General features: G+C 45.7%; 4 protein-coding genes across 7 annotated transcripts; 1 reads left to right on the top strand and 3 right to left on the bottom strand.

Moving 5' to 3' along the window:
* Window positions 1-1,260: 1,260 nt before the first annotated feature.
* LOC120038508 (homeobox protein HMX3-like) lies at window positions 1,261-4,751 on the bottom strand. The gene is made up of 2 exons (XM_038984232.1): window positions 3,133-4,751; window positions 1,261-2,684 (listed from the first exon to the last, which is right to left on the bottom strand). Exons 1-2 carry the CDS (start codon window positions 3,446-3,448, stop codon window positions 2,071-2,073), a joined length of 930 nt encoding a protein of 309 aa, XP_038840160.1. The 5' UTR covers window positions 3,449-4,751; the 3' UTR covers window positions 1,261-2,070.
* An 11,777-nt stretch (window positions 4,752-16,528) lies between these two features.
* Window positions 16,529-47,099, bottom strand: LOC120038512 (short/branched chain specific acyl-CoA dehydrogenase, mitochondrial-like). Of its 3 annotated transcripts, XM_038984237.1 has the most exons (10): window positions 46,997-47,099; window positions 45,192-45,351; window positions 41,815-41,915; window positions 37,991-38,197; window positions 30,576-30,746; window positions 24,773-24,898; window positions 19,814-19,996; window positions 19,000-19,137; window positions 18,567-18,666; window positions 16,529-16,755 (listed from the first exon to the last, which is right to left on the bottom strand). In XM_038984237.1, exons 1-10 carry the CDS (start codon window positions 47,027-47,029, stop codon window positions 16,679-16,681), a joined length of 1,296 nt encoding a protein of 431 aa, XP_038840165.1. In that variant the 5' UTR covers window positions 47,030-47,099; the 3' UTR covers window positions 16,529-16,678. The 3 variants fall into 3 exon arrangements, with proteins under 3 accessions (XP_038840165.1, XP_038840166.1, XP_038840167.1); XM_038984238.1 differs by lacking the exon at window positions 19,000-19,137; XM_038984239.1 differs by lacking the exons at window positions 41,815-41,915; window positions 46,997-47,099 and having other exon boundaries at window positions 45,192-45,292.
* A 55-nt stretch (window positions 47,100-47,154) lies between these two features.
* On the top strand, window positions 47,155-51,941 carry LOC120038511 (zinc finger protein Pegasus-like). The gene is made up of 4 exons (XM_038984236.1): window positions 47,155-47,495; window positions 48,903-49,083; window positions 49,766-49,948; window positions 50,581-51,941. Exons 2-4 carry the CDS (start codon window positions 48,954-48,956, stop codon window positions 51,585-51,587), a joined length of 1,320 nt encoding a protein of 439 aa, XP_038840164.1. The 5' UTR covers window positions 47,155-47,495; window positions 48,903-48,953; the 3' UTR covers window positions 51,588-51,941.
* Window positions 51,942-59,458: 7,517 nt separating this feature from the next.
* On the bottom strand, window positions 59,459-68,091 carry LOC120038504 (L-seryl-tRNA(Sec) kinase-like). 2 transcript variants are annotated; one of them, XM_038984229.1, is made up of 6 exons: window positions 67,607-68,091; window positions 66,939-67,221; window positions 65,052-65,253; window positions 62,933-63,008; window positions 61,565-61,658; window positions 59,459-60,889 (listed from the first exon to the last, which is right to left on the bottom strand). In XM_038984229.1, the coding sequence occupies exons 1-6, from the start codon at window positions 67,835-67,837 to the stop codon at window positions 60,666-60,668; spliced, it is 1,110 nt and encodes a 369-aa protein (XP_038840157.1). In that variant the 5' UTR covers window positions 67,838-68,091; the 3' UTR covers window positions 59,459-60,665. The 2 variants fall into 2 exon arrangements, with proteins under 2 accessions (XP_038840157.1, XP_038840156.1); XM_038984228.1 differs by having other exon boundaries at window positions 59,459-60,858.
* Window positions 68,092-71,892: the final 3,801 nt, after the last annotated feature.

The raw sequence follows: 71,892 nt of genomic DNA, 5'->3' as shown, positions 1-71,892 counted from the left end.
GCAGCCCCGCGTCGGAACTAGAATTACAACTGTCCTTGTGCGCGTCCTCGGACCCAGTTCCAAGAATTGACCTAATAGTAAAATTGGAAACTGAGGTAAATGATACTTTACTGCCACTGTCTTCAGATTTCTTCATTCTGATAAACATTTAGAACCTTTAACTTCAGGCAATAAATGTGGAATCCGTTGGAGATTTTTTTTGAGAAGCGGGTTTGTTCTCCTTCTGCAAAGTTATGTCTGAATTCCCGGAGTACCATCACTCCCATACAACGTTCAGTTACTTTGTTTGCGCGTAGGTAGGATTCTCATGGACCAATCACAAGCTGGGAAGAGACCCGGTCATTTTAAACCGTGTTGGAGAGAGACACACGCACCAAAAGCTCTCCCCAACCCAACTCAGTCAGCAACAAACGAATGATATGCACACCTGACGTTTGCCCAAAGTTCCACAGTCAATATTTGAATATTACAAATGAAAATGGCCTTCAAGATCACATGTTGTAGCCATATTGCTCTATTTGCAATGCCCACTGTTTCGTGCTCTATTATAGCCACTAATTGGAGATCAATTATTGTTTGTTTACAAATTAGTGAGCTGATTTCGTTGTGCTTATTCCTTACAGAGATGTGAAACCAAGCCTTAATACTCTGACGGATTCGAAAAAGGGCAATGTAGGCCTAGTTTCTGTTTGAAAATTGGCCTTTGGCGATTTCACCATTCTGTTCTTGAAATTGAATTTATTTTGTGAAGACATCTTAGGCCTATCTATACATAGCCTATGGGCCAAATTCGAGAAATTATTGAAATATGTGTTTTGATATCAGTAATGTTGACATCATTTATTGTTTGGTCCAGAGTCATATTCCACTGAGCACACACTGGCTGAATCAACGTTGTTTCCACGCCATTTCAACGTGGACCGACGTGGAATAGACGTATGTGCCCAGTAGGATATCTCTGGGACGAGTCATCCACTGACAATAGAGAAATATAATTAGCTAAAACAATCTATTATATTCTATTATTTTATTCATTAAATGCGTGCTATGCTTTTGGTGTCTGTAAGTTAAAAGCCTTCAAATTGTCTTGATGAATTCCAAATCCCTTCAAATGAATGACATATAAAATGTTTCCCCAAAGGAGCGCTATGTTAAACTCTAAAATGAATCTAATGCAAGGACTGAACATACTATATTTGATAGGAAACATACATCCAACGTATAAGTCCCACGTTTTATTAAAGGTATAGATGAAAAACATTTATGCACATTTCTAAATACACTCGGTGTAGTCGGGAACGTATTTCACGATTTATTCAGAATGTAAAAAATAAAATAAAAAGATCCTTGTTTTTGGCCATTTGGTGAAACTCTTATCAGGGATTTTTTTTTAAATTACATTTCTCATTGACAGCAAGTAAAAGTCTGCGATAACACTGTGAGACGTTTGATTTAACATACATAAGAACATGTGATTTGTCCTCACTGTTTGCGCTATAAAACGATATAGGTCCAAGTAGTAGTTATTTTTCATCTGTGAGCCACATACCGTGTACGTGAAGCGAACAGTAGAACTATTACACATAAAACGGCTGTACATGATGAAATATTAACTTTACTTCGGATTGGTTCTCATCTCATACAAAACATCGATGTAATTCATTGTAAAATGACGTAGGGTACAGGGAGACATAGACCTATATGTGTTTACATCCTGTTTAAAAAACACATTAAAACACCCATCAGTTAAATCAAAACCAAATGTTCAAATGTTCAGGACGCACAACAATTTAATATGAAATCATTTGAATAGGAGGAAATTTTTCAGTTTTACATTGGACGCACAACAATTTAATATGAAATCATTTGAATAGGAGGACATTTTTCAGTTTTGGACATGGGAATACAAATAAATAATAAATACAACATGTCATAATAGACCTGTACAACATACAAAGCCTTTTTACCTTTCCAACACCAACTATTTTCATAGATTTTTAAAAAATAGGTCTAATATGTTTCTTATACATAAGTTACAATACAGTAATATCAACACAATATATGAGTCTTTCAAATTGGTCTCAGCAGCGGCACGGATGTGACTAGGGGATGTGAATAGTACATTTGATGAGGGAACGTTAGTAGAGACTGACTGACTGACGCGTCCCCAGCGCTCCCAGTTTCTGAGCCGGTGTTCTCATGGTACAATATGGGTACGCGGACTATCCTCTGGGCCGCGGCGTGGCTCAGATTGACCGCTTCGAGTTCCGCGGCCAACTGTCGTTTCCACTTATTCCTCCTGTTCTGGAACCAGATTTTCACCTGGGTCTCCGTGAGGTGTAGGGATGCCGCCAGGCCTGCCCGTTCCGAGCTACTGAGGTACCGTTTCATATCGAACGTTGATTCCAACCGAAATACCTGACTCCTTGAAAAGACTGTGCGCGTTTTCTTTTTCCGACACGTTTTTTTATCCGAGTTCTCGTCTTTAATTTTCCTCCAGTCATCCACCAACTCTCTTTCCTTCTTTGGTTCGTCCCCATCACTCTCCTCCAGAACGAGATCATCAGTACTTGTGTTTTTGTCGTCCTCTTTGTCGTCTGGGTCGGGTGATTTTCGCAGCAGCTCCGGTGTCTCTCGGTCCTCGCCTGTTGATGGTGTGTCTCTCGCGATGGCCTTCTCAAACCCTACACGAAATAAACGACAATGTTTATCATTCATTGAAAACATTAATGCAACCATAAAATAAACATAAATTACTTTTTTTTAACCACTATATTTATTATTTCGATTAAACTCATCCAAGTAAATGTTCCATAATGACCCGAATCGCCTGGTGAGTCAAATTGAGGCAGTAGGCCTAATTGTTGGGGCAAATGTTGCAATATTCGATTGAAGATTCATGACAATATGAAGGTTATTTTAGACACAGTTCACCTGTACATTTACTCATCATTAGTCTGAATATCATTCCAACTGAGGAGTATTGCGAATAGCCAGTATTATAGCAACATCATTTATTTGAAAATATGTTGTAGCCTTATTTAATCCGTTATAACCAAAACATTACTTGAGGTATTCTAATGTGCAACATGTATGAAAACAGAAGCGATTGAATGTCTACTATGAATCTACCTCCAGTCCTGTAGAGATGATGTCCGGACGTGCCGAGCGCGTAGGGATACCACCACGCCGACGTTCGTTCCAAATAGTGCGCCGATAATCCAAATCTCTGGGCTGGGATGTCAAAACTAGGAAAAGTTAAATCACCGATCCGGGAGAGAGAGAAGCCTCCTTCAAATAGTCCTTTGGTGGTGGCAAGCAGCGTCTTCGGGTTGGAAGGTTTACTGTCGAAGTTGAGCAGGTTCTTGATAGAGAAAGGTGAGTCTTTAGCGGGCGGACGGGTCTCCTGTGCCGTCTCTGCCATCGCTTGTGAATGTTTATTGTCCATTTGAATGACTCACAGCAAACACACGTCAAGATAAACAGTTAAAGATATTGTCGGTTTATTCCGGTTACCCAAGCGTGGCGTTTCAGTCAAATATAGGCCTATTTTTTTGACTTAGAATGCTTTGAGAATAAATAAAATTAAATAAAAATGTAAGTGCGAAAATGTATGCACTCACTACTGTAAATCACTCTGGATAAGAGCGTCTGCTAAATGACTCGAATGTAAAAGTAAAATGTAGCATAAATCTTCATGCAGGTCTGTCCTGGAATGATCGCAGCAATGATACATGGCACAATGATCACTGCGTCAGACTTGCAACGCATTCTACTAACGATTACATACAAATGTTAAATGCGCGCAGTCCTGGACGATTGGGCACGTAGGCTACAATGGCAAATGGGATTTGAGATGAAACTGGGAGCAGTGGAAGGGAGGGGACAGGAGGACAATAATAGGTGGAGTAGGCCTACGGGGAAGAAGAGAAGTCCAGAGGAAGGGAGGGGGCTGGAGCAGGATAATAGGTAGGGTAGGCCTGCTATGCGGGATCCTTGGGACGTCCACCATTGACATTTAAAATGGTTAGTGTAGGGCTTAAGTATAGGGTTTAGGGTAGGGCTTAAGTATAGGGTTTAGGGTAGGAACGTCCCAAGGATCTATTTTTGCACTGACCGACAAGTCCACCCAGACTGTGTGCCCTCCCCTCCTGAATGGAATGTGCGTGTTTTTGGCCATGTAGTCCAATTAGAAAGCAACATGGAAGTAGATGGGTTATGTACTCAAACCGTTACTAACAATTACTTACTGTCAAACAGGCATTTAATAAGTAAACACATTTCCAAATGGGTTGTAATGACAGGTCTACTCATCTGCAGTGCATGTACAACATCAATAGGGTGAAACTGTAAGTCATTACTGATGTGTGAATAGGGGCCTTTTTAATAGATGCTGACAGTTAATTAAACACTAAATGGGCTGATTTTACCTGCATTATCACCTTTTGGTGCCACATGCTGTCTGAACGATGACATTGAGGTGCACATTTTAACGTTTTTATTTATCTTTCAAGTCTAATATAAATGATTTATATCAGAGATGTATATACACGTATTAACCAGTGATTTGTTTAGTGAGTTTTATCCCCGTTTAATGAAGCCAAACTTCTGGTATGAACAAACAAACTAAAATACTTGTGTATACTATGTCATGCAACAACAGAAGTTTCACTCAGACTATAATCTGAGTTGCAGAGAGGAAGTCCTGTAGGCAATCATTAGCCCAAATCAACCTTATTCTAACCATGTGTCAGGGGGACAACACTCTGCCCTGTCAGGGGGGACAACACTCTGCCCTGTCTGGGGGGACAACACTCTGCCCTGTCAGGGGGGACAACACTCTGCCCTGTCAGGGGGGACAACACTCTGCCCTGTCTGGGGGGACAACACTCTGCCCTGTCTGGGGGGGACAACACTCTGCCCTGTCTGGGGGGACAACACTCTGCCCTGTCAGGGGGGACAACACTCTGCCCTGTCAGGGGGGACAACACTCTGCCCTGTCAGGGGGGACAACACTCTGCCCTGTCAGGGGGGACAACACTCTGCCCTGTCAGGGGGGACAACACTCTGCCATATGAACCATGTGTCAGGGGGGACAACACTCTGCCATATGAACCATGTGTCAGGGGGGACAACACTCTGCCATATGAACCATGTGTCAGGGGGGACAACACTCTGCCCTGTCAGGGGGGACAACACTCTGCCCTGTCAGGGGGGACAACACTCTGCCCTGTCAGGGGGGACAACACTCTGCCCTGTCAGGGGGGACAACACTCTGCCCTGTCAGGGGGGACAACACTCTGCCCTGTCAGGGGGGACAACACTCTGCCCTGTCAGGGGGGACAACACTCTGCCCTGTCAGGGGGGGACAACATTCTGCCCTGTCAGGGGGGACAACACTCTGCCCTGTCAGGGGGGACAACACTCTGCCCTGTCAGGGGGGACAACACTCTGCCCTGTCAGGGGGGACCAACACTCTGCCCTGTCAGGGGGGACAACACTCTGCCCTGTCAGGGGGGACCAACACTCTGCCCTGTCTGGGGGGACAACACTCTGCCCTGTCTGGGGGGACAACACTCTGCCCTGTCAGGGGGGACAACACTCTGCCCTGTCAGGGGGGACAACACTCTGCCCTGTCAGGGGGGACAACACTCTGCCCTGTCAGGGGGGACAACACTCTGCCCTGTCAGGGGGGACAACACTCTGCCCTGTCAGGGGGGACAACACTCTGCCCTGTCAGGGGGGACAACACTCTGCCCTGTCAGGGGGGACAACACTCTGCCCTGTCAGGGGGGACAACACTCTGCCCTGTCAGGGGGGACAACACTCTGCCCTGTCAGGGGGGACAACACTCTGCCCTGTCAGGGGGGACAACACTCTGCCCTGTCAGGGGGGACAACACTCTGCCCTGTCAGGGGGGACAACACTCTGCCCTGTCAGGGGGGACAACACTCTGCCCTGTCAGGGGGGACAACACTCTGCCCTGTCAGGGGGGACAACATTCTGCCCTGTCAGGGGGGGACAACACTCTGCCCTGTCAGGGGGGACAACACTCTGCCCTGTCAGGGGGGACAACACTCTGCCCTGTCAGGGGGGACAACACTCTGCCCTGTCAGGGGGACAACACTCTGCCCTGTCAGGGGGGACAACACTCTGCCCTGTCAGGGGGGACAACACTCTGCCCTGTCAGGGGGACAACACTCTGCCCTGTCAGGGGGGACAACACTCTGCCCTGTCAGGGGGGACAACACTCTGCCCTGTCAGGGGGGACAACACTCTGCCCTGTCAGGGGGACAACACTCTGCCCTGTCAGGGGGACAACACTCTGCCCTGTCAGGGGGGACAACATTCTGCCCTGTCAGGGGGGACAACACTCTGCCCTGTCTGGGGGGACAACACTCTGCCCTGTCTGGGGGGACAACACTCTGCCCTGTCTGGGGGGACAACACTCTGCCCTGTCTGGGGGGACAACACTCTGCCCTGTCAGGGGGGACAACACTCTGCCCTGTCAGGGGGGACAACACTCTGCCCTGTCAGGGGGACAACACTCTGCCCTGTCAGGGGGGACAACACTCTGCCCTGTCAGGGGGGACAACACTCTGCCCTGTCAGGGGGGACAACACTCTGCCCTGTCAGGGGGGACAACACTCTGCCCTGTCAGGGGGGACAACACTCTGCCCTGTCAGGGGGGACAACACTCTGCCCTGTCAGGGGGGACAACACTCTGCCCTGTCAGGGGGGACAACACTCTGCCCTGTCAGGGGGGACAACACTCTGCCCTGTCAGGGGGGACAACACTCTGCCCTGTCAGGGGGGACAACACTCTGCCCTGTCAGGGGGGACAACACTCTGCCCTGTCAGGGGGGACAACACTCTGCCCTGTCAGGGGGGGACAACACTCTGCCCTGTCAGGGGGGACAACACTCTGCCCTGTCAGGGGGACAACACTCTGCCCTGTCAGGGGGACAACACTCTGCCCTGTCAGGGGGGACAACACTCTGCCCTGTCAGGGGGGACAACACTCTGCCCTGTCAGGGGGACAACACTCTGCCCTGTCAGGGGGGACAACACTCTGCCCTGTCAGGGGGACAACACTCTGCCCTGTCAGGGGGGACAACACTCTGCCCTGTCAGGGGGGACAACACTCTGCCCTGTCAGGGGGGACAACAAGAGGGTAGAGTCAATGATACTGTTGGAACACAGTGGAGGGTATTTGAGATTAGATGTATTATAGGATTGGTGAATCATAAGAAACTTTGACTGATAGAATAAACCAGTGTGTTACCATCGGGCCACTCACTGCATGCTACAAACACGGCTTCAGTGTGTTACCATCGGGCCACTCACTGCACGCTACAAACACTGCTCCAATGTGTTACCATCGGGCCACTCACTGCACGCTACAAACACTGCTCCAGTGTGTTACCATCAGGGCCACTCACTGCACGCTACAAACACTGCTCCAGTGTGTTACCATCGGGCCACTCACTGCATGCTACAAACACGGCTTCAGTGTGTTACCATCGGGCCACTCACTGCACGCTACAAACACTGCTCCAATGTGTTACCATCGGGCCACTCACTGCACGCTACAAACACTGCTCCAGTGTGTTACCATCAGGGCCACTCACTGCACGCTACAAACACTGCTCCAATGTGTTACCATCGGGCCACTCACTGCACGCTACAAACACTGCTCCAGTGTGTTACCATCAGGGCCACTCACTGCACGCTACAAACACTGCTCCAGTGTGTTACCATCGGGCCACTCACTGCACGCTACAAACACTGCTCCAGTGTGTTACCATCGGGCCACTCACTGCACGCTACAAACACTGCTCCAGTGTGTTACCATCAGGGCCACTCACTGCACGCTACAAACACTGCTCCAATGTGTTACCATCGGGCCACTCACTGCACGATACAAACACTGCTCCAGTGTGTTACCATCGGGCCACTCACTGCATGCTACAAACACTGCTCCAGTGTGTTACCATCGGGCCACTCACTGCACGCTACAAACACTGCTCCAGTGTGTTACCATCAGGGCCACTCACTGCACGCTACAAACACTGCTCCAATGTGTTACCATCAGGGCCACTCACTGCACGCTACAAACACGGCTTCAGTGTGTTACCATCGGGCCACTCACTGCACGCTACAAACACGGCTCCAGTGTGTTACCATCGGGCCACTCACTGCACGCTACAAACACTGCTCCAGTGTGTTACCATCGGGCCACTCACTGCACGCTACAAACACGGCTCCAGTGTGTTACCATCGGGCCACTCACTGCACGCTACAAACACTGCTCCAGTGTGTTACCATCAGGGCCACTCACTGCACGCTACAAACACTGCTCCAGTGTGTTACCATCGGGCCACTCACTGCACGCTACAAACACTGCTCCAGTGTGTTACCATCGGGCCACTCACTGCACGCTACAAACACGGCTCCAGTGTGTTACCATCAGGGTCACTCACTGCACGCTACAAACACGGCTCCAGTGTGTTACCATCGGGCCACTCACGGCTCCAGTGTGTTACCATCGGGCCACTCACGGCTCCAGTGTGTTACCATCGGGCCACTCACGGCTCCAGTGTGTTACCATCAGGGCCACTCACGGCTCCAGTGTGTTACCATCGGGCCACTCACGGCTCCAGTGTGTTACCATCGGGCCACTCACGGCTCCAGTGTGTTACCATCGGGTCACTCACGGCTCCAGTGTGTTACCATCGGGCCACTCACGGCTCCAGTGTGTTACCATCGGGCCACTCACGGCTCCAGTGTGTTACCATCGGGCCACTCACGGCTCCAGTGTGTTACCATCGGGCCACTCACGGCTCCAGTGTGTTACCATCGGGCCACTCACGGCTCCAGTGTGTTACCATCGGGCCACTCAAGGCTCCAGTGTGTTACCATCGGGCCACTCACGGCTCCAGTGTGTGTTTGAACCAGTGATAACACATCTGGAAGAGACCGTCACGCGCTAATCTGTGAGGTCAAAAGGTCAGCCACACATCCCCTCCGTCTGTGCAGGTGCCCAAACAAATTCTTCTCTCTAACTCAACATATACTGTGACCTGCTGATATCTGAAGGTATGTTTAGTAGATATATGCTGGTGCTTCTACACCTGCATTGCTTGCTGTTTGGGGGTTTTAGGCTGGGTTTCTGTATAGCACTTTGATATATCAGCTGATGTAAGAAGGGCTTTATAAATACATTTAATATATATATATATTTGTTAAGTTACAAATGTGATAAATGTTAAGAGGATCTGAACGAGTTTAAACGTCAAACGGATTTAAACTTAGTTTTGTCCACGTAGGGGTGAGAAAAAGAAAAATACATATTCAGACAAGCATGTAGACCTAAAAATCAACTGAAGTGGATTTTTGTACAACCTACACAGGATACATGATCTGCCCTTTGACCTTGGGAGGTTGGCTCTCAGTCTCAAGGACGACACTTGTTGTGAACAGCTACTTGTTCCCCCCCGGCGTAATGACAGGTCTCATCGTCCTGTTTGGAGACGGAGGGGGCGGAGAAGAGGATGGGAAGAGATGTCTGTTCATGGAAAATGTGGTCCAGATAATAGTATTCATAAAAAGGCAGCAATTACATTCATTAGAGGACTGGCAGGCAACAGTAACTAGGGAACTAATGGTTGTGGGAATGAAAAGAATCATATGCTAATTTCTTTTTTTTTCATTCTAATACCCTCTCTTGTTAAAATGGGATCTCGAGGCAAATAGACGGACAGAACTAAAAATTACACATCCCAAAGTCCTTCCTCACCACCTCTCCATAGTAATGAGGGTTGTGAAGACAGACTGTTACTATAGCTACATTTATCCAGGAAGTGAAATGACCCCCCCCCCTCTGAAGAGAAGAGCCGTTATACACTACCTTCTGGTGATAAATGAGATGCTCCCCATCTCACATTGTAGGGTTTAAAGCTGTCAAGCATCTTAAAATGGAATTTGTTACACCCTTTGAATTTTTTTTTGTAATAATGATGATTTGTACACGTTGCTAAAATAATACAAAACAGCTTTTACTAATTAAAACAGTTTGTAGACTCCAGCTTTTTAATTCAGCATCTTTACATCTCAATTAGACGAAGTGGATCGTGTTTCTGACGTCCGGAGCATGTCATTAAGAGAATATCCTCAGAGACTGTATATACACAGTAGGTTTTCATTTCCAACCTCTCTGGTATGACGCTGCATGGGAAGATTTGTGTCGCTCCGAGGTGGTGATTTATAATGAATTCATTAATACATATTTAGCTTAGTTTATGGCCATTACATTAAATCGAAAACAACTATATTATCTCCCCTTAACCTTTATCTGATCCCTGGAGACGCCGCCACGTCACGTAGCTAGACTGGAGACGCCGCCACGTCACGTAGCTAGACTGGAGACGCCGCCACGTCACGTAGCTAGACTGGAGACGCCGCCACGTCACGTAGCTAGACTGGAGACGCCGCCACGTCACGTAGCTAGACTGGAGACGCCGCCACGTCGTCACGTCACGTAGCTAGACTGGAGACTCCGCCACGTCACGTAGCTAGACTGGAGACTCCGCCACGTCACGTAGCTAGACTGGAGACTCCGCCACGTCACGTAGCTAGACTGGAGACTCCGCCACGTCACGTAGCTAGACTGGAGACTCCGCCACGTCACGTAGCTAGACTGGAGACGCCGCCACGTCACGGAGCTAGACTGGAGACGCCGCCACGTCACGGAGCTAGACTGGAGACGCCGCCACGTCACGGAGCTAGACTGGAGACGCCGCCACGTCACGTAGCTAGACTGGAGACTCCGCCACGTCACGTAGCTAGACTGGAGACGCCGCCACGTCACGTAGCTAGACTGGAGACGCCGCCACGTCACGTAGCTAGACTGGAGACGCCGCCACGTCACGTAGCTAGACTGGAGACGCCGCCACGTCACGTAGCTAGACTGGAGACGCCGCCACGTCACGTAGCTAGACTGGATACGCCGCCACGTCACGTAGCTAGACTGGAGACGCCGCCACGTCACGTAGCTAGACTGGAGACGCCGCCACGTCACGTAGCTAGACTGGAGACGCCGCCACGTCACGTAGCTAGACTGGAGACGCCGCCACGTCACGTAGCTAGACTGGAGACAATTAAGTCAAGTAGCTAGACTGAAGACAATTAAGTCAAGTAGCTAGACTGAAGACAATTAAGTAAAGTAGCTAGACTGAAGACAATTAAGTCAAGTAGCTAGACTGGAGACAATTAAGTCAAGTAGCTAGACTGGAGACAATTAAGTCAAGTAGCTAGACTGGAGACAATTAAGTCAAGTAGTTAGACTGAAGACAATTAAGTCAAGTAGCTAGACTGAAGACAATTAAGTCAAGTAGCTAGACTGAAGACAATTAAGTCAAGTAGCTAGACTGAAGACAATTAAGTCAAGTAGCTAGACTGAATCTTACAGAATCAACTTAGTCAGTGATGAATGTTAATTTGCTCTGTCGAACAGATATAATTACTGGCAGACAGCTGATATAGGTCCACCATGTTGTGTGTGTGTACTAACTATGCCGTCTGGGGAGAGAACAATAGCCCTTGTATTGTACGGACAAGACCGTGTCGTAAGGAAACCTAATCAATCTATCTGACAAACTGCTCCTGAGAGAGTTTAATTATTTAATGAGTTCTCTTCAGTCTGAAACCTGAGCGTAATTCAATTGCAATAAAATAACATTAGGCCTGACAAGGCTATTAAGAAATGGTTCTAATTTACTGCTCTTTTGGAAGTTACGGTCTGTGGCTTTTACTGTGACGTACTAACAAACCTCACGTCGCAGACTCAGAAAAACAAGGAAATGTCTGCCATCTAGTGGCTGAACAACAGACTTGCCAGGAGTTAGGCTTTGCATGGGCTTTGGTACTCTAGCTAAACGAGAGTTAGAAGGATAGCGTCGCAAGAATACCTTAGCAGCAATAAGAGACAAGATCATTAAAAACACCTTTTCAATATTTATTAGTATTGTCAAAGAAGTTGATGAATATAAAAACTTAGACAATCTCTTCTAGTTGTGTTTTAAAAACTAATTCCCCAGATATATCGTTAAAATAAAGTAGAGCGCTGAAAGAATGCTCTGACAGGAAGTAAACATGGTTACCACGACAACGGTAGAGCCAAAACCACCCAACAGACTACACAACCATAGAAGGACTTCATCTAACGGAGGCATTATATTATATCTTGTGGTGTTAACAAAATAAACAACAAACTGTGCTGGGATAAAGGCACTGATTTGATATGAGACTATTAAAATCAGCTGAGTAAATAGTCATACCAATACTGTAGAATGAACATGATATATTCTTATTAGTTTTGTAAAAAAGCACAAGCTACTGAGGTGGAACATTCTGAAAGAGCCATATGGAAGTAGGGGAAAACAGTTGAGAACACTTAACAATACCAACACACCAGAGCTACGTCACACTATCTACAGGTCTGGAAACAGTTAAACACTTACAATACCAACACACCAGAGCTACTTTACACTATCTACAGGTCTGGAAACAGTAACCATTAATCCATCCATAGTGGAAAGCAACAGATACATTGACTAAGTGTACATGATTATGGAGCATCCTCTAGTCAGCAGTGGTTCACACATGACCTCTACAGTAAGGCCTGACACTATTCAGTCTGGGTGGCTGAAGCGGTACAGATTGGGTGATTGAAATTTAAAGAGGTCATTTCCCATTGAGCCGACACTCGCAGCGTTTACCGTGTATGCAGTCTCCACTAACCCGGGAACATTGCCTTTAAAATGTTCAAATCATGCTGTAAAACACTGAACTTCCAACGATTCAGATTGAATAGAGGCCTAAATCACACAACAGTTCAACAACGAGTGATAAAAACCAATTGGTCACAAAGAGGAGGGTATGACGGTCAGTCTCCATGATGAGGATCCGGTCAGGAGATCAGGTCAGGAGGTCAGTCTCCATGATGAGGATACGGTCAGGAGGTCAGTCTCCATGCTGAGGATACGGTCAGGAGGTCAGTCTCCATGCTGAGGATACGGTCAGGAGGTCAGTCTCCATGCTGAGGATACGGTCAGGAGGTCAGTCTCCATGCTGAGGATACGGTCAGGAGGTCAGTCTCCATGCTGAGGATACGGTCAGGAGGTCAGTCTCCATGATGAGGATACGGTCAGGAGACCAGGTCAGGAGGTCAGGTCAGGTCAGTCTCCATGATGAGGATACGGTCAGGAGGTCAGTCTCCATGATGAGGATACGGTCAGGAGGTCAGTCTCCATGATGAGGATACGGTCAGGAGGTCAGGTCAGGTCAGTCTCCATGATGAGGATACGGTCAGGAGATCAGGTCAGGTCAGTCTCCATGCTGAGGATACGGTCAGGAGGTCAGGTCAGGAGGTCAGTCTCCATGCTGAGGATACGGTCAGGAGGTCAGGTCAGTCTCCATGCTGAGGATACGGTCAGGAGGTCAGGTCAGTCTCCATGCTGAGGATACGGTCAGGAGGTCAGGTCAGGTCAGTCTCCATGATGAGGATACGGTCAGGAGGTCAGGCCAGGTCAGTCTCCATGATGAGGATACGGTCAGGAGGTCAGGTCAGTCTCCATGATGAGGATACGGTCAGGAGGTCAGGTCAGTCTCCATGCTGAGGATACGGTCAGGAGGTCAGGTCAGGTCAGTCTCCATGCTGAGGATACGGTCAGGAGGTCAGGTCAGGTCAGTCTCCATGATGAGGATACGGTCAGGAGGTCAGGTCAGGTCAGTCTCCATGCTGAGGATACGGTCAGGAGGTCAGGTCAGTCTCCATGCTGAGGATACGGTCAGGAGGTCAGGTCAGTCTCCATGATGAGGATACGGTCAGGAGACCAGGTCAGGTCAGGTCAGTCTCCATGCTGAGGATACGGTCAGTCTCCATGCTGAGGATACGGTCAGGAGGTCAGTCTCCATGATGAGGATACGGTCAGGTCAGTCTCCATGATGAGGATACGGTCAGGAGGTCAGGTCAGGTCAGTCTCCATGCTGAGGATACGGTCAGGAGGTCAGGTCAGGTCAGTCTCCATGCTGAGGATACGGTCAGGAGGTCAGGTCAGGAGGTCAGTCTCCATGCTGAGGATACGGTCAGGAGGTCAGGTCAGGTCAGTCTCCATGATGAGGATACGGTCAGGAGGTCAGTCTCCATGATGAGGATACGGTCAGGAGATCAGGTCAGGTCAGTCTCCATGCTGAGGATACGGTCAGGAGGTCAGGTCAGTCTCCATGATGAGGATACGGTCAGGAGGTCAGGTCAGGTCAGTCTCCATGATGAGGATACGGTCAGGAGGTCAGGTCAGTCTCCATGCTGAGGATACGGTCAGGAGGTCAGGTCAGTCTCCATGCTGAGGATACGGTCAGGAGGTCAGGTCAGTCTCCATGATGAGGATACGGTCAGGAGGTCAGGTCAGTCTCCATGCTGAGGATACGGTCAGGAGGTCAGTCTCCATGCTGAGGATACGGTCAGGAGGTCAGTCTCCATGCTGAGGATACGGTCAGGAGGTCAGGTCAGGTCAGTCTCCATGATGAGGATACGGTCAGGAGGTCAGGTCAGTCTCCATGCTGAGGATACAGTCAGGAGGTCAGGTCAGTCTCCATGCTGAGGATACGGTCAGGAGGTCAGGTCAGTCTCCATGCTGAGGATACAGTCAGGAGGTCAGGTCAGTCTCCATGATGAGGATACGGTCAGGAGGTCAGTCTCCATGCTGAGGATACGGTCAGGAGGTCAGTCTCCATGATGAGGATACGGTCAGGAGACCAGGTCAGGAGGTCAGGTCAGGTCAGTCTCCATGATGAGGATACGGTCAGGAGGTCAGTCTCCATGATGAGGATACGGTCAGGAGGTCAGTCTCCATGATGAGGATACGGTCAGGAGGTCAGGTCAGTCTCCATGATGAGGATACGGTCAGGAGATCAGGTCAGGTCAGTCTCCATGCTGAGGATACGGTCAGGAGGTCAGGTCAGGTCAGTCTCCATGATGAGGATACGGTCAGGAGATCAGGTCAGGTCAGTCTCCATGATAAGGATACGGTCAGGAGATCAGGTCAGGTCAGTCTCCATGCTGAGGATACGGTCAGGAGGTCAGGTCAGGAGGTCAGTCTCCATGCTGAGGATACGGTCAGGAGGTCAGGTCAGTCTCCATGCTGAGGATATGGTCAGGAGATCAGGTCAGGTCAGTCTCCATGCTGAGGATACGGTCAGGAGGTCAGGTCAGTCTCCATGCTGAGGATACGGTCAGGTCAGGTCAGTCTCCATGCTGAGGATACGGTCAGGAGGTCAGGTCAGGTCAGTCTCCATGATGAGGATACGGTCAGGAGGTCAGGCCAGGTCAGTCTCCATGATGAGGATATGGTCAGGAGGTCAGTCTCCATGATGAGGATACGGTCAGGAGGTCAGTCTCCATGATGAGGATACGGTCAGGAGGTCAGGTCAGTCTCCATGCTGAGGATATGGTCAGGAGATCAGGTCAGGTCAGTCTCCATGATGAGGATCTGGTCAGGAGGTCAGTCTCCATGATGAGGATACGGTCAGGAGGTCAGTCTCCATGATGAGGATACGGTCAGGAGGTCAGGTCAGGTCAGTCTCCATGATGAGGATACGGTCAGGAGGTCAGTCTCCATGATGAGGATACGGTCAGGAGGTCAGTCTCCATGATGAGGATACGGTCAGGTCAGGTCAGTCTCCATGCTGAGGATACGGTCAGGAGACCAGGTCAGGAGGTCAGGTCAGTCTCCATGATGAGGATACGGTCAGGAGGTCAGTCTCCATGCTGAGGATACGGTCAGGAGGTCAGGTCAGTCTCCATGCTGAGGATACGGTCAGGAGGTCAGGTCAGTCTCCATGCTGAGGATACGGTCAGGAGGTCAGGTCAGGTCAGTCTCCATGCTGAGGATACGGTCAGGAGGTCAGGTCAGTCTCCATGCTGAGGATACGGTCAGGAGGTCAGGCCAGGTCAGTCTCCATGATGAGGATACGGTCAGGAGATCAGGTCAGGTCAGTCTCCATGCTGAGGATACGGTCAGGAGGTCAGGTCAGTCTCCATGATGAGGATACGGTCAGGAGGTCAGGTCAGGTCAGTCTCCATGATGAGGATACGGTCAGGAGGTCAGGTCAGGTCAGTCTCCATGCTGAGGATACGGTCAGGAGGTCAGGTCAGTCTCCATGCTGAGGATACGGTCAGGAGGTCAGGTCAGTCTCCATGATGAGGATACGGTCAGGAGACCAGGTCAGGTCAGGTCAGTCTCCATGCTGAGGATACGGTCAGTCTCCATGCTGAGGATACGGTCAGGAGGTCAGTCTCCATGATGAGGATACGGTCAGGTCAGTCTCCATGATGAGGATACGGTCAGGAGGTCAGGTCAGGTCAGTCTCCATGCTGAGGATACGGTCAGGAGGTCAGGTCAGTCTCCATGATGAGGATACGGTCAGGAGGTCAGTCTCCATGATGAGGATACGGTCAGGAGGTCAGTCTCCATGATGAGGATACGGTCAGGAGGTCAGGTCAGGTCAGTCTCCATGCTGAGGATACGGTCAGGAGGTCAGTCTCCATGATGAGGATACGGTCAGGAGACCAGGTCAGGAGGTCAGTCTCCATGATGAGGATACAGACCAGACCAGGTCAGTGGTCATACTCCTTGTCTATAAACTTGGCCATGGTGGACAGCTGGATGTTGGTTGTGCCCTCATAAATGGTACCTGTATGGACACAAACATGGAAAAACAGCTTTAATGACCATTACATAGAACATTACATGTTATGTCCATAACTTCCACCAAGAATTAAAATATAGGTTTCCTTAATCAGTACTGGACCAAAGAGAAACAGATCACTCAGTCGGTCTAACTGCGCCTGGATCTGCCAAAATCTCTGCCATCAACAGCCAAAGTAGAACCAACCGATGAAAGCAAGTGTCATTGTGTCGTAAGAGCTTCCTGGACCATACCCTGGTTGAGTGGGTGTGTCTGAAATAGCGCCCCGTCCTCTTATCTAGAAAGCCACAGGGTCCCGTCCTCCGTCTAGGAGCGCCACAGGGCCCCGTCCTCCGTCTAGGAGCGCCCCAGGGCCCCGTCCTCCGTCTAGGAGCGCCCCAGGGCCCCGTCCTCCGTCTAGGAGCGCCCCAGGGCCCCGTCCTCCGTCTAGGAGCGCCCCAGGGCCCCGTCCTCCGTCTAGGAGCGCCCCAGGGCCCCGTCCTCCGTCTAGGAGCGCCCCAGGGCCCCGTCCTCCGTCTAGGAGCGCCCCAGGGCCCCGTCCTCCGTCTAGGAGCGCCCCAGGGCCCCGTCCTCCGTCTAGGAGCGCCCCAGGGCCCCGTCCTCCGTCTAGGAGCGCCCCAGGGCCCCGTCCTCCGTCTAGGAGCGCCCCAGGGCCCCGTCCTCCGTCTAGGAGCGCCCCAGGGCCCCGTCCTCCGTCTAGGAGCGCCCCAGGGCCCCGTCCTCCGTCTAGAACGCCACAGGGCCCCGTCCTCCGTCTAGAACGCCACAGGGCCCCGTCCTCCGTCTAGAACGCCACAGGGCCCCGTCCTCCGTCTAGGAGCGCCACAGGGCCCCGTCCTCCGTCTAGGAGCGCCACAGGGCCCCGTCCTCCGTCTAGGAGCGCCACAGGGCCCCGTCCTCCGTCTAGGAGCGCCACAGGGCCCCGTCCTCCGTCTAGGAGCGCCACAGGGCCCCGTCCTCCGTCTAGGAGCGCCACAGGGCCCCGTCCTCCGTCTAGAACGCCACAGGGCCCCGTCCTCCGTCTAGAACGCCACAGGGCCCCGTCCTCCGTCTAGAACGCCACAGGGCCCCGTCCTCCGTCTAGAACGCCACAGGGCCCCGTCCTCCGTCTAGAACGCCACAGGGCCCCGTCCTCCGTCTAGAACGCCACAGGGCCCCGTCCTCCGTCTAGAACGCCACAGGGCCCCGTCCTCCGTCTAGAACGCCACAGGGCCCCGTCCTCTATCTAGAACGCCACAGGGCCCCATCCTCCATCTAGAACACCACAGGGCCCCGTCCTCTATCTAGAACGCCACAGGGCTGCAGTCAACAGAAATGTACTCTATAGAGAACAATACAGCATTTTGGACAAACCCACTCTCTCCTAGCACACACCCACTCTCTCCTAGCACACACCCACTCTCTCCTAGCACACACCCACTCTCTCCTAGCACACACCCACTCTCTCCTAGCACACACCCACTCTCTCCTAGAACACACCCACTCTCTCCTAGCACACACCCACTCTCTCCTAGCACACACCCACTCTCTCCTAGCACACACCCACTCTCTCCTAGAACACACCCACTCTCTCCTAGAACACCAAGGTCAGACCAGACAGAGGAATTCCTCGAGGATCAGATTACCTTGTGTAGCCCAGCACCACCCCCCTCCCCACTCCACCTTGCTGTGGCCCAATAACTAGCTAGCTAACTGTAGCTAAGACGTTCCTAAACACCATCCCACACAGTCACGTTACCCACCGGGTTGCATAGCAACAGTACAGGATAGATTTGGAACTAGTCGTAGAAACGTACCTATTTTACAATCTCTGTAGTATTTCTCAACAGGGTAGTCTTTGGTGAAGCCGACCCCTCCCATCCACTCGATGCATTTTGAAGTGGTCAACGTTGCCACCTACATTTATGGAGGGAGGAACAATCAACATATTGTTAAACAACACAAATACTGTGATGCTGTTGGATGAAATAGTTTGGATTTGCACTGTTCATTCACTCTATTAGAAGAGCAGGGCGGGACCCTCGCCGAGCAGGGCGGGGCCCTCGCCGAGCAGGGCGGGGCCCTCGCCGAGCGGGACCCTCGCCGAGCAGGGCGGGACCTTCTCAGAGCAGGGCGGGACCCTCGCCGAGCAGGGTTCTGATACAGGACCAGTCCAGTGATTATATGATCGTAGATCAGCACTCGGAGACGCTGTATGAATATGGGCCTTGGTCTCTACATTCAGCTCACCTCTGAGGTGAAGTACTTGGCCATGCAGGCCTCCTTGATGAAAGGTCTTCCTGCCTCCTTCAGCCGGGCAGCGTTGTAGGTAAGCAACCTGGCAGCCTCTATCTGGGTGGCTACATGGGCTATCTGGTGCTGCATGGCCTGTAACACATTACAGACACCCTTTAGGTCTGGTGCTGCATGGCCTGAAACACATTACAGACACCCTTTAGGTGTGGTGCTGCATGGCCTGAAACACATTACAGACACCCTTTAGGTGGGGTGCTGCATGGCCTGTAACACATTACAGACACCCTTTAGGTGTGGTGCTGCATGGCCTGTAACACATTACAGACACCCTTTAGGTGTGGTGCTGCATGGCCTGTAACACATTACAGACACCCTTTAGGTGTGGTGCTGCATGGCCTGTAACACATTACAGACACCCTTTAGGTGTGGTGCTGCATGGCCTGTAACACATTACAGACACCCTTTAGGTGTGGTGCTGCATGGCCTGTAACACATTACAGACACCCTTTAGGTGTGGTGCTGCATGGCCTGTAACACATTACAGACACCCTTTAGGTGTGGTGCTGCATGGCCTGTAACACATTACAGACACCCTTTAGGTGTGGTGCTGCATGGCCTGTAACACATTACAGACACCCTTTAGGTGTGGTGCTGCATGGCCTGAAACGTGGAGAATAATGGAGGCTTTTAAAATAGTCACAAAGATTAGTTTGATAGAAGTCAGTAAAAGACACACACGGGTCATAGCAGCAACACCTACAAGAGGAGAAACATGAATTCCATGACCAGGAAATGAATCCGTTTTAACCTGGAAGTCGAAGATGCGTTTGCCAAACTGAACCCTCTGTCTGGTGTAGGGAACGGCCTGGTCGAAGCAGCCCTGAGCCAGTCCCAGCATCTGAGCAGCGATCCCAATCCTGCCTTCATTCAGCATGCCGATGGCGTACTTGTATCCGTGGCCGATCTGACCCAAGATGTTCTTCTCAGGAACCTTCAACAAAATCAGAATCACATTTTTTTATTCGCAAAGTACGTACCCAGAATTTGACTTGGTGAAGTGTTTGGTGCCAGCAACAGACAAAATATTAGGCTCTGTCCCCTGACTAAAACAACTGTTGGTCGACCAAGAGTCCTCAGTTCTTTCGACCAATCCATTGGTTGAATTTTTCTTTTTTAAGTTGTATTTTTTTTCCAGATATAGACACACCCTGTGTGTTTAATAAAATCAACTCTATGCACTGAGCTTGTCTGATGCTTTAAGCTCACTGTTTGATTAAATAATTAAGACACAAAATGATTCATTAGGGTGTTCGACGGCACTTGCAGCACTGTGTAACAGCTAAATCCGTCTATTGCTCGCTCTCTTTACGTGACATGTGACGCATGCATGTGACCAATAGGACCTGACCTATAGCCTATCATAATCACTATAAAAATTGGTTATAAACTCCGAACACATTGACAGCGAAATGGATACGGAGGATGTGAATAAGAAACGTGAAAAACGGGGGAATGTTTCCTGGTTGCTCAGGAGGGAACGGGAAAGCCAGATATGTGGAAGACATTTGATTTAGTCGTAGAAACTACAAGAGATTCAAGAAAAACGCCAAACCTGCTGTTAGATTACAAGAAGAAAACATCTGACCATTTGGAACAGCGTAAACAATTTCAAAATAATACAATCCCTGACACATTGCGGTTTATTTATTGTTTAATTATTCAAGGATACCTTTATTTCCTTTTAAAACTAAAATGTTTTGATTACATTTCTAAGCATGAATGACTCGTACGCTGTGTGATGACATGAACGACTCGCGCTCTGTGTGATGACATGAACGACTCTCGTGCTGTGTGATGACATGAACGACTCTCGTGCTGTGTGATGACATGAACGACTCTCGTGCTGTGTGATGACATGAACGACTTACTCGTGCTGTGTGATGACATGAACGACTCTCGTGCTGTGTGATGACATGAACGACTCTCGTGCTGTGTGATGACATGAACGACTCTCGTGCTGTGTGATGACATGAACGACTCTCGTGCTGTGTGATGACATGAACGACTCTCGTGCTGTGTGATGACATGAACGACTCTCGTGCTGTGTGATGACATGAACGACTCTCGTGCTGTGTGATGACATGAACGACTCTCGTGCTGTGTGATGACATGAACGACTCTCGTGCTGTGTGATGACATGAACGACTCTCGTGCTGTGTGATGACATGAACGACTCGCGCTCTGTGTGATGACATGAACGACTCTCGTGCTGTGTGATGACATGAACGACTCTCGTGCTGTGTGATGACATGAACGACTCGTGCTGTGTGATGACATGAACGACTCGTGCTGTGTGATGACATGAACGACTCGTGCTGTGTGATGACATGAACGACTCGTGCTGTGTGATGACATGAACGACTCGTGCTGTGTGATGACATGAACGACTCGTGCTGTGTGATGACATGAACGACTCGTGCTGTGTGATGACATGAACGACTCGTGCTGTGTGATGACATGAACGACTCGTGCTGTGTGATGACATGAACGACTCGTGCTGTGTGATGACATGAACGACTCGTGCTGTGTGATGACATGAACGACTCGTGCTGTGTGATGACATGAACGACTCGTGCTGTGTGATGACATGAATGACTCGTATGCTGTGTGATGACATGAACGACTCGTATGCTGTGTGATGACATGAACGACTCGTATGCTGTGTGATGACATGAACGACTCGTGCTGTGTAATGACATGAACGACTCGTGCTGTGTGATGACATGAACGACTCGTGCTGTGTGATGACACGAACGACTCGTATGCTGTGTGATGACACGAACGACTCGTATGCTGTGTGATGACACGAACGACTCGTATGCTGTGTGATGACACGAACGACTCGTATGCTGTGTGATGACATGAACGACTCGTATGCTGTGTGATGACGAACGACTCGTATGCTGTGTGATGACACGAACGACTCGTATGCTGTGTGATGACACGAACGACTCGTATGCTGTGTGATGACACGAACGACTCGTATGCTGTGTGATGACATGAACGACTCTCATGCTGTGTGATGACATGAACGACTCGTATGACTCGTATGCTGTGTGATGACATGAACGACTCGTATGCTGTGTGATGACATGAACGACTCGTGCTGTGTGATGACATGAACGACTCGTATGCTGTGTGATGACATGAACGACTCGTATGCTGTGTGATGACACGAACGACTCGTATGCTGTGTGATGACACGAACGACTCGTATGCTGTGTGATGACATGAACGACTCGTATGCTGTGTGATGACACGAACGACTCGTATGCTGTGTGATGACACGAACGACTCGTATGCTGTGTGATGACACGAACGACTCGTATGCTGTGTGATGACATGAACGACTCGTATGCTGTGTGATGACACGAACGACTCGTATGCTGTGTGATGACACGAACGACTCGTATGCTGTGTGATGACACGAACGACGTATGCTGTGTGATGACACAAACGACTCGTATGCTGTGTGATGACATGAACGACTCATGCTGTGTGATGACATGAACGACTCGTGCTGTGTGATGACACGAACGACTCGTATGCTGTGTGATGACATGAACGACTCGTATGCTGTGTGATGACACGAACGAATGAATGATTGATACAGTAGCCTATATTTCAGCAATAAGGCCCGAGGAGGTGTGTTATACGGCCAATATAACACGGCTATGGCCTGTTCTTATGCACGACGCAACGCGGAGGTAACCAATATGCAGGTTACCTTTGCTATTATGCACATAGCAACGGTAACCAATATGCAGGTTACCTTTGCTATGATGCACATAGCAACGGTAACCAATATGCAGGTTACCTTTGCTATGATGCACATAGCAACGGTAACCAATATGCAGGTTACCTTTGCTATGATGCACATAGCAACGGTAACCAATATGCTGGTTACCTTTGCTACGATGCACATAGCAACGGTAACCAATATGCTGGTTACCTTTGCTACGATGCACATAGCAACGGTAACCAATATGCTGGTTACCTTTGCTACGATGCACATAGCAACGGTAACCAATATGCTGGTTACCTTTGCTACGATGCACATAGCAACAGTAACCAATATGCTGGTTACCTTTGCTACGATGCACATAGCAACGGTAACCAATATGCTGGTTACCTTTGCTACGATGCACATAGCAACGGTAACCAATATGCTGGTTACCTTTGCTACGATGCACATAGCAACGGTAACCAATATGCTGGTTACCTTTGCTATTATGCACATAGCAACGGTAACCAATATCCTGGTTACCTTTGTTATTATGCACATAGCAACGGTAACCAGTATGCACATAGCAACATGGTCTAAGGAAAGAGGGCAAATTCAACGGTTCAGAACCACGGACAGCGACAGCTATCCAACGTGGGAGAAAGAGCATTCCTTATAAAATAATATTATTTTTTATTAGGTGTTGCACCGTTGTTCTGACATAATATAACCATATATAATTTCAGTAGCACATGTCTTACAGTGACTGCCATCCCCACGGCCTCCGCAACGGATTGGTCCACTCAGACAGACGCAAATCACATGGGTGTCTTGTACGCCAATGAAAAATGATGTCAATAATCCGCTCGACTAAAGAAATCTCTGGTCGACCAACAGCCTATGGACCAATCAATGGACCAGTCGCCTAAATGGGGTCAGCCCTACAAAATATATAGACAGAATCTAAAATACGGATACAATGAAAATGGCCACTTCTAGAGAGTAGAGCCACATTTCATATAAGCAGCTAGAAGGTAGAGTCATTATTAAAACACATTACATTACCATTCAATCAACATGCTTCTGATCTGATGGACAGGTTGATGCCTATCAGATTCACCTTTTCATTGCTGGTTGTTGTTACTGTCTATATTTGTTCATATTTAGAATGTGTGCGGTACCTACCTTGATGTTATCCAGGTTGAAGAGGACAGGTTGAAGAGCCTACCTACCTTGATGTTGTCCAGGTTGAAGAGCCTACCTACCTTGATGTTATCCAGGTTGAAGAGCCTACCTACCTTGATGTTGTCCAGGTTGAAGAGCCTACCTACCTTGATGTTGTCCAGGATGAAGAGGACAGGTTGAAGAGCCTACCTACCTTGATGTTGTCCAGGTTGAGAGGACAGGTTGAAGAGCCTACCTACCTTGATGTTGTCCAGGTTGAGAGGACAGGTTGAAGAGCCTACCTACCTTGATGTTGTCCAGGTTGAGAGGACAGGTTGAAGAGCCTACCTACCTTGATGTTGTCCAGGATGAAGAGGACAGGTTGAAGAGCCTACCTACCTTGATGTTGTCCAGGATGAAGAGGACAGGTTGAAGAGCCTACCTACCTTGATGTTGTCCAGGTTGAGAGGACAGGTTGAAGAGCCTACCTACCTTGATGTTGTCCAGGATGAAGAGGACAGGTTGAAGAGCCTACCTACCTTGATGTTGTCCAGGTTGAGAGGACAGGTTGAAGAGCCTACCTACCTTGATGTTGTCCAGGTTGAGAGGACAGGTTGAAGAGCCTACCTACCTTGATGTTGTCCAGGTAGAAGAGGACAGGTTGAAGAGGCTACCTACCTTGATGTTATCCAGGTTGAAGAGGACAGGTTGAAGAGTCTACCTACCTTGATGTTGTCCAGGTAGAAGAGGACAGGTTGAAGAGTCTACCTACCTTGATGTTATCCAGGTTGAAGAGGACAGGTTGAAGAGTCTACCTACCTTGATGTTATCCAGGTTGAGAGGACAGGTTGAAGAAGCTCTCAGACCCAGTTTGTTCTCCTTCTTGCCGATCTGAAGCCCCTCGGTGTCTCTGTCCACGATGAAGCAGGTGATACCTCTGTGCCCCTGTCAACAAGGAGGAAGATACTGTCATTTACTGCTTGATACAAAATGAAAAACTTTATTGGTCACATACACAGGTTCCAACAGCGTGTAAACCAGGAAGGAGCTGCTTCCTAGGAGCGACCTCTCAACAGGACATATCAAACACTAAGGAGAAACTCCTCTCAACAGGACATATCAAACACTAAGGAGAAACTCCTCTCAACAGGACATATCAAACACTAAGGAGAAACTCCTCTCAACAGGACATATCAAACACTAAGGAGAAACTCCTCTCAACAGGACATATCAAACACTAAGGAGAAACTCCTCTTCAGTCTGAAGACAAACACTAAGGAGAAACTCCTCTAGTCTGAAGACAAACACTAAGGAGAAACTCCTCTAGTCTGAAGACAAACACTAAGGAGAAACTCCTCTACAGTCTGAAGACAAACACTAAGGAGAAACTCCTCTAGTCTGAAGACAAACACTAAGGAGAAACTCCTCTAGTCTGAAGACAAACACTAAGGAGAAACTCCTCTACAGTCTGAAGACAAACACTAAGGAGAAACTCCTCTAGTCTGAAGACAAACACTAAGGAGAAACTCCTCTAGTCTGAAGACAAACACTAAGGAGAAAGTCCTCTACAGCCTGAAGACAAACACTAAGGAGAAACTCCTCTAGTCTGAAGACAAACACTAAGGAGAAACTCCTCTACAGTATGAAGACAAACACTAAGGAGAAACTCCTCTAGTCTGAAGACAAACACTAAGGAGAAACTCCTCTACAGTCTGAAGACAAACACTAAGGAGAAACTCCTCTAGTCTGAAGACAAACACTAAGGAGAAACTCCTCTAGTCTGAAGACAAACACTAAGGAGAAACTCCTCTAGTCTGAAGACAAACACTAAGGAGAAACTCCTCTACAGTCTGAAGACAAACACTAAGGAGAAACTCCTCTAGTCTGAAGACAAACACTAAGGAGAAACTCCTCTAGTCTGAAGACAAACACTAAGGAGAAACTCCTCTAGTCTGAAGACAAACACTAAGGAGAAACTCCTCTACAGTCTGAAGACAAACACTAAGGAGAAACTCCTCTTCAGCCTGAAGACAAACACTAAGGAGAAACTCCTCTAGTCTGAAGACAAACACTAAGGAGAAACTCCTCTAGTCTGAAGACAAACACTAAGGAGAAACTCCTCTACAGTCTGAAGACAAACACTAAGGAGAAACTCCTCTAGTCTGAAGACAAACACTAAGGAGAAACTCCTCTAGTCTGAAGACAAACACTAAGGAGAAACTCCTCTACAGTCTGAAGACAAACACTAAGGAGAAACTCCTCTAGTCTGAAGACAAAAACTAAGGAGAAACTCCTCTAGTCTGAAGACAAACACTAAGGAGAAAGTCCTCTACAGCCTGAAGACAAACACTAAGGAGAAACTCCTCTAGTCTGAAGACAAACACTAAGGAGAAACTCCTCTACAGTATGAAGACAAACACTAAGGAGAAACTCCTCTAGTCTGAAGACAAACACTAAGGAGAAACTCCTCTACAGTCTGAAGACAAACACTAAGGAGAAACTCCTCTAGTCTGAAGACAAACACTAAGGAGAAACTCCTCTAGTCTGAAGACAAACACTAAGGAGAAACTCCTCTAGTCTGAAGACAAACACTAAGGAGAAACTCCTCTACAGTCTGAAGACAAACACTAAGGAGAAACTCCTCTAGTCTGAAGACAAACACTAAGGAGAAACTCCTCTTCAGCCTGAAGACAAACACTAAGGAGAAACTCCTCTAGTCTGAAGACAAACACTAAGGAGAAACTCCTCTAGTCTGAAGACAAACACTAAGGAGAAACTCCTCTAGTCTGAAGACAAACACTAAGGAGAAACTCCTCTACAGTCTGAAGACAAACACTAAGGAGAAACTCCTCTAGTCTGAAGACAAACACTAAGGAGAAACTCCTCTAGTCTGAAGACAAACACTAAGGAGAAACTCCTCTAGTCTGAAGACAAACACTAAGGAGAAACTCCTCTACAGTCTGAAGACAAACACTAAGGAGAAACTCCTCTAGTCTGAAGACAAACACTAAGGAGAAACTCCTCTAGTCTGAAGACAAACACTAAGGAGAAACTCCTCTAGTCTGAAGACAAACACTAAGGAGAAACTCCTCTAGTCTGAAGACAAACACTAAGGAGAAACTCCTTTACAGTCTGAAGACAAACACTAAGGAGAAACTCCTCTAGTCTGAAGACAAACACTAAGGAGAAACTCCTCTAGTCTGAAGACAAACACTAAGGAGAAACTCCTCTACAGTCTGAAGACAAACACTAAGGAGAAACTCCTCTTCAGTCTGAAGACAAACACTAAGGAGAAACTCCTCTAGTCTGAAGACAAACACTAAGGAGAAACTCCTCTAGTCTGAAGACAAACACTAAGGAGAAACTCCTCTAGTCTGAAGACAAACACTAAGGAGAAACTCCTCTAGTCTGAAGACAAACACTAAGGAGAAACTCCTCTACAGTCTGAAGACAAACACTAAGGAGAAACTCCTCTTCAGCCTGAAGACAAACACTAAGGAGAAACTCCTCTAGTCTGAAGACAAACACTAAGGAGAAACTCCTCTAGTCTGAAGACAAACACTAAGGAGAAACTCCTCTAGTCTGAAGACAAACACTAAGGAGAAACTCCTCTACAGTCTGAAGACAAACACTAAGGAGAAACTCCTCTAGTCTGAAGACAAACACTAAGGAGAAACTCCTCTAGTCTGAAGACAAACACTAAGGAGAAACTCCTCTACAGTCTGAAGACAAACACTAAGGAGAAACTCCTCTAGTCTGAAGACAAACACTAAGGAGAAACTCCTCTAGTCTGAAGACAAACACTAAGGAGAAAGTCCTCTACAGCCTGAAGACAAACACTAAGGAGAAACTCCTCTAGTCTGAAGACAAACACTAAGGAGAAACTCCTCTACAGTCTGAAGACAAACACTAAGGAGAAACTCCTCTAGTCTGAAGACAAACACTAAGGAGAAACTCCTCTACAGTCTGAAGACAAACACTAAGGAGAAACTCCTCTAGTCTGAAGACAAACACTAAGGAGAAACTCCTCTAGTCTGAAGACAAACACTAAGGAGAAACTCCTCTAGTCTGAAGACAAACACTAAGGAGAAACTCCTCTACAGTCTGAAGACAAACACTAAGGAGAAACTCCTCTAGTCTGAAGACAAACACTAAGGAGAAACTCCTCTAGTCTGAAGACAAACACTAAGGAGAAACTCCTCTACAGTCTGAAGACAAACACTAAGGAGAAACTCCTCTACAGTCTGAAGACAAACACTAAGGAGAAACTCCTCTACAGTCTGAAGACAAACACTAAGGAGAAACTCCTCTAGTCTGAAGACAAACACTAAGGAGAAACTCCTCTACAGTCTGAAGACAAACACTAAGGAGAAACTCCTCTACAGTCTGAAGACAAACACTAAGGAGAAACTCCTCTACAGTCTGAAGACAAACACTAAGGAGAAACTCCTCTAGTCTGAAGACAAACACTAAGGAGAAACTCCTCTAGTCTGAAGACAAACACTAAGGAGAAACTCCTCTAGTCTGAAGACAAACACTAAGGAGAAACTCCTCTAGTCTGAAGACAAACACTAAGGAGAAACTCCTCTAGTCTGAAGACAAACACTAAGGAGAAACTCCTCTAGTCTGAAGACAAACACTAAGGAGAAACTCCTCTACAGTCTGAAGACAAACACTAAGGAGAAACTCCTCTTCAGCCTGAAGACAAACACTAAGGAGAAACTCCTCTAGTCTGAAGACAAACACTAAGGAGAAACTCCTCTAGTCTGAAGACAAACACTAAGGAGAAACTCCTCTAGTCTGAAGACAAACACTAAGGAGAAACTCCTCTACAGTCTGAAGACAAACACTAAGGAGAAACTCCTCTAGTCTGAAGACAAACACTAAGGAGAAACTCCTCTAGTCTGAAGACAAACACTAAGGAGAAACTCCTCTAGTCTGAAGACAAACACTAAGGAGAAACTCCTCTACAGTCTGAAGACAAACACTAAGGAGAAACTCCTCTACAGTCTGAAGACAAACACTAAGGAGAAACTCCTCTAGTCTGAAGACAAACACTAAGGAGAAACTCCTCTAGTCTGAAGACAAACACTAAGGAGAAACTCCTCTAGTCTGAAGACAAACACTAAGGAGAAACTCCTCTAGTCTGAAGACAAACACTAAGGAGAAACTCCTCTAGTCTGAAGACAAACACTAAGGAGAAACTCCTCTAGTCTGAAGACAAACACTAAGGAGAAACTCTACAGTCTGAAGACAATCACTACCATAACTACTACAGGTTGGAAAGTTTGGAATAACTAAGTTATCTGACCATGAGGCCTGGAAATCAAGGAGACGTTCCTTAGACATGAAACGGAAAAAACTGTCCAAAACAGAGTGAAACGGAGGTACTATCTGAACTTGTCCAATAATAAGTTACGTTTTCATTTTCCGTTGCACAGAGTTTTTAAAATGTTATGCTTCGGTGTGCCCCGAATGAACTAGACCCTGTTGTTTGGTGACTGTGTGGGTTTGTTTAGTGACTGCCTGGGTTTCTTTGGTGACTGCGTGGGTTTGGTTGGTGACTGTGTGGGTTTGTTCGGTGACTGCGTGGGTTTGTTCGGTGACTGCGTGGGTTTGTTCGGTGACTGCCTGGGTTTGTTCGGTGACTACGTGGGTTTGTTAGGTGACTACGTGGGTTTGTTAGGTGACTACGTGGGTTTGTTCGGTGACTGCGTGGGTTGGGTTGGTGACTGCGTGGGTTTCTTTGGTGACTGCGTGGGTTGGTGACTAGGTGGGTTTCTTTGGTGACTGCGTGGGTTTGTTTGGTGACTGCGTGGGTTGGTGACTAGGTGGGTTTCTTTGGTGACTGCGTGGGTTTCTTTGGTGACTGCGTGGGTTTCTTTGGTGACTGCGTGGGTTGGTGACTAGGTGGGTTTCTTTGGTGACTGCGTGGGTTTGTTTGGTGACTGCGTGGGTTTGTTTGGTGACTGCGTGGGTTGGTGACTGCGTGGGTTGGTGACTGCGTGGGTTTGTTCGGTGACTATGTGGGTTTGTTTGGTGACTGCCTGGGTTTGGTTGGTGACTGCGTGGGTTTGGTTGGTGACTGCGTGGGTTTGGTTGGTGACTGCGTGGGTTTGGTTGGTGACTGCGTGGGTTTGGTTGGTGACTGCCTGGGTTTGTTCGGTGACTGCCTGGGTTTGTTCGGTGACTGCCTGGGTTTGTTCGGTGACTGCCTGGGTTTGGTTGGTGACTGCGTGGGTTTGGTTGGTGACTGCGTGGGTTTGGTTGGTGACTGCCTGGGTTTGTTCGGTGACTGCCTGGGTTTGTTCGGTGACTGCGTGGGTTAGGGTGGTGACTGCGTGGGTTAGGGTTGGTGACTGCGTGGGTTTGTGCGTGGGTTTGTTCGGTGACTGCGTGGGTTTGTTTGGTGACTGCCTGGGTTGGGTTGGTGACTGCGTGGGTTGGGTTGGTGACTGCGTGGGTTGGGTTGGTGACTGCGTGGGTTGGGTTGGTGACTGCGTGGGTTGGGTTGGTGACTGCGTGGGTTGGGTTGGTGACTGCGTGGGTTTGGTTGGTGACTGCGTGGGTTTGGTTGGTGACTGCGTGGGTTTGGTTGGTGACTGCGTGGGTTTGAACTCACAGCAGACGGGTCCACGTTGGCCATCACCAGAAACACCCCAGCTTGCTCTGCATTACTGATCCACATCTTGGAACCGTTGATGACGTAGTAGTCCCCGTGTTTGTCAGCACGCGTCTTCAGAGAGAAGGCATCGCTCCCCGACTCCGCTTCGGACAGGCAGAAACTACCAACCTACAGGACAACAAGGTATTAGTATCACTACATGGACAGGTCTGGAACTACAGTACAGGACAACATGGTATTAGTATCACTACATGGACAGGTCTGGAACTACAGTACAGGACATGATATTAGTATCACTACATGGACAGGTCTGGAACTACAGTACAGGACAACATGGTATTAGTATCACTACATGGACAGGTCTGGAACTACAGTACAGGACAACATGGTATTAGTATCACTACATGGACAGGTCTGGAACTACAGTACAGGACAACATGGTATTAGTATCACTACATGGACAGGTCTGGAACTACAGTACAGGACAACATGGTATTAGTATCACTACATGGACAGGTCTGGAACTACAGTACAACATGGTATTAGTATCACTACATGGACAGGTCTGGAACTACAGTACAGGACAACATGGTATTAGTATCACTACTTGGACAGGTCTGGAACTACAGTACAGGACAACAAGGTATTAGTATCACTACATGGACAGGTCTGGAACTACAGTACAGGACAACATGGTATTAGTATCACTACATGGACAGGTCTGGAACTACAGTACAGGACAACAAGGTATTAGTATCACTACATGGACAGGTCTGGAACTACAGTACAGGACAACATGGTATTAGTATCACTACATGGACAGGTCTGGAACTACAGTACAACATGGTATTAGTATCACTACATGGACAGGTCTGGAACTACAGTACAGGACAACATGGTATTAGTATCACTACATGGACAGGTCTGGAACTACAGTACAACATGGTATTAGTATCACTACATGGACAGGTCTGGAACTACAGTACAGGACAACATGGTATTAGTATCACTACATGGACAGGTCTGGAACTACAGTACAACATGGTATTAGTATCACTACATGGACAGGTCTGGAACTACAGTACAGGACAACAAGGTATTAGTATCACTACATGGACAGGTCTGGAACTACAGTACAGGACATGGTATTAGTATCACTACATGGACAGGTCTGGAACTACAGTACAGGACATGGTATTAGTATCACTACATGGACAGGTCTGGAACTACAGTACAGGACAACATGGTATTAGTATCACTACATGGACAGGTCTGGAACTACAGTACAGGACAACATGGTATTAGTATCACTACATGGACAGGTCTGGAACTACAGTACAGGACAACATGGTATTAGTATCACTACATGGACAGGTCTGGAACTACAGTACAACAAGGTATTAGTATCACTACATGGACAGGTCTGGAACTACAGTACAGGACATGGTATTAGTATCACTACATGGACAGGTCTGGAACTACAGTACAGGACAACATGGTATTAGTATCACTACATGGACAGGTCTGGAACTACAGTACAGGACAACATGGTATTAGTATCACTACATGGACAGGTCTGGAACTACAGTACAGGACAACATGGTATTAGTATCACTACATGGACAGGTCTGGAACTACAGTACAGGACAACAAGGTATTAGTATCACTACATGGACAGGTCTGGAACTACAGTACAGGACAACATGGTATTAGTATCACTACATGGACAGGTCTGGAACTACAGTACAGGACAACATGGTATTAGTATCACTACATGGACAGGTCTGGAACTACAGTACAGGACAACATGGTATTAGTATCACTACATGGACAGGTCTGGAACTACAGTACAGGACAACATGGTATTAGTATCACTACATGGACAGGTCTGGAACTACAGTACAGGACAAGGTATTAGTATCACTACATGGACAGGTCTGGAACTACAGTACAGGACAACATGGTATTAGTATCACTACATGGACAGGTCTGGAACTACAGTACAGGACAACATGGTATTAGTATCACTAAATGGACAGGTCTGGAACTACAGTACAGGACAACATGGTATTAGTATCACTACATGGACAGGTCTGGAACTACAGTACAGGACAACATGGTATTAGTATCACTACATGGACAGGTCTGGAACTACAGTACAGGACAACATGGTATTAGTATCACTACATGGACAGGTCTGGAACTACAGTACAGGACAACATGGTATTAGTATCACTACATGGACAGGTCTGGAACTACAGTACAGGACAACATGGTATTAGTATCACTACATGGACAGGTCTGGAACTACAGTACAGGACAACATGGTATTAGTATCACTACATGGGTGGGACACAGTCCCTTCATAAAGTATTCATACCCCTTCACCAATGTTCTCTAAAAAAATGTTGAGGCACTGAGCAAAATTGTAGGACTTGTGAGTGGAAACATGTACATTGTGAGAATTTTGTGCAACTTTTGGCGAGCGTTTACAGTGAACACTGAGGCTGTACCCTTACAGTTTTAGACAGTAGCCAATAGGCTGTACCCTTACAGTTTTAGACAGTAGCCAATAGGCTGTACCCTTACAGTTTTAGACAGTAGCCAATAGGATGTACCCTTACAGTTTTAGACAGTAGCCAATAGGCTGTACCCTTACAGTTTTAGACAGTAGCCAATAGGCTGTACCCTTACAGTTTTAGACAGTAGCCAATAGGCTGTACCCTTACAGTTTTAGACAGTAGCCAATAGGCTGTACCCTTACAGTTTTACACAGTAGCCAATAGGCTGTACCCTTACAGTTTTACACAGTAGCCAATAGGCTGTACCCTTACAGTTTTACACAGTAGCCAATAGGCTGTACCCTTACAGTTTTACACAGTAGCCAATAGGCTGTACCCTTACAGTTTTACACAGTAGCCAATAGGCTGTACCCTTACAGTTTTAGACAGTAGCCAATAGGCTGTACCCTTACAGTTTTAGACAGTAGCCAATAGGCTGTTCCCTTACAGTTTTAGACAGTAGCCAATAGGCTGTTCCCTTACAGTTTTAGACAGTAGCCAATAGGCTGTACCCTTACAGTTTTAGACCGTAGCCAATAGGCTGTACCCTTACAGTTTTACACAGTAGCCAATAGGCTGTACACTTACAGTTTTACACAGTAGCCAATAGGCTGTTCCCTTACAGTTTTAGACAGTAGCCAATAGGCTGTACCCTTACAGTTTTAGACCGTAGCCAATAGGCTGTACCCTTACAGTTTTAGACCGTAGCCAATAGGCTGTACCCTTAGTTTTAGACAGTAGCCAATAGGCTGTACCCTTACAGTTTTAGAGAGTAGCCAATAGGCTGTACCCTTAGTTTTAGACAGTAGCCAATAGGCTGTACCCTTACAGTTTTAGACAGCAGCCAATAGGCTGTACCCTTAGTTTTAGACAGTAGCCAATAGGCTATTGTGGCTAAAACTAAGGGTACAGCCTATTGGCTACTCTCTAAAACTGTAAGGGTACAGCCTATTGGCTACTGTGTAAAACTAAGGGTACAGCCTATTGGCTACTGTGGCTATCTGAGCATAATGTAGACCTACCAACAAAACCAATGGAGCAAATCCCATAACATTTTCACATGGAAATAGCTTCTGATTTCTATGATATAGTCTACAGTAGCCTATATGTGGTGTTCAATCCTACAATTCATGAGATTTTTAAAAACGTTTTTACATTATGAAGGGCTTGACATGAATTCATGATTTTTTAACTTGGTCTGTAACACCATGGGCCAAATAGGTGACTGTAAATGGCATTGTATGACGCAAGAAACCACTTTACAAAATAAAATTAATTATTACCATACAGCGATATAGGCTACCTCTCTGCCTGTCTCAAAATACAACACTGACGCTTTAATTAAGACAAAAGCTTTTTACAGATCACTTGAAAATGTGGCCTACACGTTGTGCGCTCTTGTAGGAAGCAGTAACTCCCCATTGCTGACCTTTACTTATGTATAACCCGGGCTAATAACTCACTAACTAGCAAAGAACATCAACAAACGTGCACACGCACGGCTCTGATCAGAACGGAGCTGAAAAGCGTGTTCACTCGCGGGTGATTAGAAGACGCTCGTGGGCTACGCCCGCCAATAGAATTCTACTCTTTTACGCTCCGGCTCTACAACTAAATCAGAGACTCAATCTTACTAAGTTACATTTGTTGCATTCAAAAAAGGGGCTGATATAATGTTGATTCGATCATAGAAAAAACGTTGATATATGTATATATATAGTGCAAACTAAATGGGGCGAACTCAGTTAAATTCAATCTCTTGCGTCTCTGCGCGGCATGGCGTTTCCTCTGCGCGGCTGTCCTGGAGGAAGCGCGCAATCAGTTAACGGGACATTGCCCTTGATTCATCTCCACATTTAGTTGTGTTACAGCCTGAATTCAAAACCGGATTTAAATGACTTTGTTTCCACCTCAACCATCTAAAAACGCATAAACTCTGATTTTTTTCTTCATATACCTACTTGTTCCCACCATCGGTTGAGACACAACGTGCTCTTGAATACAGGGTGGGTCATTTCAAATCATAGAAATATAAATTATAGAATGTACCCATCCTTCAGACCACTGCAATTTAGCTGGTACACCATTGACATTTAAATATTAACTTCTAATTACTACCCCAAATATGGCTGCCATTGAATGACAACTTTAAATGTTAATGTCTATTCTATTATGTATATTTCTATGATTTCAATAGGTTTCCAATGGAGGATTGGGATTGACAGTATAATTTAAAACTACAGATATTGGTACCATTTATCAGCCACAACATTAAACCCACCCTGTATTCAAGATCCTGCCGTGTCTCAACCAATGGTGGGGACAATATAAAAAAACCTCAGCTGTAAACTTTGGTCCAAGATACAACACGAAGAAGAAAAAACAGAGTGAAGAATGGAGCAGGTTTTCCTCTAGGATTTTGCTCTATTCCGTTTATTTTTTTTATCCTGAAAAACTCCCCAGTACTTAACGATTACAAGCATACCCATAACATGATGCAGCCACTATACATAACACTTTCTATTCCGGACAAAGTGAATTACTTTGCCACATTTTGTTCAGTATTACTTTAGTGCCTTGTTGCAAACAGGATGCATGTTTTGGAATATTTTTATTCTGTACAGGCTTCCTTCTTTTCACTCTGTCATTTAGGTTAGTATTGTGGAGTAACTACAATGTTGTTGATCCATCCTCAGTGTTCTCCTATCACAGCCATTTAACTCTTAACTATTTTAAAGTCACCATTGGCATCAAGGTGAAATCCCTGAGCGGTTTCCTTCCTCTACGGCATCTGAGTTAGTAAGGACGCCTGTATCTTTGTAGTGACTGGGTGTATTGATACACCATCCAAGGTGTAATTAATAACTTCACCATGCTCAAAGGGATATTCAATGTCTGCTTCTTTAATTTTGACCCATCTACCAACAGGTGCCCTTCTTTACGAGGCCTTGGAAAACCTCTGGTCTTTGTGATTGAATCTGTGTTTGAAATGCACCGCTTGACTGAGGGGACCTTAAGGATAATTGTATGTGTTGAGTACAGAGATGAGGAAGTCATTCAAAAAACATGTTAAAAAACACTATTATTGCACACAGAGGGAGTCCATGCAACTTATTATGTGACTTGTTAAAGCACATTTCTATTCCTGATCTTATGTCTTAAAAACATAGTTCCACTTTGACATTATGGGGTATTGTGGGTAGGCCAGTGACTCCCCCACAGAATCTAATGATGTAATGTAATAATGTAATCCATTTTAAATCAGGATGTGACAAAAACACAGTGTGTTTAGAAGGGAAGGGGTGTGAATATTTTCTGAAGGTGTTGTAGGTCTGTTAAATGTCTTGTGAACCAGTAGCTCCCTCTACTGGCTGTAATCAAGAGACGTTAGCTACATGATCAGAAGCTTTATTTAAACTTACTAGTACACCCTTAAATCAAAACACACACAGATACACACTACCCTTAAATCAAAACACACACAGATACACACTACCTCTCACTACCCTTAAATCAAAACACACACAGATACACACTACCTCTCACTACCCTTAAATCAAAACACACAGATACACACTACCCTTAAATCAAAACACACAGATACACACTACCTCTCACTACCCTTAAATCAAAACACAGATACACACTACCTCTCACTACCCTTAAATCAAAACACACAGATACACACTACCTCTCACTACCCTTAAATCAAAACACACACAGATACACACTACCTCTCACTACCCTTAAATCAAAACATATAGATACACACTACTTCTCACTACCCTTAAATCAAAACACACACAGATACACACTACCTCTCACTACCCTTAAATCAAAACACACAGATACACACTACCTCTCACTACCCTTCAATCAAAACACACAGATACACACTACCTCTCACTACCCTTAAATCAAAACGCACAGATACACACTACCTCTCACTACCCTTAAATCAAAACACACAGATACACACTACCCTTAAATCAAAACACACAGATACACACTACCTCTCACTACCCTTAAATCAAAACACACAGATACACACTACCTCTCACTACCCTTAAATCAAAACACACACTACCTCTCACTACCCTTAAATCAAAACACACAGATACACACTACCCTTAAATCAAAACACACAGATACACTACCTCACTACCCTTAAATCAAAACACACACAGATACACACTACCTCTCACTACCTTTAAATCAAAACACAGATACACACTACCTCTCACTACCCTTAAATCAAAACACACACAGATACACACTACCTCTCACTACCCTTAAATCAAAACACACACATACACACTACCTCTCACTACCCTTAAATCAAAACGCACAGATACACACTACCCTTAAATCAAAACACACAGATACACACTACCTCTCACTACCCTTAAATCAAAACAAACAGATACACACTACCTCTCACTACCCTTCAATCAAAACACACAGATACACACTACCTCTCACTACCCTTCAATCAAAACATATAGATACACACTACTTCTCACTACCCTTAAATCAAAACATATAGATACACACTACCCTTAAATCAAAACACAGATACACACTACCTCTCACTACCCTTCAATCAAAACATATAGATACACACTACCTCTCACTACCCTTCAATCAAAACATATAGATACACACTACCTCTCACTACCCTTAAATCAAAACATACAGATACACACTACCTCTCACTACCCTTAAATCAAAACACAGATACACACTACCTCTCACTACCCTTAAATCAAAACATATAGGCCACATTTTTCCTCTCGGCTAGAAACCTGTTTAATAAAAATCAATAGGACATGCAACCTGTTAGTCTCTCACCATGTCTGTTGACAGCCGGCTGAGATAGCGTTCTTTCTGGGCTGCGGTCCCCAGCTTGGTGAACAGTGTGTTGATGAGGGTGTTCTGGATGTCACACAGCACGGCCACGGAGGCGTCCACTTTGGCCAGCTCCTCAATGACCAGGATGGAGGAGAAGAACGTGGATCCGGTGCCTCCGTACTCTGGGTCGATCTCTATGCCCATCAGCTGGGAAGTGACAATGAATCATCTGACAAATTAAAATGGGGAATACACAGCTATATACACACACAACAGGGTAGTGTTTAGGACATACTTTAACGTGTTCTTTTTGACAACGGGGAGGTGTTCTTTTTGACAACAGGGCGGTGTTCTTTTTGACAACGGGGCAGTGTTCTTTGAGACAACGGGGCAGTGTTCTTTTTGACAACGGGGAAGTGTTCTTTTTGACAACGGGGAAGTGTTCTTTTTGACAACGGGGCGGTGTGTTCTTTTTGACAACGGGGCGGTGTGTTCTTTTTGACAACGGGGCGGTGTGTTCTTTTTGACAACGGGGCGGTGTGTTCTTTTTGACAACGGGGCGGTGTGTTCTTTTTGACAACGGGGCGGTGTGTTCTTTTTGACAACGGGGCGGTGTGTTCTTTTTGACAACGGGGCGGTGTGTTCTTTTTGACAACGGGGCGGTGTGTTCTTTTTGACAACGGGGCGGTGTGTTCTTTTTGACAACGGGGCGGTGTGTTCTTTTTGACAACGGGGCGGTGTGTTCTTTTTGACAACGGGGCGGTGTGTTCTTTTTGACAACGGGGCGGTGTGTTCTTTTTGACAACGGGGCGGTGTGTTCTTTTTGACAACGGGGCGGTGTGTTCTTTTTGACAACGGGGCGGTGTGTTCTTTTTGACAACGGGGCGGTGTGTTCTTTTTGACAACGGGGCGGTGTGTTCTTTTTGACAACGGGGCGGTGTGTTCTTTTTGACAACGGGGCGGTGTGTTCTTTTTGACAACGGGGCGGTGTGTTCTTTTTGACAACGGGGCGGTGTGTTCTTTTTGACAACGGGGCGGTGTGTTCTTTTTGACAACGGGGCGGTGTTCTTTTTGACAACGGGGCGGTGTTCTTTGAGACAACGGGGCGGTGTTCTTTGAGACAACGGAGCGGTGTTCTTTGAGACAACGGAGCGGTGTTCTTTGAGACAACGGAGCGGTGTTCTTTTTGACAACGGGGCGGTGTTCTTTTTGACAACGGGGCGGTGTTCTTTTTGACAACGGGGCGGTGTTCTTTTTGACAACGGGGCGGTGTTCTTTTTGACAACGGGGCGGTGTTCTTTTTGACAACGGGGCGGTGTTCTTTTTGACAACGGGGCGGTGTTCTTTTTGACAACGGGGCGGTGTTCTTTTTGACAACGGGGCGGTGTTCTTTTTGACAACGGGGCGGTGTTCTTTTTGACAACGGGGCGGTGTTCTTTTTGACAACGGGGCGGTGTTCTTTTTGACAACGGGGCGGTGTTCTTTTTGACAACGGGGCGGTGTTCTTTTTGACAACGGGGCGGTGTTCTTTTTGACAACGGGGCGGTGTTCTTTTTGACAACGGGGCGGTGTTCTTTTTGACAACGGGGCGGTGTTCTTTTTGACAACGGGGCGGTGTTCTTTTTGACAACGGGGCGGTGTTCTTTTTGACAACGGAGCGGTGTTCTTTTTGACAACGGAGCGGTGTTCTTTTTGACAACGGGGCGGTGTTCTTTTTGACAACGGGGCGGTGTTCTTTTTGACAACGGGGCGGTGTTCTTTTTGACAACGGAGCGGTGTTCTTTTTGACAACGGAGCGGTGTGTTCTTTTTGACAACGGGGCGGTGTGTTCTTTTTGACAACGGGGCGGTGTGTTCTTTTTGACAACGGGGAGGTGTGTTCTTTTTGACAACGGGGAGGTGTGTTCTTTTTGACAACAGGGAGGTGTGTTCTTTTTGACAACAGGGAGGTGTGTTCTTTTTGACAACAGGGAGGTGTGTTCTTTTTGACAACAGGGAGGTGTGTTCTTTTTGACAACAGGGAGGTGTGTTCTTTTTGACAACAGGGCGGTGTGTTCTTTTTGACAACAGGGCGGTGTGTTCTTTTTGACAACAGGGCGGTGTGTTCTTTTTGACAACAGGGCGGTGTGTTCTTTTTGACAACAGGGCGGTGTGTTCTTTTTGACAACAGGTCGGTGTTCTTTTTGACAACAGGTCGGTGTTCTTTTTGACAACAGGTCGGTGTTCTTTTTGACAACAGGTCGGTGTTCTTTTTGACAACGGGTCGGTGTTCTTTTTGACAACGGGTCGGTGTTCTTTTTGACAACGGGTCGGTGTTCTTTTTGACAACGGGTCGGTGTTCTTTTTGACAACGGGTCGGTGTTCTTTTTGACAACGGGTCGGTGTTCTTTTTGACAACGGGTCGGTGTTCTTTTTGACAACGGGTCGGTGTTCTTTTTGACAACGGGTCGGTGTTCTTTTTGACAACGGGTCGGTGTTCTTTTTGACAACGGGTCGGTGTTCTTTTTGACAACGGGGCGGTGTTCTTTTTGACAACGGGGCGGTGTTCTTTTTGACAACGGGGCGGTGTTCTTTTTGACAACGGGGCGGCGTTCTTTTTGACAACGGGGCGGTGTTCTTTTTGACAACGGGGCGGTGTGTTCTTTTTGACAACAGGGAGGTGTGTTCTTTTTGACAACAGGGAGGTGTGTTCTTTTTGACAACAGGGAGGTGTGTTCTTTTTGACAACAGGGAGGTGTGTTCTTTTTGACAACAGGTCGGTGTGTTCTTTTTGACAACAGGTCGGTGTGTTCTTTTTGACAACAGGGCGGTGTTCTTTTTGACAACAGGGCGGTGTTCTTTTTGACAACAGGGCGGTGTTCTTTTTGACAACAGGGCGGTGTTCTTTTTGACAACAGGGCGGTGTTCTTTTTGACAACCGGGTAATAATTTTCAGGACATATGTCCAGGTAGTCTCTCCCCGTTTTAGTCCATTTTCTTCTGTTGTCTAATGAACATGACGGAGGTAGGTTAGAGTATATTTATTCCACGGTAACAGAATTATGCTGGGACTTCCAAATGTTACCAAGCAAAAAACATTTACTTAAAAGTTTAACAAACCAACTCCATGCACAAGGACAAATTTTAACAATTTCAAATTAACATTTTACAAAAAATACATTCACTGGAAGAACTGAGTCGATGTAAACTTTGGTAAAACATTTTCAGTAAAATCTCCCTCAGTTCTTTTATGTGAGAACGCTTTACAAAAACTCAAAATATACACTGAGTGTACAAAACATTAGGAACACCTTTCTAATATTGAGTTGCACCCCCTTCTGCCCTCAGAACAGACTCAATTCAATTACCAATTTGGTAACAGAATTACACGTATTAAATCACTTAATAATTCATAAACAAAATGTATATTAGTAAAAACACTAACTAAATTGGTAGGTCTACCTTTACTTGTTATTTCTGTAAACATTCATTATCCTCATGAAGAGAGAATTTAAAATATCTTAAGACACAGTGGGGTCCGATATGATTGAAACCCTTGATAAAGATGAGCGACAATGACTGTAGAAAATAAATTCAAAAACACTATGCTAAAAAAAAAAGTGTCAATTATATTATTTTCTACTAATAGAAAATGCAATTTTGTTTAACTAGCAATAGTTTATTATTATTTTATTTTTTTAAAGGTAGGGGTCAAAATGACCTCACCTTGAGAGGATAACTGCACTTAGCTTTAAATTTTACCCCCACTTCAAGTTGGTTCTAATGGGTCTTTTTACATGGAAATGCCCCTAATGACCATAGGATGTAAAGAAGAGAAGCACATACCCCCTGTTCAAAGAGGGACTTTATCACTTCCGCGTCCATATGAGAGTTTTCGTCCATCTTCGACACAAACGGGGCAAGACGCTCGTGTGCAAACTTGTTCACTGTTCAAATGTGGGACGGTAAAACGAAACGCAATGTGACTTGATTAACTGAACTTACATAAAACCAAATTCATGACAAATCAGACCAATCCATAGCATGATCCAGTCTGTTTATTAAATCTAATTGGTTGGTTTAAGTGCTATATATCACACACACACACACAATACAAGTCAAAAGTTTGGACACACCTACTCATTCCAGGATTTTTTCCCCCTACATTGTAGAATAATAGGGAAGACATCAAAACTATGAAATAACACAAAATATATTTGAGATTCTTCAAAGTAGCCACCCTTTGCCTTGATGACATCTTTGCACACACTTGGCATTCTCTCAACCAGCTTGATGAGGTAGTCACCTGGAATGCATTTCAATTAACAGGTGTGCCTTGTTAAAAGTTCATTTGTGGAATTTCTTTCCTTCTTAATAAGTTTGGGCCAATCAGTTGTATTGTGACAAGGTAGGGGTGGTATACAGAAGATATCCCTATTTGGTAAAAGACCAAGTCCATATTATGGCAAGAACAGCTCAAATAAGCAAAGATAAATGACAGCCCATCATTACTTTAAGACATGAAGGTCAGTCAATCTGGAAAATGTCAAGAACTTTGAATGTTTCTTCAACTGCAGTCGCAAAAACCCCTAAGCGCTATGATGAAACTGGCTATCATGAGGACAGCAACAGGAATGGAAGACCCAGAGTCACCTCTGACTCTGGGTCAGAGGATAATTTCATTAGAGTTAACTGCACCTCAGATTGCAGCCCAAATAAATGCTTCAGAATTCAAGTAACAGACACATCTCAACATCAACTGTTCAGAGAAGACTGCGTGAATCAGGCCTTCATTGCCAAATTGCTGCAAAAAAAACACTGAAGGACACCAATAAGAAGAGACTTGCTTGGGCCAAGAAACACGAGCAATGGACATTAGACTGGTGGAAATCTGTCCATTGGTCTGGTGAGTGCAAACTTAAGATTTTTGGTTCCAACCGCCGTGTCTTTTTGAGACGCAGAGTAGGTGAACGGATTGTCTCAGTATGTGTGGTTCCACCCTTGAGGCATGGAGGAGGTGTTATGGTGTGGGGTGCTGGTGACACTGTCTATGATTTATTTAGAATTCAAGGCAGTCTTAACCAGCATGGCTACCAGTGATACGCCATCCCATCTGGTTTGGGCTTAGTGGGACTATCATTTGTTTTTCAACAGGACAATGACCCAACACACCTCTACGCAGCGTAAGAGCTATTTGACCATCAGATGACCTGTTCTCCACAATCACCCGACCTCAACCCAATTGAGATGGTTTGGGATGAGTTGGACCGCAGAGTGAAGGAAAAGTAGCCAACAAGTAGTCAGCATTGGTAGGAACTCCTTCAAGACTGTTGGAAAAGCATTCCTCGTGAAGCTGGTTGAGAGAACGCCAAGAGTGTGTAGAGCTGTCAAGGCAAAGGGTTGATACTTTGAAGAATGTAAAATATAACACAATTTGATTTGTTTAACACTTTTTTTGCTTACTACAAGATTCCATATGTGTTATTTCATAGTTTTGATGTCTTCACTATTATTCTACAATGTAGAAAATAGTAAAAATAAAGAAAAACCCTTGAATGAGTAGGTGTCCAAACATTTGACTGGTACTGTGTTATATATATATACACTGCTCAAAAAAATAAAGGGAACACTTAAACAACACAATGTAACTCCAAGTCAATCACACTTCTGTGAAATCAAACTGTCCACTTAGGAAGCAACACTGATTGACAATAAATTGCACATGCTGTTGTGCAAATGGAATAGACAAAAGGTGGAAATTATAGGCAATTAGCAAGACACCCCCAATAAAGGAGTGATTCTGCAGGTGGTGACCACAGACCACTTCTCAGTTCCTATGCTTCCTGGCTGATGTTTTGGTCACTTTTGAATGCTGGCGGTGCTCTCACTCTAGTGGTAACATGAGACGGAGTCTACAACCCACACAAGTGGCTCAGGTAGTGCAGCTCATCCAGGATGGCACATCAATGCGAGCTGTGGCAAGAAGGTTTGCTGTGTCTGTCAGCGTAGTGTCCAGCGCATGGAGGCGGTACCAGGAGACAGGCCAGTACATCAGGAGACGTGGAGGAGGCCGTAGGAGGGCAACAACCCAGCAGCAGGACCGCTACCTCCGCCTTTGTGCAAGGAGTAGCACTGCCAGAGCCCTGCAAAATGACCTCCAGCAGGCCACAAATGTGCATGTGTCAGCATATGGTCTCACAAGGGCTCTGAGGGTCTCATCTCGGTACCTAATGGCAGTCAGATTACCTCTGGCGAGCACATGGAGGGCTGTGCGGCCCCACAAAGAAATGCCATCCCACACCATGACTGACCCACCGCCAAACCGGTCATGCTGGAGGATGTTGCAGGCAGCAGAACGTTCTCCACGGCGTCTCCAGACTCTGTCACGTCTGTCACATGTGCTCATGTGCTCAGTGTGAACCTGCTTTCATCTGTGAAGAGCACAGGGCGCCAGTGGCGAATTTGCCAATCTTGGTGTTCTCTGGCAAATGCCAAACGTCCTGCACGGTGTTGGGCTGTAAGCACAACCCCCACCTGTGGACGTCGGGCCCTCATACCACCCTCATGGAGTCTGTTTCTGACCGTTTGAGCAGACACATGCACATTTGTGGCCTGCTGGAGGTCATTTTGCAGGGCTCTGGCAGTGCTCCTCCTTGCACAAAGGCGGAGGTAGCGGTCCTGCTGCTGGGTTGTTGCCCTCCTACGGCCTCCTCCACGTCTCCTGATGTACTGGCCTGTCTCCTGGTACCGCCTCCATGCGCTGGACACTACGCTGACAGACACAGCAAACCTTCTTGCCACAGCTCGCATTGATGTGCCATCCTGGATGAGCTGCACTACCTGAGCCACTTGTGTGGGTTGTAGACTCCGGCTCATGTTACCACTAGAGTGAGAGCACCGCCAGCATTCAAAAGTGACCAAAACATCAGCCAGGAAGCATAGGAACTGAGAAGTGGTCTGTGGTCACCACCTGCAGAATCACTCCTTTATTGAGGGTGTCTTGCTAATTGCCTATAATTTACACCTTTTGTCTATTCCATTTGCACAACAGCATGTGAAATGTATTGTCAATCAGTGTTGCTTCCTAAGTGGACAGTTTGATTTCACAGAAGTGTGATTGACTTGGAGTTACATTGTGTTGTTTAAGTGTTCCCTTTATTTTTTTGAGCAGTGTATATCCTTTGTTGCTCTGCCTAGTGTATATCCTGCATGCTGTAACTCACCAGCATCCCTCATCATCCCCTCCTCCTCAGAGTATGTCTGTAGTGGAGGGTAGGAGACCCCCAGAGCAGCAGCCTGCTCTGCAGACACGTCTGGTTGGGTGGATCTGTTCCGCAGACCATGCTGGCACACACTCCATGGTCGGGACACCTGCCTACCAACCTGAAATTACACAGTTACATTTTCGCTGATGGATGACATGATACAACTTGAGTGTTTACACAAAATGTTGCCACTCTACTCAATCCGGGGCGGCAGCTAGCCTAGTGGTTAGAGCGTTGGACTTGTAACCGAAAGGTTGCAAGATCGAATCCCCGAGCTGACAAGGTAAAAACCTGTCGTTCTGCCCCTGAACAAGGCAGTTAACCCACTGTTCCTAGGCCGTCATTGTAAATAAGAATTTGTTCTTAACTGACTTGCCTAGTTAAATAAAGGTTTTTAAAAGATTGGCCTGGCTACCCAAACTCCTAGTTGGGGCCATTTGAATTCAATCACTTTTTTAACTGCACCCCTTTTGAATTGAACGAAACCTTCCATACATATTTGCCCATCGTAGAAGTGCTCAGAAAGGGACTTTTTGGACATGAATGCCAAAACATCCAAGCGAAATGTGACCTATTTTGCATACCCCACCATACCATGAGACATCCATCACTGGAAAAAAATAAACAGTTGAGTTTGATTTTATAAGATAATGTTGCCTCAACCAACCACAAGTAGGCCTACAACAGATGCCAATATAGTTGGAGGTCCAGACATCAGAGAACATTGACTTCAATGGGAATATCTGTTGTTTTAAATGATACTGTCAACCCTCCATAGGAAACCTATTGACATCATAGAAATACTGGAATAGACGTCACCATTTAAGTGGCCATTCAACGGTGGGTGGACCGGCAGCCATATTTGTGGTAGTAATTAGAAGAAAATATTTCAATTACATTTTCAATTTCAGTGGTGTACCAGCTAAATTGCAGTGGTCTGAAGGGATAGGTATATTCTATAATTTATATGATTGAAATGACACCCACCCTGTATTCAAGAGCATGTTGTGTCTCAACTGATGGTGGGCACAAGTAGGGCTACAATATATGTGAATTTGGAGAGAAAAAACATTGTAGTTTATGCGGTTTTAGATAATTGACGTTAAACGGTTAACAAAATGTCAATTTTTTATTAAAAAACGTATTTTTTAAAAGAAATTATCAAATAGTTTGACAACCCTGTTTGTAAGCTTTTATGATATCAAACTCAACCGTTGATTTGTTTCCAGTAATGAAGACACGGATGTCTCATGGTATGGTGGGGAATGCAAAATAGGTCAACTTTGAGCACCTTTAGCTCTTGAATGTTTTGGCACTCTGGTAAAAAACAAGAGTCACTTTCTGAGCGCTTCTAAAATGGGCAAATAGTGTACGTAGCTAGCGACAACAGAGCAGTGGAACAATTACGTTTGAGTCGTCAGGCAACAAAAATATATCCATACTCCAGCATGAGTGAATATGAGAGAGTGGTGGCTATAACGTTATACGGCAAGATAACAGCAGTGACAGGCAGGACATTTCTTCAAGAGTAACTTGCGGTGTAACTGACGGAGGCAGTAGCTAACTAACTATGTCATTTTAATTAGCATGCAGCTAGCTAGCCAACGCGTTATGTGATAGCAGGTTATGCAATGGGGTAATATAAAGTTACAAAAAACACTGGCTAAGTTCGTATTTCTAAATAAGTATGACTACACAAAGACAACATATCATAAAACAACAATGTGAACGAAGAAACCGCTTTTGCATTACATTCGTCTCACCTTTGAGAAGCACCTGATCAAGGGCGAAGCCATGTTTTCTCTTGTTTACATCTGAGTGTGTTCACTTTTCTATTGACGGGGTGAAACAGCGACCATGGAACAGTTTCGCGTCTTCACTTGGCAAAACGTATCAGCTTTTACTCATGTCTTAAATTTTATATACGCAGGGCATCTTTAATCAAATAAACATGTTCCTCTAGGCAAACACCTTCTCTTTTTCTGCTGTTGTATTTCCAACTAGTAGCTTTCACTGACAGCCAGCTATGTGCTTCTGAAATGGGAGTCATTTTAGTGTTGCATAGCTACTATAACACATAGCTCCCTCTCTTTTGTTTTTAGCACAACCAGCTAACATTAACTTGTCATCACACATTTTGATTGTCTAGATAGTGTTTTGAAATGTCCATCTTGACATCGGTCTTAGAATTAACATAAGAACGGATGGGAACGCGTCAATTATCGCATATATTTTAACGGTGCTGTGATTGACGACCAGCTGGTAAGTAAAATGGCTAGCGTACATTACTAACGTTAAACAAGCTAACGTTAGCGAGCAACGCCGGTAGTAGTGAAGTGATGGGCTGTGTATCAACTGCCTACATGTCATGTTGCCACTGTTATGAGATGTTTTTTGGTGACAACATACTTATTATCGTCGTGACTGACTGTCCACATAATGGTTCATGGTTATGGCTTTGATCATGACTCTCAGTTCCATTACATTTAAAGAGTCATTGGATGAAGGCGTTTTCTGTAAGGCGAGTTTTATTATTAATAAGAGCCGCGACGGTCGGCGTGAACATTAACGGCATAGCTTGCTGTACGGTTTTGGAAGCATAATAACCGTATCTTTCATATCGGGCGAAAAAATAAATAAGTTGTTAAACTGACACGCCTTTATTGGGTTAGATTCCCACACGCCCATATTTACACGTTACTGCATCTAAACCTGTGTGTAAACGGAAGACAGATTCCACAAACTGTTTTCACTGAAAAATACTGTCAGCTGCAACGGTTAAAACAGTGTTCACTACATTAAATGTGTATTTTGCATTTGTAAAATTATTTGGTTGTGATATCAAAGTAGAGCGATTTATGTTTCAAGAACCGTACCGCAATCGATTCACCTTTAGAACCGGACCGCAATCGATTCACCTTTAGAACTGGACCGCAATCGATTCACCTTTAGAACCGGACCGCAATCGATTCACGTTTAGATGGGAGTATTTGGCTGTTTTGGCTTCCAGAGACAATTCGCCCTTAAACAGAACATGTAAATTCTTTGGACTAAGGAGTAACATTAGGCTCATTTAGTCCAATATCGGGCTATAGGTTATGGCATACATGCAATGGTATTGTAACAATATGATTATCATGGAACGAACTGCAAAAAATCTCTGAAGCTGGAGACTCATATCTCCCTCACTAGTTTTAAGCACCAGCTGTCAGAGCAGCTCACAGATCACTGCACCTGTACATAGCCCATCTGTAAACAGCCCATCCAATCTACCTCATCCCCATACTGTATTTATTTATCTTGCTCCTTTGCACCCCAGTATCTCTACTTGCACATTCATCTTCTGCACATCTATCACTCCAGTGTTTAATTGCTACATTGTAATTACTTCGCCACCATGGCCTATTTATTGCCTTACCTCTCTTATCCTACCTCATTTGCACACACTGTATATAGATTTTTCTACTGTATTATTGACTGTTTGTTTATTCCATGTGTAACTCTGTGTTGTTGTTTGTGTCGCACTGCTTTGCTTTATCTTGGCCAGGTCGCAGTTGTAGATGAGAACTTGTTCTCACCTGGCCTACCTGGTTAAATAAAAGGTGAAATAAAAATAAATGTGGTTCATTATGTTTAACCATCAATTATTATTATTGCCTTATCTTACAGGTTTGGGGGGGGAGTGATCAGAAGTCATCACAATACACCCCATCTTGCCAAATGGATGATGATCTAAAACCTCTGGATTTCATAAAGGACTTTCAAGAGTACCTGACACAGCAAACACACCATGTCAACATGATCTCAGGCTCTGTCGGCGGGGAAATGGAGCCCGACCACCTCCAAGCTGGTGAGAATGTTATGAACACTATCTATCTATATATATATATATAATATCTATCTACTATTATATAAAACAATCATAGTCATTGACTTTAACTTGATGTGTATATTTTTAAATCGCCCCAAAATCGCACCCCAAAAAATATTTATATTTTTAAATCGCCCCAAAATAAGCCATATCCCTAATTTGTCTTTGGGAAGTTAAACCAGTGGAACAGGGCCCAGCGCTACGGGGAATAACCTAATAAGTCTGTTTGAACGATTTTTTGGTAATGTTTTTGTTTTTATTTTTATTTTGTGGCGATTGGCCGTCATCCAAAAGGGGTCCTCTGCAGGAGCAATGAGTGGTTCTTCTGTTTAGATCCATATTGTGGAGATATTGACTGAACAAAGATGACCCTAATGCATCTCAAGTCATCCTCTCGTATCTTTCAAGCACCAGACAAAAACAGGCCCCACAAATGGTTTCTGACTAGATTGTCTGCCAGAATAAAAGAAAAATCACCGGGAAATAGATCGATGTAAAATGTGATTTTACAAATCCTGCTTCCAGATAAGTTCTAGATGTGATTCGGCTTTTTGTGTGTCTGTGAGGTCGGGTATTGTTTAGAGGTATCCATTTCCCGGTGGAAAAAAAATTGACTGTAAAGTATCTATTTAATTCTATGTCTTGTCGTCTCCTCTCCCAGTAGCAGCAGCTATCCCAGAGAGTGATCATCAGAATGGATCAGTGGAAGTCTCTCTGGACGACAACTCTGGGCTGCTGGTGGACGGCTTCCAGAGGACCTTCGACGGCAAGCTCAAGTGTAGCTACTGCAGCTACGCCAGTAAAGGCACCGCTCGCCTGATAGAGCACATCAGGATTCACACAGGTAAAATGGACCAGCCCATCTGGCATTTGCCCAACATGCCAGATGGCCAGTCCGCCCCTGGCATAGGTTAAGTCCTGAGATTACAGACTAGTACTAAAACACTTGAAGTAGGCATTCTAGAGTTAAGTCAACAAGTTACTATATCATTGTGTTTACTTGATAGCTACCTACACAAATAGCTAGCTAGAACACAGTGTTAATAAGATTTTTTTTTTTTTAAAGCAATACAAAATAAGTATCATAACAAAAAAGTCTGAAATCACAAATGCTCATATTCCTGCCATCTTTCTGAGCGATACAAAATTAATCTGTACAGGCGCGGTCTGGATGAAAGGCTCTGTGTGTGTGTCAATAAATTATCAAACCAGTTGAAGATAACTGTTGTTTGGTTTTAGCTAGCTATGCACTAACTCGTTAGTCAGCCACAGTCCTGTACCGTTAGTGACAATAACAAAACACTTTTGTGCAACGTTAAAAAAAGGTACGTCTGAAATGTCAAGTCCAACCTGTCCATGTAGTTAAGATCTTATCTTTTTTTACTTGTATTTATATTGTGTGACATGACATTTTAATGGATGTTGGATTTGTGCCAAGATGTTGAAATAAACCTAAACCTCTTTGTTGACTAACAGGAGAGAAGCCCCACCGCTGCCAGCTGTGCCCCTTCGCCTCTGCCTACGAGCGCCACCTTGAGGCCCACATGCGCTCCCACACGGGAGAGAAGCCCTACAAGTGTGACCTCTGCTCCTTCCGTTGCAGCGACCGCAGCAACCTGTCCCACCACCGCCGGCGCCGCCACAAGCTTTTACCCATGAAGGGGGCGGAGCTGCCCGCCTTCCTCTCCAACAAGAAGATGCTGAACGTCCTACAGAAGAAGAGTGGCAGCTCCCTGGGCCTGGGAGGCTACAGCAGACACCTCCTCATCAACCTCAGCCCTCCCTCCATGGTGGTGGGGAAACCAGACTACCTGAACCATGAGGTGTACGAGAGCGATGTGAAGGACCATGGGACTAGAGGAGGTGCCAGCAGGGATGTCAACAGTGACATGGTGGTGGACAACAATCCACTGAACCAGCTGTCTACGCTGGCAGGCCAGTTGTCCAACCTCCCCCCAGTGGACCAGACCCCCGTGTCTCCTGACAGACTGTCCTGTAACGACGTCAAGCCGTTCCTCATCCAGCAGGCCTCTGGTGCACCGATTGCAGTGTCAGTATCTTTGTCCGCCAGTCAAAGTGGTGCCCACCACCACCACTACCACCACCACCACCACCAAACCTCCTCCCCAACCAGCCCCGAGGACCTCCAACCCCCTGCAGGCCACAGCAGGAACTACAGCCCCAGCCCAGTGAACCCAGAACCTAGCAGTGAGCACAGTGCACACACACGTACCAGCTCAGCTAGCATTAGTAACAGCCAGCCCAGTACCCCTGCCCTGCCCGGTAGCACACCGGACCCAGACCCACAGATGCTACACAGCTGCCAGCACTGCGACACCTACTTCTCTGACAACATCATGTATACCATTCACATGGGTTGCCACGGCTACGAGAACCCCTTCCGGTGTAATATCTGCGGCTGTAAGTGCAGGAACAAGTATGACTTTGCCTGCCACTTCGCTCGCGGGCAGCACACGCAGTGACTGACTTCCGCAGCGACCGAGATGAATTTGAACGATGTTTGGCGTCTCACAGAGCACATTAACTTTATTCCGTGTTTATGATAATCAGGGATCAGAGCGATTCTGATCTATATTTTATTGTATCATTTTTTTAAATTAATGATATAACTTAGAGAGTGAGTGTTACTTTGAAATGAGGAATTGATGCTTCTATAAATGGGAAAGTAATCTGGAGGTTGGAGACATTTATCACGTGTCCTCCTCGGTGCCGTCTGAGAATTTAAAGGAAGTCACTTCTTATCATTTAAAAAATAAATGTCAAATGTTATTTAACTAGGCAAATCAGTTAAGAACAAATTCTTATTTACAATGACGGCCTGCCCCCGTCCACACCTTGACGACGCTGGGCCAATTGTGTGCCGACTCCCAATCACGGCCGGATGTGATACAGCCTGGATTCGAACCAGGGACTGTTGTGACGCCTCTTGCACTGAGATGCAGTGCCTTAGACCGCTGCGCCACACGAGAGCCGACTCCGAAGTAGTTACATAAATATTGGTGATATGACATGCGAGTGACAAAACGTATAGTTTACATAGCGATTAGCAAGGTATCTGGTTGCTGTGGCTAGAGTTTAAACAGGATTGACCTTGCCTTATTTCTTATGTATTTATTTCACCTTTATTTAACCAGGTAGGCCAGTTGAGAACAAGTTCTCATTTACAACTGGGACCTGGCCAAGATAAAGCAAAGCAGTGCGACACAAACAACAACACAGAGTTACACATGGAATAAACAAACATACAGTCAATAATACAGTAGAAAAAAGTCTATATACAGTGTGTGCAAATGACGTGAGGAGGTAAGGCATGAACATGTCCATTGGTCCAAATAGGTCGCTCCACATCGACAAACAGACATGCTTTATTATACATGGTGTATAGTAGTGTCTCACTTTATTGTGAGTGTAAAACTTCACATTATATCAACGGCTTGAAGTGAATGAGATCTGTGCATATTGATGCTTCGGCTTAGACATTATTTCACTCTATATCTTACTCTGCTCTGTTCCACATTCCGATTGATTCCACGTGTTCTCTGTTCCACATTCAGATTGATCCCATGTGTTCTCTGTTCCACATTCAGATTGATTCCATGTGTTCTCTGTTCCACATTCAGATTGATTCCATGTGTTCTCTGTTCCACATTCAGATTGATTCCATGTGTTCTCTGTTCCACATTCCGGTTGATTCCATATGTTCTCTGTTCCACATTCAGATTGATTCCATGTGTTCTCTGTTCCACATTCCGATTGATTCCATGTGTTCTCTGTTCCACATTCAGATTGATTCCATGTGTTCTCTGTTCCACATTCCGATTGATTCCACGTGTTCTCTGTTCCACATTCAGATTGATCCCATGTGTTCTCTGTTCCACATTCAGATTGATTCCATGTGTTCTCTGTTCCACATTCAGATTGATTCCATGTGTTCTCTGTTCCACATTCAGATTGATTCCATGTGTTCTCTGTTCCACATTCCGGTTGATTCCATATGTTCTCTGTTCCACATTCAGATTGATTCCATGTGTTCTCTGTTCCACATTCCGATTGATTCCATGTGTTCTCTGTTCCACATTCAGATTGATTCCACGTGTTCTCTGTTCCACATTCAGATTGATTCCATGTGTTCTCTGTTCCACATTCAGATTGATTCCACGTGTTCTCTGTTCCACATTCAGATTGATTCCACGTGTTCTCTGTTCCACATTCAGATTGATTCCACGTGTTCTCTGTTCCACATTCAGATTGATTCCATGTGTTCTCTGTTCCACTTTCAGATTGATTCCATGTGTTCTCTGTTCCACATTCAGATTGATTCCACGTGTTCTCTGTTCCACATTCAGATTGATTCCATGTGTTCTCTGTTCCACTTTCAGATTGATTCCACGTGTTCTCTGTTCCACATTCAGATTGATTCCACGTGTTCTCTGTTCCACATTCAGATTGATTCCATGTGTTCTCTGTTCCACATTCCGGTTGATTCCATGTGTTCTCTGTTCCACATTCAGATTGATTCCACGTGTTCTCTGTTCCACATTCAGATTGATTCCATGTGTTCTCTGTTCCACATTCAGATTGATTCCATGTGTTCTCTGTTCCACATTCAGATTGATTCCATGTGTTCTCTGTTCCACATTCAGATTGATTCCATGTGTTCTCTGTTCCACATTCAGATTGATTCCACGTGTTCTCTGTTCCACATTCAGATTGATTCCATGTGTTCTCTGTTCCACATTCAGATTGATTCCATGTGTTCTCTGTTCCACATTCCGGTTGATTCCATGTGTCCTCTGTTCCACATTCAGATTGATTCCATGTGTTCTCTGTTCCACATTCAGATTGATTCCATGTGTTCTCTGTTCCACATTCAGATTGATTCCACGTGTTCTCTGTTCCACATTCAGATTGATTCCACGTGTTCTCTGTTCCACATTCAGATTGATTCCATGTGTTCTCTGTTCCACATTCAGATTGATTCCATGTGTTCTCTGTTCCACATTCCGATTGATTCCATGTGTTCTCTGTTCCTCATTCAGATTGATTCCATGTGTTCTCTGTTCCACATTCCGATTGATTCCATGTGTTCTCTGTTCCACATTCAGATTGATTCCATGTGTTCTCTGTTCCACATTCAGATTGATTCCATGTGTTCTCTGTTCCACATTCCGATTGATTCCATGTGTTCTCTGTTCCACATTCAGATTGATTCCATGTGTTCTCTGTTCCACATTCAGATTGATTCCATGTGTTCTCTGTTCCACATTCCGGTTGATTCCATGTGTTCTCTGTTCCACATTCCGGTTGATTCCATGTGTTCTCTGTTGCTGCCAATCACGTCCCGTCTTACCTTCAGCCAGCCTTACTGATCTATAATAGCTGGTGCTCTTTAGCTAATACCTCCTGAATTAACAATGATCTGTAGCTTAAATGCAATTTGCGTTTGAGACAAATCATTCGGACTTGGATAAATCGTACTCGATCAAAAGGCCAAAAGTATTCTTCTGAACCTTTTTTTAAAAGAGTATTTCAAAGGATCACATAACAGTTGTAGCAGTGTTGGAAACGATTGTGGTCCATACAGACAGTAACGTAACACTACCCCCTTCCTGAGTATTGAAACGATTGTGGTCCATACAGACAGTAACGTAACACTACCCCCTTCCTGAGTATTGAAATGATTTGCACAGATCAAGTGACAGCCTGGAGTTTGTTTTTCATATTGTATGTGAAAAAGGATTTCCTGTATGTTTTCTGGAAACATAGACATCCAGATTGATGTAGCAGTGTCTGATTGGTCCCCTGTCTTGGAGTTATGTTTTCTATGCAGTGATCTAGGATGTGTAGGATTGTCTCCCAATCAATGATCTATCTTGGACTATGGAGAAAGTAATGTTATCATATGAAATACCACAGGGTAGAAATATGTAGATTCTGATTTACACTGAACAAAAATATACATTTAAAATGCCACATTTTAAAAGATTTAAAGAGTTACAGTTCATATAAGGAAATCAGTCAATTTAAATAAATTCATTAGGCCCTAATCTATGGATTTCACATGACTGGGAATACAGATACCTTAACAAACAGGGGAGTGGATCAGAAAACCAGTCAGTATCTGGTGTGACCACCATTTGCCTCATGCTGTGCAACACATCTCCTTCACATAGAGTTGATCAGGCTGTTGATTGTGGCCTGTGGAATGTTGTCCAACTCCTCTTCAATGGCTGTGTGAAGTTACTGGATATTGGCGGGAACTGGAACCACGCTGTCGTACACGTCGATCCAGAGCATCCCAAACATGCTCAATTAAGTGACATGTCTGGGGAGTATTCAGGCCATAGAAGAACTGGGACATTTTCAGCTTCCAGGAATTATGTACAGATCCTTGTGACATGGGGCCGTGTAATATCATGCTGAAACATGAGGTGATGGCGGTGGATGAACGGCACGACAACGGGCCTCAGGATCTCTTCACGGTATCTCTGTATTCAAATTGCCATCCATAAAATTAAATTGTGTTCATTGTCCGTAACTTATGCCTGCCCATACCATAACACCACCACCACCATGGGGCACTCTGTTCACAACGTTGACACCAGCAAACCGCTCGCCCATGTGACTCCATTCACACGGTCTGCCATCTACCCGGCACAGTTGAAACCCGGGATTCATCCGTGAAGAGCACACTTCTCCAGCGTGCCAGTGGCCATCGAAGGTGAGCATTTGCCCACTGAAGTCGATTACGATGCAGAACTGCAGTCAGGTCAAGACCCTGGTGAGGACGACGAGCACGCAGATGAGCTTCCCTGAGACGGTTTCTGACAGTCTGTGCAAAAACTTCTATGGTTGTGCAAACCCACAGTTTAATCAGCTGTCCGGGTGGCTGGTCTCAGACAAACCCTCAGTTTCATCAGCTGTCCAGGTGGCTGGTCTCAGACAAACCCTCAGTTTCATCAGCTGTCCGGGTGGCTGGTCTCAGACAAACCCACAGTTTAATCAGCTGTCCGGGTGGCTGGTCTCAGACAAACCCACAGTTTAATCAGCTGTCCGGGTGGCTGGTCTCAGACAAACCCTCAGTTTCATCAGCTGTCCAGGTGGCTGGTCTCAGACAAACCCTCAGTTTCATCAGCTGTCCGGGTGGCTGGTCTCAGACAAACCCACAGTTTAATCAGCTGTCCGGGTGGCTGGTCTCAGACAAACCCACAGTTTAATCACCTGTACGGGTGGCTGGTCTCAGACGATCCCACAGGTGAAGAAGCCAGATGTAGAGGTCCTGGGCTGGCCTGGTTATACGTGGTCTGGGGTTGTGAGGCCGGTTGGACGTACTGCCAAATTCTCTAATGCCAAATCTGTCAGGTGGATGGATTATCTTGGCAAAGAGGAAAAGCTCACTAACAGGGATGTAAACAAATTTGGGTACAACATTTGAGAGAAATACATTTTTGTGCGTATAGAACATTTCTGGGATTTTAGTTTTTTAATGATTTCTTTTTCCTTTATTTCAGCTCATGAAACACGGGACAAACACTTTACATATTGCCTTTATATTCTTGTTCAGTGTATAATTTTTGTCAAATGTTAACACCCTGAAAAAGGCCTTTTTATGTTATTGTAATTTGTTACAGTAACTGTAATATATTAAATTATTACCATTACTAAGAAGACTGAGTTGATTATTTATATCATATCGGCCTGTTGTAAATACAGGACTTTTTATTGTTTGGTTATTAAGAAGTTAGAACAACGGACTTTCTGATTTCAGAGGGGTATAGAGATGACGTAGAGAGGGGTATAGAGGTGACGTAGAGAGGGGTATAGAGGTGACGTAGAGAGGGGTATAGAGGTGACGTAGAGAGGGGTAGAGAGATGACGTAGAGAGGGGTATAGAGGTGACGTAGAGAGGGTATAGAGGTGACGTAGAGAGGGTATAGAGGTGACGTAGAGAGGTGTATAGAGGTGACGTAGAGAGGGGTATAGAGGTGACGTAGAGAGGGGTATAGAGATGACGTAGAGAGGGGTATAGAGGTGACGTAGAGAGGGGTATAGAGGTGACGTAGAGAGGGGTATAGAGGTGACGTAGAGAGGGGTATAGAGGTGACGTAGAGAGGTGTAGAGAGGTGACGTAGAGAGGGGTATAGAGGTGACGTAGAGAGGGGTATAGAGATGACGTAGAGAGGGGTATAGAGGTGACGTAGAGAGGGGTATAGAGGTGACGTAGAGAGGGGTATAGAGGTGACGTAGAGAGGGGTATAGAGGTGACGTAGAGAGGTGTAGAGAGTAGAGAGTATTTGATGACATGGTATAGTTGTGTGATATGTTTCCTACGTAGAGAGGGGTATAGAGGTGACAGAGAGGGGTATAGAGGTCATAGTTGTGTGATGTGTTTCCTACGTAGAGAGGGGTATAGAGGTCACGTAGAAAGGGGTATAGAGGTCATAGTTGTGTGATGTGTTTCCTACGTAGAGAGGGGTATAGAGGTCACGTAGAAAGGGGTATAGAGGTCATAGTTGTGTGATGTGTTTCCTACGTAGAGAGGGGTATAGAGATGACTTAGAGAGGGGTATAGAGGTCACGTAGAAAGGGGTATAGAGATGACGTAGAGAGGGGTATAGAGATGACGTAGAGAGGGGTATAGAGGTGACGTAGAGAGGGGTATAGAGGTGACGTAGAGGGGTATAGAGGTGACGTAGAGAGGTGACGTAGAGAGGGGTATAGAGGTGACGTAGAGAGGGGTATAGAGGTGACATAGAGAGGGGTATAGAGGTGACGTAGAGAGGGGTATAGAGGTGACGTAGAGAGGGGTATAGAGGTCACGTAGAGAGGTGTATAGAGGTCATAGTTGTGTGATATGTTTCCTACGTAGAGAGGGGTATAGAGGTCACGTAGAGAGGGGTCACGTAGAGGTCATAGTTGTGTGATGTGTTTCCTGCGTAGAGAGGGTATAGAGGTTTAGAGAGGGGTATAGAGGTCGCGTAGAGAGGGGTCACGTAGAGGTCATAGTTGTGTGATGTGTTTCCTACGTAGAGAGGGGTATAGAGGTCACGTAGAGAGGGGTCACGTAGAGGTCATAGTTGTGTGATGTGTTTCCTGCGTAGAGAGGGGTATAGAGGTGTAGAGAGGGGTATAGAGGTCGCGTAGAGAGGGGTCACGTAGAGGTCATAGTTGTGTGATGTGTTTCCTGCGGGAAGGTTGCCTTTCCAGGAAGTAAAATATTCAAATTGCCAGGGACTCTTCTATAGTTTATATTTCAACCAAAACAGAAATCATGATGTGAATATATGTGAATATTCCCTGGCGCTGTCCAGGGTGCTGAAGGTGATGTATCTTGTTGCTCGTTAAGGAGGCCTCCCGCCCTCGCCTGAGACCATCATGCAAAAACCATATACATGGACATCGAACTACATGTTGTCAAACAGCCCTCTATAAATAACTCATCTATAGTGTTATTAGTGGATCCTTCATCACTAGAGGTAATAACTCATCTATAGTGTTATTAGTGGATCCTTCATCACTAGAGGCTTTGTTAAAGGCATGCTATTGATATGATGAAGTGTAAACTTTTAATCTCTGCAAAACAGGAACTCCCTGTATTCTAAAATAACATGCCAGCGTTCAATTTGTAAATGATCTATTTGTATTTATTTTTTTACAGTCTGTCTCGAGGAAACTGTGGTGACATTGATCTGAGCTATCTGATAGGCCAGCGGTAGGCCTATAGGTTCATTTAATTTGCTCTCTGGGCCTGCAGGGTAGGCGGAGATCTGACTTCAGACACGTGAAATGGTTAAAAATGGGAACACTTTACCTTCCCGACGCCAGGGCGGCTGAATCATTTTTTTTTTTACATAAATGTTTGGTTATCGTCTATGAATGCCTTGGAGATCAACTGGACTGGTGACTACTGTTTAAGATGCGTTGCTTTTCACTGACAGACAGACAGACACTTCTCAATAACACTGCTGTTCACTGACAGACAGACAGACAGACACATCTCACTAACGAGCACTGCCCAAACTGAGGGATTCCCAACTAGGCATAATAGACCTGTTATCTGAAACCACAGCTTCAAAAGAAGTGAATGATCCTCTGTGGCAAAGACAAGTGTTTTGAATGATGTTATTTATTTCGGTGTAGACAGGAGTAATTATATAATTGTGGCAAATTAATTTCAATTTACTTTAGGCTGCAGTGACCGGGTCATTCATTCCTGTTATGCAGTGCCTTTTCTGTCCCCAGGAAATAACACCTCTTATTCACTGTAAAATGTGTATTCCAAAGGGCTTTAAATAAAACGGTAGGTGTCCTTTACCATAAAAACACAAAGATATCGATCTCAATGGGAATTTTATTTGCATTTTTACAATTTTGTTTTCAGTGGATGTAGGAGGGTTTTTTCCCCAAGTCCCCAGGTACTATTCATCAACTTCTATGAGAAATATAAACCATTAAATAATCTAATATTCAACATATTTATTCATTATTTTATAGTCCTTTCATGGTTATTGTATTTGTTGTTACTATATTTAAGATGTTTTGTGTCTCCTGATTTCACTTTCCACCCTGTTAGTTTGGCATAACACTCCTTTAAATAAAAATAAAACACCCCTTCCCATAATGACATCACAATCAGGAAGTGTCAAACCGCTCCTTCCCATAATGACATCACAATCAGGAAGTGTCAAACCGCTCCTTCCCATAATGACATCACAATCAGGAAGTGTCAAACCGCTCCTTCCCATAATGACATCACAATCAGGAAGTGTCAAACCGCTCCTTCCCATAATGACATCACAATCAGGAAGTGTCAAACCGCTCCTTCCCATAATGACATCACAATCAGGAAGTGTCAAACCGCTCCTTCCCATAATGACATCACAATCAGGAAGTGTCAAACCGCTCCTTCCCATAATGACATCACAATCAGAAAGTGTGTCAATAACAGTGCAAAACTAGAGTAAGTATCAACACTCTGTTTGATCTACATTTTAAAGTTTCATGATGTTAGTCAGGATGGTCTCGCTCTTAAAATGTCCACGCTGTTAGGCTAAATTCGATGAACATATGATAATTTCAAATGATGTTTGACAGAACAGTAAAAAAATGATCTTCAAGTGTTCACCATTATGCTAGCTGGATCTTGATCAGTCACAGTGCTACAGCTAAGTTAGCCTCCACATTTCCACCCTGTTAGGTTCCAGCTTGTTAGGTTCCACCCTGTATATGCACCTAACATCACTCACAGTGCTACGGCTAAGTTAGCCTCCACATTTCCACCCTGTTAGGTTCCAGCTTGTTAAGTATATACACCTAACATCACTGACAGTGCTACGGCTAAGTTAGCCTCCACATTTCCACCCTGTTAGGTTCCACCTTGTTAAGTATATGCACCTAACAGGTTGGACATTTTGTCAGAAAAATATAGAAAATTCATTACTAATGTCAATATTTATGACTATTTACATAGAATCAATGAAAGTTACATCATGGCTATCATCTATCCCTCATTTTCTGTGTCACGAAGAGGAAGGTATCTTTCAACGATTTCCTGTTTCTCTTTGTTGAAGACGTCCACGGCTCTGTTCACAAGCCGCTCCACGTCGACGCTCTCTCCCTGGGTCAAGGGAAGGCTGTGGAGAACTTGTTTCCGCAGATCTTGAAGAAATCTGGTTTTGGATTGATTGAAGTGGGCTGCCAGAGACCTCATCCTCTCTGGGGGAAGTTGATGCTCTGAACATAGAGGATGAAGAGTTGTGATATACTGGTGAGGATATAAAGAAGTAGGGGAGGTAGTGAGTCAAGAAACGTTCGACTTAGAAACCCGACAATATAAACACAAAATCGTTAATTCTCTCTGTGAAACATGCCTTGCCACTATTAACTCCTGGTTATGTTAAAAAAGGTAGACTCAGCCAGATGACGTCGCAACAAGATTTTGAGATGAGCGCGATGCAAGACTTTACTCCCATGCTCTCTCACACACAGTCAAGAGTATCTGACATGTGTTTACGAGTGAGCTTCACGCTGCTACGACGTGGCTGGTACAGATTCCAAAAACAGAGAAGTTTAGTCGTCTCGTGCTTCAACACCTCTTAGTTGTTGTGGAAATGGACCAGATATTGTGTTTATTTCGTGCGGGCAACGTCATCTCACTGAGTCTACTTTTAAGGGAGTGTAAACACCCAAAATGTCCATTTGATGTTCATCTGCCCTTTGTTAGCCGTTCGTTCGGCACGGCGGGTTTTAGGGACCGACTGCCGGTGGACGTGTGGCTGACAACATTTTCCGCTTGCAAATGACGTCTGGCGTTCCGTTCAGAGTCGCTAAGTACTCTCAGCCGGCAAACGCTATCAGTGTGTGTGTGTGTGTGTGTGTGTGTGTGTGTGTGTGTGTGTGTGTGTGGGCTTTAAGGATCACAGTAAGAATGAATACTGACCTCTGGCCCCCTGCATGGCCTGTGAGACCAGGCGTCTGCAGGCCTGGTCAGCCTGGTGGACCACACTGGACACACAGCTCTGACGGTCAGCCTCCTACAGAATATAGAATACACCACAGAGCTCTGAGGGTCAGCCTCCTACAGAATATAGAATACACCACAGCTCTGAGGGTCAGCCTCCTACAGAATACACCACAGCTCTGAGGGTCAGCCTCCTACAGAATACACCACAGCTCTGAGGGTCAGCCTCCTACAGAATATAGAATACACCACAGCTCTGAGGGTCAGCCTCCTACAGAATATAGAATACACCACAGCTCTGATGGTCAGCCTCCTACAGAATATAGAATACACCACAGCTCTGATGGTCAGCCTCCTACAGAATATAGAATACACCACAGCTCTGAGGGTCAGCCTCCTACAGAATATAGAATACACCACAGAGCTCTGACGGTCAGCCTCCTACAGAATATAGAATACAACACAGCTCTGACGATCAGCCTCCTACAGAATATAGAATACACCACAGACCTCTGAGGGTCAGCCTCCTACAGAATACAGAATACACCACAGCTCTGAGGGTCAGCCTCCTACAGAATATAGAATACACCACAGCTCTGATGGTCAGCCTCCTACAGAATACAGAATACACCACAGCTCTGAGGGTCAGCCTCCTACAGAATACAGAATACACCACAGCTCTGAGGGTCAGCCTCCTACAGAATATAGAATACACCACAGCTCTGACGGTCAGCCTCCTACAGAATATAGAATACACCACAGCTCTGAGGGTCAGCCTCCTACAGAATATAGAATACACCACAGCTCTGACGATCAGCCTCCTACTGAATATAGAATACACCACAGCTCTGACGGTCAGCCTCCTACAGAATATAGAATACACCACAGCTCTGACGGTCAGCCTCCTACAGAATATAGAATACACCACAGCTCTGACGGTCAGCCTCCTACAGAATATAGAATACACCACAGCTCTGAGGGTCAGCCTCCTACAGAATATAGAATACACCACAGCTCTGAGGGTCAGCCTCCTACAGAATATAGAATACACCACAGCTCTGACGGTCAGCCTCCTACACAATACACCACAGCTCTGACGATCAGCCTCCTACTGAATATAGAATACACCACAGCTCTGACGATCAGCCTCCTACAGAATATAGAATACACCACAGCTCTGACGGTCAGCCTCCTACAGAATATAGAATACAGCAGAGGTCACGTTAACATGGTCAACATGCTCATCGCCATACTGTAAGCTGCTCTGCCTCCTACTAGAATATAGCAGGGTTTCACAGAGATGTCCTTTGGAAGTGGCAGTGGGTTCCATGAACTAACAGAACATACCTTTTGCTCAGCGTTGTCCTGGACTGGACTCAACGGGTTCTCCAACGCAGTAGAGATCACCTTCACCAACCTTTGGCTGAAGGAGACGGTGAAACACAAGGTTAATATACACCGGCACAACCAGAAGAGGACTGGCCACCCCTCAGAGCCTGGTTCCTCTCTAGGTTTCTTCCTAGGTTCAGGCCTTTCTAGGGAGTTTTTCCTAGCCACCGTGCTTCTACACCTGCATTGCTTGCTGTTTGGGGTTTTAGGCTGGGTTTCTGTACAGCACTTTGTGACATCAGCTGATGTAAGAAGGGCTTTATAAATACATTTGATTTGATATAGTAACACTTGATTACGTTAACATCACATTTCCTGTCTGATTGCTTGTGTAAGTGGACTCTTCCCTGGACTCACTCACATGTATTCTATGGTGAAGTGGTCTTCCCTGGACTCACTCACATGTATTCTATGGTGAAGTGGTCTTCCCTGGACTCACTCACATGTATTCTATGGTGAAGTGGTCTTCCCTGGACTCACTCACATGTATTCTATGGTGAAGTGGTCTTCCCTGGACTCACTCACATGTATTCTATGGTGAAGTGGTGTTCCCTGGACTCACTCACATGTATTCTATGGTGAAGTGGTGTTCCCTGGACTCACTCACATGTATTCTATGGTGAAGTGGTCTTCCCTGGACTCACATGTATTCTATGGTGAAGTGGTGTTCCCTGGACTCACTCACATGTATTCTATGGTGAAGTGGTGTTCCCTGGACTCACATGTATTCTATGGTGAAGTGGACTCTTCCCTGGACTCACTCACATGTATTCTATGGTGAAGTGGTCTTCCCTGGACTCACTCAGATGTATTCTATGGTGAAGTGGACTCTTCCCTGGACTCACTCACATGTATTCTATGGTGAAGTGGTGTTCCCTGGACTCACTCACATGTATTCTATGGTGAAGTGGTCTTCCCTGGACTCACTCACATGTATTCTATGGTGAAGTGGTGTTCCCTGGACTCACTCACATGTATTCTATGGTGAAGTGGTCTTCCCTGGACTCACTCACATGTATTCTATGGTGAAGTGGTCTTCCCTGGACTCACTCACATGTATTCTATGGTGAAGTGGTCTTCCCTGGACTCACTCACATGTATTCTATGGTGAAGTGGTCTTCCCTGGACTCACTCACATGTATTCTATGGTGAAGTGGTCTTCCCTGGACTCACTCACATGTATTCTATGGTGAAGTGGTGTTCCCTGGACTCACTCACATGTATTCTATGGTGAAGTGGTCTTCCCTGGACTCACTCACATGTATTCTATGGTGAAGTGGACTCTTCCCTGGACTCACTCACATGTATTCTATGGTGAAGTGGGGTTCCCTGGACTCACTCACATGTATTCTATGGTGAAGTGGTGTTCCCTGGACTCACTCACATGTATTCTATGGTGAAGTGGTGTTCCCTGGACTCACTCACATGTATTCTATGGTGAAGTGGTCTTCCCTGGACTCACTCACATGTATTCTATGGTGAAGTGGTCTTCCCTGGACTCACTCACATGTATTCTATGGTGAAGTGGTCTTCCCTGGACTCACTCACATGTATTCTATGGTGAAGTGGTGTTCCCTGGACTCACTCACATGTATTCTATGGTGAAGTGGTGTTCCCTGGACTCACTCACATGTATTCTATGGTGAAGTGGTCTTCCCTGGACTCACTCACATGTATTCTATGGTGAAGTGGTCTTCCCTGGACTCACTCACATGTATTCTATGGTGAAGTGGTCTTCCCTGGATTCACATGTATTCTATGGTGAAGTGGTGTTCCCTGGACTCACTCACATGTATTCTATGGTGAAGTGGTGTTCCCTGGACTCACTCACATGTATTCTATGGTGAAGTGGTGTTCCCTGGACTCACTCACATGTATTCTATGGTGAAGTGGTGTTCCCTGGACTCACTCACATGTATTCTATGGTGAAGTGGTGTTCCCTGGACTCACTCACATGTATTCTATGGTGAAGTGGTGTTCCCTGGACTCACTCACATGTATTCTATGGTGAAGTGGGGTTCCCTGGACTCACTCACATGTATTCTATGGTGAAGTGGTGTTCCCTGGACTCACTCACATGTATTCTATGGTGAAGTGGTGTTCGCTGTCCAGAGTGACACTGTTCTGCTCCCATGTGTTTCTCTGAGGGTTTGGAGGCTCCATGCGCCTGGCCATCTCTACTATGACGTCACTGGGTAAGGGCCGGGGTCTCAGCTGGTTTCTCCTGACACACGACTCCACGGGACAGTGGACGTACACCTGACAGAATCCCACAGAGTCTGTTTTTTCATAGAGAAAAATGGTCAATGTAGGGCCAAACAATATCTATGATTTACTAACTCATTAAAATGACTACATAACGTCAACTGGTTAGGAGGAGATACGGGGCAATTCCACGGTAACGGAATTACGCTGAGACTCTGATTTAACACTAAGACTTATGCTAAACAAAAAAAAACATTGATTTCAAAGTTTAACAAACCATACATACAATTCTATGGACAATGACTACTTGTTTGAACAATTTACATAATAAATAAATAAATAAAAAACATTTACTGGAAAAACTGTGTAGATGCAAAAGTTTGGTAACAGAATTATGGTGAAATCTCCCTCAGTTTTATTCTGTTAACAAACTTTATCTGCACAGTTGTTCCTGTAAATGTGTGTTTGTTTTCTGTGGACATATTTAAAAGTACTCCTTGGGCAAAGAGGTGTATGGGTTGTTTAGCTTTGAAATCATTGGTTTTGTTTTGGTACACGTTTTAAAGCTCCAAAATGTACGTTTTTTGGGCGACCAGACCAAATGCACATAGAAATGTGACTTACAGATCTGTCATTTTTATTGAAAGTGACTCTTAGAAAGCGGTAGATCTGTTCTAGATGTGCAATTTCTATGCTTCCCATGCTTATTTTTGCATATTGTACTTTCAGTTTTGTACACCAGCTTTATTATATTATTATTATATTATCAAGACGTTTCACAGCGTTTCAGACGGTGCAATAACTCTCTACGACGGGGTTTCAGACGGTGCGATAACTCTCTACGACGGGGTTTCAGGCGGTGCAATAACTCTCTACGACGGGGTTTCAGACGGTGCAATAACTCTCTACGACGGGGTTTCAGACGGTGCAATAACTCTCTACGACGGGGTTTCAGACGGTGCAATAACTCTCTACGACGGGGTTTCAGACGGTGCAATAACTCTCTACGACGGGGTTTCAGACGGTGCAATAACTCTCTACGACGGGGTTTCAGACGGTGCAATAACTCTCTACGACGGGGTTTCAGACGGTGCAATAACTCTCCACGACGGGGTTTCAGACGGTGCAATAACTCTCTACGACGGGGTTTCAGACGGCGCAATAACTCTCTACGACGGGGTTTCAGACGGTGCGATAACTCTCTACGACGGGGTTTCAGACGGTGCAATAACTCTCCACGACGGGGTTTCAGACGGTGCGATAACTCTCTACGACGGGGTTTCAGACGGTGCAATAACTCTCCACGACGGGGTTTCAGACGGTGCAATAACTCTCTACGACGGGGTTTCAGACGGTGCAATAACTCTCTACGACGGGGTTTCAGACGGTGCAATAACTCTCTACGACGGGGTTTCAGACGGCGCAATAACTCTCTACGACGGGGTTTCAGACGGCGCAATAACTCTCTACGACGGGGTTTCAGACGGTGCGATAACTCTCTACGACGGGGTTTCAGACGGTGCAATAACTCTCTACGACGGGGTTTCAGACGGTGCGATAACTCTCTACGACGGGGTTTCAGACGGTGCGATAACTCTCTACGACGGGGTTTCAGACGGTGCGATAACTCTCTACGACGGGGTTTCAGACGGTGCAATAACTCTCTACGACGGGGTTTCAGACGGCGCAATAACTCTCTACGACGGGGTTTCAGACGGTGCAATAACTCTCTACGACGGGGGTTTCAGATTTAACATACGTTTCCTGGCCAGTTGGTACACCTCATATCTCATGCTTGGATAGTAGAAGTTGTCGTCCAGCAGAATGACGAGTGGCGGAGCTGGTCGATCTAAAGGTGACGGGTAAGCTTGAGAAGAGCCCACCGATGTCCCGCAGACCTGGGCGGCGTGAAGGAGACGACTCCAGGCATCACTGTTGATCGGGTCGATGCTTGGTGGTAGCTGTCCCAGCTCTGTAGGACTCTGTAGGAACCGTTCAACACACTGTAGCACGGCTTGTCTGTGCAACTTCCATTTAGTTTGCTGAAAGACATGGGGACGGCACAGTGACATGAGGAATACATTCAGACAAAAATCTGTTGGCCATTTCAAACAGCATATCATATCAATCAAACCTATTACTTTACTGAAAGTTAACAAAGGTCCTTATTCTTCTGACTCAGTTCATACATTTCTCAATTGTAGGTCAGCAGAAAAATCCCTGAACAGTTTGTTTTATTATTAAATTAACTCCCTTTTGAATCCTCTGGTAAAATGTTGTCTAATTGCGGTAGCTTTACAGGCAGTGTAATGCAATAATGCAGATTTGATTGAATTTCGGCACAAAACATCCCAGGTGGGTAGTTGAGCATTGACAGTTCTCAGTAGTCTACATTGATATAAACAGGCCTCAGACTTGTAAAAGTACCGTCTGCGATCGCGGCATATCCTCCTCATCCTCGACTTCTTTCACATTGAAAGCGTCACCGGGAATCAGGTCGTCGTAAGAAATGACAGTGGACCTCCATCCTCGTTGTACGGTGTGAGAGTTGACCGCCTGTGCGAGCGTCGACTTTCCCGCTGCAGGTAAACCGCAGAGAACGCACAAGCATATTGCGGGTGCACATCGCAAATGAACACTATCTTCATTTAGATCCATCGACGGAACGATTTGTCACCTTTGCAACATTGTTCAAATATTATTTGTTGAGGAAAGTCCTCTTCCTGTCCATAACAAGTCCACTTCATAATCCGGTACTTCGATGGTGTTTTTGTTTCGGTAAGTATACTAGTTTATGGCCCAGTGCTGCCACCTCTGGTGCTGGAGGTACAACCAAACCAATGGCATGTTCAGAGTAATACAAAAGACAGTAACAGTATCAAAGACAGGCTAAAACGGATTCTCCAACAGAAATCCCCGTTCATACTTGTAGGCGATGTTGGCTAGATAAACTCATGCGTATAAACACGTCATCGGGTCTAAGGGTCCTCTCGTGTCGAACTGCGCATGTGCACGCGTCTCAAAGCCACTCCCGACAAAGTTTTAAAAAAATCAAATCAAATGTTATTGGTCACATACACATATTTAGCCGATATTATTAGTCACATACACATATTTAGCAGATGTTATTGCGGGTGTAGCGAAATGCTTGTGTTCCTAGCTCCAACAGTGCAGTAGTATCTAACTAAATGCTTGTGTTCCTAGCTCCAACAGTGCAGTAGTATCTAACTAAATGCTTGTGTTCCTAGCTCCAACAGTGCAGTAGTATCTAACTAAATGCTTGTGTTCCTAGCTCCAACAGTGCAGTAATATCTAGATAAATGCTTGTGTTCCTAGCTCCAACAGTGCAGTAGTATCTAACTAAATGCTTGTGTTTCTAGCTCCAACAGTGCTGTAATATCTAACTAAATGATTGTGTTCCTAGCTCCAACAGTGCAGTAGTATCTAACTAAATGCTTGTGTTTCTAGCTCCAACAGTGCTGTAATATCTAACTAAATGCTTGTGTTCCTAGCTCCAACAGTGCAGTAGTATCTAACTAAATGCTTGTGTTCCTAGCTCCAACAGTGCAGTAATATCTAACTAAATGCTTGTGTTTCTAGCTCCAACAGTGCAGTAGTATCTAACTAAATGCTTATGTTTCTAGCTCCAACAGTGCAGTAGTATCTAACTAAATGCTTGTGTTTCTAGCTCCAACAGTGCAGTAGTATCTAACTAAATGCTTGTGTTTCTAGCTCCAACAGTGCAGTAATATCTAACTAAATGCTTGTGTTCCTAGCTCCAACAGTGCAGTAATATCTAACTAAATGATTGTGTTCCTAGCTCCAACAGTGCAGTAGTATCTAACTAAATGCTTGTGTTTCTAGCTCCAACAGTGCAGTAGTATCTAACTAAATGCTTGTGTTCCTAGCTCCAACAGTAGTATCTAACTAAATGCTTGTGTTCCTAGCTCCAACAGTGCAGTAATATCTAACTAATTGCTTGTGTTCCTAGCTCCAACAGTGCAGTAGTATCTAACTAAATGCTTGTGTTCCTAGCTCCAACAGTGCAGTAATATCTAACTAATTGCTTGTGTTCCTAGCTCCAACAGTACAGTAGTATCTAACTAAATGCTTGTGTTTCTAGCTCCAACAGTGCAGTTGTATCTAACTAAATACTTGTGTTCCTAGCTCCAACAGTGCAGTAATATCTAACAATTCACAACAAGACACACATCTAAAAGTTAAATTATGTAATTAAGAAATATATAAATATTAAGACGAGCAATGTTGGAGTGGCATTGACTAAAAAAACAGTATATACATATGAAATTAGTAAAACAGTATGTAAACATTATTAAAGTGGTTCCATGTCTATGTACATAGGGCAGCAGCCTCTAAGGTGCAGGGATGAGTAACCAGGTGGTAGCTGGCTAGTGATGGCTCTTTAACAGTCTGATGGCCTTGAGATAGATGTTTTTCAGTCTCTTGGTCCCAGCTTTGATGCACCTGTACTGACCTCGCTCGCCTTCTGGATGATAGCGGGGTGAACAGGCAGTGGCTCGGGTGGTTGTCGTCCTTGATGATCTTTTTGGCCTTCCTGTGACATCGGGTGGTGTAGGTGTCCTGGAGGGCAGGTAGTGTGCCCCCGGTGATGCGTTGGGCAGACCACCCTCTGGAGAGCCCTGCGGTTGCGGGCAGTGCAGTTGCCGTACCAGGCCGTGATACAGCCCGACAGGATGCTCTCAATTATGCCTCTGCAAAAGTTTGTGAGGGTTTTAGGGGCCAAGCTGAATTTCTTCAGCATCCTGTTTCACCTTCTTTACCCCACTGTCTGTGTGGACCATTTCATATTCAAATCAAATCAAATGTATTTATATAGCCCTTCTTATATCAGCTGATATCTCAAAGTGCTGTACAGAAACCCAGCCTAAAACCCCCAAACAGCAAAGCAATGCAGGTGTAGAAGCACGGTGGCTAGGAAAAACTCCCTAGAAAGGACAAAACCTAGGAAGAAACCTAGAGAGGAACCAGGCTATGAGGGGTGGCCAGTATTGTCAGTGATGTGTCCACCAAGGAAGTTGAAGCTTTTCAAATTCTCCACTGTGGTCCCCTAGATGTGGACAGGGGTGTGCTCTCTCTGCTCCCTCGGATGAAGCCGTGTCAGTTTTTCACTTTCACGAGGTCGGAGTTCAACTACTTAAGACATCGTCTCGAAACTAGTTTATACCTTTATACACTGCTCAAAAAAATAAAGGGAACACTTAAACAACACAATGTAACTCCAAGTCAATCACACTTCTGTGAAATCAAACTGTCCACTTAGGAAGCAACACTGATTGACAATAAATTTCACATGCTGTTGTGCAAATGGCATAGACAAAAGGTGGAAATTATAGGCAATTAGCAAGACACCCCCAAAAAAGGAGTGATTCTGCAGGTGGTGACCATAGACCACTTCTCAGTTCCTATGCTTCCTGGCTGATGTTTTGGTCACTTTTGAATGCTGGCGGTGCTCTCACTCTAGTGGTAGCATGAGACGGAGTCTACAACCCACACAAGTGGCTCAGGTAGTGCAGTTCATCCAGGATGGCACATCAATGCGAGCTGTGGCAAAAAGGTTTGCTGTGTCTGTCAGCGTAGTGTCCAGAGCATGGAGGCGCTACCAGGAGACAGGCCAGTACATCAGGAGACGTGGAGGAGGCCGTAGGAGGGCAACAACCCAGCAGCAGGACCGCTACCTCCGCCTTTGTGCAAGGAGGAGCACTACCAGAGCCCTACAAAATGACCTCCAGCAGGCCACAAATGTGCATGTGTCAGCATATGGTCTCACAAGGGGTCTGAGGATCTCATCTCGGTACCTATTGGCAGTCAGGCTACCTCTGGCGAGCACATGGAGGGCTGTGCCACCCCACACCATGACTGACCCATCGCCAAACCGGTCATGCTGGAGGATGTTGCAGGCAGCAGAACGTTCTCCAAGGCGTCTCCAGACTCTGTCACGTCTGTCTCATGTGCTCAGTGTGAACCTGCTTTCATCTGTGAAGAGCACAGGGCGCCAGTGGCGAATTTGCCAATCTTGGTGTTCTCTGGCAAATGCCAAACGTCCGGCACGGTGTTGGGCTGTAAGCACAACCCCCACCTGTGGACGTCGGGCCCTCATACCACCCTCATGGAGTCTGTTTCTGACCGTTTGAGCAGACACATGCACATTTGTGGCCTGCTGGAGGTCATTTTGCAGGGCTCTGGCAGTGCACCTCCTTGCACAAAGGCAGAGGTAGCGGTCCTGCTGCTGGGTTGTTGCCCTCCTACGGCCTCCTCCACGTCTCCTGATGTACTGGCCTGTCTCCTGGTAGCGCCTCCATGCTCTGGACACTACGCTGACAGACACAGCAAACCTTTTTGCCACAGCTCGCATTGATGTGCCATCCTGGATGAACTGCACTACCTGAGCCACTTGTGTGGGTTGTAGACTCCGTCTCATGCTACCACTAGAGTGAGAGCACCGCCAGCATTCAAAAGTGACCAAAACATCAGCCAGGAAGCATAGGAACTGAGAAGTGGTCTATGGTCACCACCTGCAGAATCACTCCTTTTTTGGGGGTGTCTTGCTAATTGCCTATAATTTCCACCTTTTGTCTATTCCATTTGCACAACAGCATGTGAAATTTATTGTCAATCAGTGTTGCTTCCTAAGTGGACAGTTTGATTTCACAGAAGTGTGATTGACTTGGAGT

The sequence above is a fragment of the Salvelinus namaycush genome, unplaced genomic scaffold (assembly GCF_016432855.1).
Source record: "Salvelinus namaycush isolate Seneca unplaced genomic scaffold, SaNama_1.0 Scaffold223, whole genome shotgun sequence".
Taxonomy (NCBI): domain Eukaryota; kingdom Metazoa; phylum Chordata; class Actinopteri; order Salmoniformes; family Salmonidae; genus Salvelinus; species Salvelinus namaycush.
This window is presented reverse-complemented; position numbering and strand designations above follow the sequence as displayed.

Bases quoted from the DNA above. Each gene is read 5' to 3' on its own strand.
- LOC120038508 (XM_038984232.1), bottom strand. From the start codon at position 3,448: ATGGACAATAAACATTCACAAGCGATGGCAGAGACGGCACAGGAGACC. The intron at 2,685-3,132 runs GTAGATTCATAG...TATTTCGTGTAG, and splicing joins TCATCTCTACAGGACTGGAG to GGTTTGAGAAGGCCATCGCG.
- LOC120038512 (XM_038984237.1), bottom strand. From the start codon at position 47,029: ATGGCTTCGCCCTTGATCAGGTGCTTCTCAAAG. The intron at 41,916-45,191 runs GTGAGTTACAGC...ACATTTGAACAG, and splicing joins GGGGATGATGAGGGATGCTG to TGAACAAGTTTGCACACGAG. The intron at 19,138-19,813 runs GTTAAAACGGAT...AATGTGTTACAG, and splicing joins AACGCATCTTCGACTTCCAG to GCCATGCAGCACCAGATAGC.
- LOC120038504 (XM_038984228.1), bottom strand. From the start codon at position 67,837: ATGGATCTAAATGAAGATAGTGTTCATTTGCGATGTGCACCCGCAATA. The intron at 67,222-67,606 runs GTACTTTTACAA...CATGTCTTTCAG, and splicing joins ATATGCCGCGATCGCAGACG to CAAACTAAATGGAAGTTGCA. The intron at 61,659-62,932 runs GTATGTTCTGTT...TATATTCTGTAG, and splicing joins AGGACAACGCTGAGCAAAAG to GAGGCTGACCGTCAGAGCTG.
- LOC120038511 (XM_038984236.1), top strand. From the start codon at position 48,954: ATGGATGATGATCTAAAACCTCTGGATTTCATAAAGGACTTTCAAGAG. The intron at 49,084-49,765 runs GTGAGAATGTTA...CTCCTCTCCCAG, and splicing joins GCCCGACCACCTCCAAGCTG to TAGCAGCAGCTATCCCAGAG. The intron at 49,949-50,580 runs GTAAAATGGACC...GTTGACTAACAG, and splicing joins GCACATCAGGATTCACACAG to GAGAGAAGCCCCACCGCTGC.